The sequence below is a fragment of the Danio rerio genome, chromosome 9, assembly GCF_049306965.1.
Source record: "Danio rerio strain Tuebingen ecotype United States chromosome 9, GRCz12tu, whole genome shotgun sequence".
NCBI lineage: Eukaryota > Metazoa > Chordata > Actinopteri > Cypriniformes > Danionidae > Danio > Danio rerio.
The window spans coordinates 34,756,028-34,828,116 of record NC_133184.1 but is presented as its reverse complement, the minus strand read 5'-3'; the positions used below and the strand labels follow the sequence as shown (position 1 = coordinate 34,828,116).

Below are 72,089 nucleotides of genomic sequence, written 5' to 3'. Positions count from 1 at the left end.
AAGGTCTCAATAAATGTGGGGAAAACAGATTTGTTTTCATAAAGTTTTGCAAAAGAATCTGATTATTGCAATAATGTTTAATTGTTATCGTTTTATTATCATATTTAAACATGAAAAATACTACTATAAAAATAATAGACTTTGTAATGTTTATTAATCAGCACATTAGTGTTTTATTATTATACATTTATTTAATTTTTATTTATTTATTTAATTTATTTTAATTATATACTGATTACTTTCTTGTTTTTCCTGATAAAAGTTTTTAAATCAAGATTCTATATTTTATCGAATTAGATTAAATAATCATTAAATAAAAAAATAATATGAACTGAAGTCATAATTGATTGTTGTACTATATTATAACTGTCTTTTACAGCTGTGGTGAACAATCGTTCAAGAAATCAATTCTGCATTTATTCTGTGGTTTTCAAAATGCATCACTTTTCTCTCTTAAATCTATTCTGAGCTTAGTTTTTAACAGCAGATGACACTAGAGCTAGGCTAGCATTTGTTTTTAAACCATATACTCAAACGCTCATGAGGTAGAGTTATAAAAAGATCAATACAAACACAGCTCACTTGTAATTCACTTAAACTTGTCCTAACTTTATCAATGATTATTATAGATTCTAGTGGTATTTGTAAGAAATTAGATGCAAGCACAGTATAGCTGTTTGTAAATCAATTCAAGAGAGAATAGTGATGTGGTTTGACAATCTTGATTTTTAGCCACAGCTCTACTGTCTTTATTGTATTATTAGTATTTTTAAATATAAAATGATTTAAAGTTAATGTAAAAAATTGGAGTAAATGACAATACTCTGTTCTTTTATCCTATAACAATGAATTAATAAAACATCAGAAATGTATGCCTTATTTTTCTAAACTTTCTCTGTATATTGTTCAGCAGAAAATATCTGTGACAATGTTATTAATAAAAGTTTTATTGAAAAGCTATTTTCTTTATTTTTGGTGATTTATAGTCAGTGATGAGTATTAATGAGTTAGCTTAGATCTGTTAGCCTCACTTGATCTAATGCATGTCCTGATTCTCTCTTTCTTTGTGTTTGCTGTCTTGCAGGAATGCAAACTCTTGCCATTTCTAGACCAGAAGCCAGAGACATCCTCCCCAAAATAACTATTGTGCTTCATGAGAGCACCGTTGGACTAACATCCAAATCAAATACCAAACAAAGACCAAATAGTAATTCATCTAACAGATGACGGATGCTTCCGTTTCCTTCTAGAAAGACAGCAAACCAAAGGAATAAGCGATTATATGTGCATTTGCTAGAATCTTTACTAAAATAAGCAATTAAAACGATTCCATTTTGACTGTAATAATAACGTAAACATGTTAAAAACAGGACCAGCAATGGAGGCGGCGGATATTACAGTTGTTGCACTTTATTTTGTCCTTGTGCTCGTAATTGGCCTGCTCGCCATGTGGAAGGCCAACCACAGCACAGTCAGTGGCTACTTTCTGGCAGGTCGAACAATGAACTGGGCGGTAATAGGTGCCTCACTCTTTGTCAGCAACATTGGTAGCGAGCATTTCATTGGACTGGCTGGTTCCGGTGCAGCAAGTGGTTTTGCAGTGGCCGCCTGGGAGTTTAACGCCCTCCTGCTTCTGCAGCTGCTCGGCTGGGTGTTCATTCCAGTTTACATCCACTCTGGAGTTTACACCATGCCAGAGTACCTTTCCAAGCGCTATGGAGGCAAGCGGCTGAAGATTTACTTTGCAGGCCTCTCACTTCTACTGTACATCTTTACTAAACTCTCAGTGGATTTGTATGCGGGAGCTCTTTTTATTCAGGAGTCTCTTGGCTGGAATCTCTACCTGTCGATCATCTTGCTCATCAGCATGACCGCCTTGCTGACAGTGACCGGTGGACTGGTCGCGGTGATCTACACAGACACTCTACAGGCCGTGCTTATGATTGGTGGCGCGCTCACCCTTACCATCATCAGCCTGATCAAGGTGGGCGGTTTGGAGGGGGTGCGGGAAAAGTACATGGAGGCAGTTCCCAATGTCACAGCCATCCTGGCTAGCAGCAACTTTAGCTTTGAGTACACAAACTCCTGTCGAATCTATCCCAAGCCAGATTCCCTTAAGCTCCTACGAGGACCACTTGATGAGGACATACCCTGGCCAGGCTTCCTGTTGGGTCAAACACCCTCATCCATTTGGTACTGGTGTGCTGACCAGGTTATCGTCCAGAGAGTGTTAGCCGCCAAGAATATCGCTCATGCCAAAGGCTCCACACTTATGGCAGGAGTGCTCAAGATCCTTCCCATGTTCATCATCGTTATTCCAGGAATGATCTCCCGGATTTTGTTCCCAGATGAGCTGGCATGCATTGGACCCGAGCACTGTATGGCTGTGTGCGGCAGTCAAGCCGGCTGCTCCAACATCGCCTACCCTCGGCTGGTCATGAGTGTAATGCCGGTGGGTCTCAGAGGCCTGATGATGGCTGTGATGATCGCCGCTCTCATGAGCGACCTGGACTCCATTTTTAACAGCGCAAGCACCATCTTCACTTTAGACATTTATAAAATGCTGCGCGCACGTGCCTCCTCACGGGAGCTGGTGGTGATCGGCAGGATATTTGTGATCTTCATGGTTGCTATCAGCATCGCTTGGGTGCCAGTCATTATTGAGATGCAAGGCGGCCAGATGTACCTGTACATCCAAGAAGTGGCAGGATACCTCACGCCTCCCATTGCTGCCCTCTTTCTGCTCGGAGTCTTCTGGAAACGTTGCAATGAGATCGGTGCATTTTGTGGTGGCATGACTGGCTTTGTGCTAGGCACCACCCGCCTTTTACTAGGCTTTATTTATCGTGAGCCAAAGTGTGATCAACCAGATGAACGTCCAGCTTTTATCACTCGTATCCACTACATGTACATTGCCGCTGGGCTGTTTTGGATCTCTGGGTTGGTGGCTGTGGTTGTCAGTCTATGTACTACCCCTCCAGATGAGGAGAGGATCAAGCGGACCACAATGTGGGGCTTGAGGAAACTGAGGAGACTTGTTGTGACTGAACGAGAGGAGATGTACAAACTCACTAATGGCAGTGGTAATGGTATCCTCAAGAAAGATGTGCCTGAGGATGTCCAGAAGGAGAAATGCCTCGACGGGGCTGACATTAAACTTCTTCTGCCATCCCCCTGTGACCAAGATCCCACGACTCCCAACACTGAGGCATCCACACCAATGGAGTTGTACGGCAACGGTCACGCAAAGCTTGTGAAACAGAAGGATGAAAGCCAGAGTGATGATGAGAGCTGCCTGCAAGTGATTGATTGGATTTGTTGTCACAAGGAAAAAACATCTGTAGTCGAACCCAAATTCATTAAAGAGGATGAAGAAACTATTCGTGAAATGCTTCACGAACCTCCTAAGATCAAGCTGTTACTTAACATATGCCTGGTTCTGATCTGTCTGCTGGGTATTTTCATGTTTGTGTACTTCTCATTGTAATGTTCAGTTCGTACAGTACCTTAAGGCCTGTGTGAAAGTCGACACATTTATATGAACTATTTGTTACTACAAGCCACCTAGGGTCTGTAATATTTACAGTGTGAGTTATCTTTCTTTTTATAACTTCCATTTAGGGACTTTAAATATTTTTAATCGTACTGATAGAAGTTATTTATTTTTCCTCTTCAGCTCTGTCACACCTTAAATATTTATATTTGAGCTGTTCTTCATGGCATTTTGATGACCAAATGCGTTAATGAAACAGTAGCATTTATATAGCTTAGACTTAGTTGAGCTAAGCTAATGGAGACTTGGCCTATACTGCTTTTTTCCTCTGTGAATTTTGCCTTAATATGTGCACTCCAAACCGTATTGAGGGCAGTTTTTTGCCTCTGGTTATTTCTGTTTCTTAGTGATTCCTTGATATAGTACTTAAACGTGTAAAGCTGTCTTTCATATAAGCAAATATGTCATTGTAAGCACCACCAAGTTTTTTTTAAAAACTTGACCTCATAAATTTGTCACTTGTATAACTGGAGTTGTGTTTCCAAAGTTTTGTGTGACACCGTTATCATGAAATTAATTTCTTTTGAGAAAGAAATGGTTGGGAGTTTATCATGATGTAAAAGTTTTATTTAAAAAATGTATATTTATTTTGCTTTAAAGATGCTAAAGATATCTCTAAGGTGTTGTACCATTGCTGTACATTCCCAAATAAGCAACTGTTTGGTCCATTCATGTAAATTGTATCTGTAACTCTGTATGTGAATTGCTGTATTGTTCTGATTGGTTTTATTTATATTTCTTTGATTATTGACTTTAGAGGTACTTTCTTTGAAAAACAAAACACCAGTTGCCTTTTGTGCAAAGCAAACTCCACAAAGACACTGCGCCAGGCTTCTTTTTGGGAATATAACATGATTTTTGTGAAAAAGATGTTATCATCACAAAACAAATCATTCACAAAATGCAGCCACAGATTGAGGATGTTAATGAAACACCCTCACAACTATTTCCCGAAAGACTACTCGAGAACACTGTCAGTTATGTTGAAATCTGATATTATGATATCTCAAAGTTATCAAGACTGGGATGTCCGATTCTGATTGCTGCGCAAAACAGTATCTTGTTCTTCTAGAAGAAGAATTTGATTATAGCTGCAGTAACAGGCATTGCCTGTTGTTGATCTGCTGTTGAATGCTCCATTTGTTCAGACAAAGGGGAAATGCGGAGATGGCCTTAGTGAGTATGAAATGTGCGAGAGGGATTTTTTTCTATAAAGATGTAACTTTTTTTCTTAAAGTGCAAACTCACAATGTTGTATTAATATCATCACAGTCTTTGTTAAATGAAAGTTTAACCTAAGGATGCAACAGAAATTCAGAAATCAGTTATCATAATAATAAAAATTTGCCAAGAATGCTGGGGTAAAACCCCTACTCTCTTTTTTTTTTTTTTTTTTTTCAAAGGATATCCTGGGATTTTTAACGACCACAGAGTTAGGACCTCAATTTAACATCTTATTCGAAAGATGACGCTCCCTGAGCAATATAGAGTCCCCTTCACTTTACTGGGGCGTTAAGACCCACACAGATCGCAGGTTGAGCGCTCTCGCTGGCCCCACTAACACCACTTCCGTCAGCAACCTAGCTTTTCCATGTGGTTTCTCATCCAGGTTCTGACCAAGCGCAGCTCTGCAAAGCTTCAGTGTGCAACCATTTGAGAGTTGCAGAGAGCTAGCTGCCAGCTTTATTATTAAATAGTCATTATTGAAATGAGCAACGTTAAAATAAATGTTTTTAAGGGCCTTCCAGACGTCATTATGATGAAATAAAATGTACTGGGGATTTGCTTTAGGTCTGGATGTTTTCAATTGTAAATTAAAAATATGCTTTTAGAGCCATTTTTGCACAGATCATTTTTGGAAAAGAGGTACATAAATAAAAAGAAAATATACACATGGCTCTTTTTCATTTTTGCTTTAAAATAAATTAATTTTGTTTTAGTTTCTTATGATCCTTGTGAATGTTATTCAATGATTCCTTTCTCAGATCATATTGTTCAGTACTGATATATTGCACAGTCAATATTGTGGTGGACCTTAATCGCAAAGTGAATGAGCGCTATCTTTATTTATTAAAGTGAAATCTACTTAAAACTAAACGTACAAGTTTGATGAGCTGCTGTACTTGTGTAAGATAGATCCAGAATAACTGTTTTCACCCAAACCTGAAATTAAATAACAAAATATACTGTGAGCAAATTTTCATAAGTTTTGGATGCTGGCATTTGGATACACCACAAGCTTCCGAACCAACATCCAAACTTTTTGAATATTAATCCATGCATTTACTAGTGAAATGATGAGGTTCAGAACTATTTTGAAGGCACTTAAATGTGAATTTAAAAGCATTGTTATTTCATTTAATGTCATTTATTAATATACTATATAATAAAATATGTTTCAACGTAGCCTTTTATGACAACAAAGGTTTTTTTTTATGTGGTTTTATTAATTTTATATTTTACATTTTTACTGAATGATGGGAAAAGCAGATGTTTCTGTTGTGGGATCTGGTTTAGAGTTTGTTCAAGTGTGAGATTCCTTGTGCTGCAGAAATTGGGAGTTATCAGTTTCTTTGTGATGTGTTCCATGATCTCTGAGCTACATATGGAGTTTACTGAAATACGCAAATGATTTGTACATTGCACATTTGCTACTTTTATTATCAAAAGTTGCAGATTAATAAAAAGACATTCATTTGAAAAGGACAAACTGTGTGAGCTTGGGTTATTTGACTGTAAATCGTGCGTCTCATGTAATCTTTAATTAATCTTTTACATGTTTGTACTTTCAGCAGTGAAAATTAAACCACACTGAACTGAACTAAACTGAACTTTAACTCTGAAAACTGGACTGACACAATTTTTAATTTTCTAGAACTTCTATGTTAAGCTGCTTTTACACAATCTACATTGTAAAGCACTATAGAAATAAATGAACTGAATCCTCCATTATAATGCCTAAATCCCATTATTGGCATTTGTACAATAATCTGTTAAAGAACTTCCTCTTAGTTGGAAGTTTACTGATATAATATGCTGATAATAATTCTACTATATAAAGACAGTTACTTGAATATGTCCATTCTAACAATTGTTTGTATTTTCTGGTGTGTGATTTCACACTGATACTGTGTGCACATGGATAATCACATTTACAACTGAGTTTACATGGTAGCTGTGAAATGACTCAGCTGTTGAAATTGGCATAATTATATAGACACTGGTAATTTACTTTAAATACATGTAAATTTGAGAGTACATGATGGATTTCGGGTTATGCTGTGCTTTGTGAGCAAAGAGTACATTTCTGATTGGTGCAGATATTATACACTACCTTTAACACCACCAATTATTTTGTGAGTACTGTTATTTTTTAGTATGTTATTTTATTTTTAGAAGTAATACCTTTTCCCACTTAATCTATGCTATATGTGATTAGTAAACTTAATATGAAAACTGCTTTATTGATATATATATATATATATATATATATATATATATATATATATATATATATATATATATATATATATGGTAACACTTAACGTACAATAAAGCAGTATTAGTTAGCTATCATTAGTTACACAAATTAACAATAAACACATCTATGAAGCATGACTTAATCTTTGTAATGGTAAATATATGGAGAAATGCATTAGTTAACATGAACTAATGCTAAATAATGACTGCTCAACATTACATAATCTTTGTTAATGTTAATTTACACATTCTAACAAATCTCTTTACATTAACAGCCTAATAAGTTAATGTTTACTCACACATACACTAATGTATTTGTTAATGGATTAGTCAACCTAGCAATGAACAACACATTTATTCAGCAATACTAAATCTCTGGGAAATGTAAACTTACAAAAATAGTGATGTGTAGTTAATGCATTGTTTAACATGAACAATAAACTTAGACTCAGATTAGGTACAAGAATTTATAGAACCTTATTGTAAAGTCATAAAAGTACAAATGTGTCAAGGTTTGAAACTTAACTGACAACTAACAAAGCAAACTTGACTGGCAGGGCAGAGCAAGACAAGACAAGGCAGGAACATGACAGGAGGGAATGACGATAATGAACTGGCACAAGACAGCGGACATGCCAACAACATCTCACGGCAGTTCATTACATTTTTGACTAAATAGCTAATTTGATTTTATTCGTACAATTTAGTATGATTTGCTTATTCCCCAATGACGGCTGGGTTTAATGGTGAAGTTGGGGAAAACAAATCAAGAAATAAACAGGTGAAAAGAATAAACTTATAATGTGGTATCAAGATGGGTGGGGTAGACAATCACCCTTTTCACATTTCCAGGTTCTCAGTAGCGAAACATAAATCATTAATCTAGTATTGAAATGAGAGAGTGTAGTGTGTCTGATCCTTGGACATTAACAGGAAGGCTATTCCACAGTTTAGGAGCCATATATGTGAAGGCTCGACCTCCTTTAATGGACTTTGCTATGGGTACTAAAAGGCCTGAAGTTTGAAATCTTGAAGAGCGGGTTGGATTGTAGCAAGACAGAAGGTTGGTTAAACAGGAGCTAGAGTATATAAAGCCTTAAAAAGTAAGAAGCAATATTTATAATCAAGAACTCTGGCAGCTGCATTACTAGACTAGACTGAGAGACCATTTAAAGGCCTTTGCGGGTGTTTTAACTTAATTAGCTGAGTATAGTGTGGTGGAAATTTTCTGAGATACTGAGTTTTGGGTTTTCATTAGTTGTCATCAAGATTTTTAAGAAATAAAATCTTGAAATATATCAGTCTGTGTGGAATGAATGTATACAGTATACAAGTTTCACTTCTTGAATGGAATTAGTAAAATAAATAAACTTTTTGAAGATATTCAAATTATATTAATTATATATACACACACACACACCGGAAAGAAGATTTTTCTCAACACAATTCTAAACATAATGGTTTTTATAACTTATTTCTAATAAATGATATATTTTTATCTTTGCTTAGTTAAGGTAAATTATATTTCACTAGATATTTTTCAAGTCACCTCTATACAGCTTAAGGGGTAATATTTCTGACTTTATCTGTATATACACTGCTTTTCTTCCAGGTCAAAAAATTGTTATGAGGGTTAAATAAATCACTGCATCTTCACTTGTCCTGATTTCCCTTCTCTCTATCTTTCTCCATTTTTCTCTCTCTCAACAACATGAGAGTTACAGGGTAGTAGTTTTCCACTGACAGCTTCCATTCAGATGTATGTTAGGTATGAAAGCGACTCAGTGGAAAACTTTCTCCACGATGAAAATGCGTAGGTGAATAATTGTTTTGACATAACCTCCACCTCACGCTTTTGTTTGGCAAAGCCCTACAGGGCGTTAGTAAGGTGTGCCACTACTGTATTTGATGTTGCCTTCTGTGGAAGGTAAAAGAAAAAAAACAAAGGGAACACTGTTCCGGGGATCCACAAGTGAGAGAATCTGTTTTGAGCAAAATACATGGCCATTGCAGGCAGTAAGCCCTTTGAATAATGGCTTGAAATTTCACCTGAATGGGAGATTCAACATTACTTGTCGAGTCAAAGGGATAAGCTGCTTGTCTAAACTGAATTCAGCACTGAAAATGACAGATTCATCTATATATCCATATTATTACAGTAAAATAAGGCTGTAGGTCAATAGAGTAAACAAATAACTATCACTATACATCTCCAGTTGATTACGTTAAGGATCACTAACAAACATTTTTTGAAAGGTTTCCTAAAATGCAAATGAGGCATTATTTCATTTTTTTGTTAAATATGCACTAATTTGCATACATTTCTGGCACAAAAAAGATATTAATTTAATTTAATTTTTACATATTAAGAGTCAACTTCTTTTTTTTTTTTTGAAACTTTTTTCCCCACTCATTTCACATCACTTTTTATCACTATAATAAATAATAATAAAAAAATCAACTAAAGCTCAGAAAAAAAAATTGTAAACTAAATTGTTGTAAATGGTAACGCAGATTTGATTTATTAATATAGCCCTTTCTAAAAATCTTCACAAAATAAGTATATACAAAAATTGTGAAGTTTGGTGTATGCAAGTGCTTTTGAAGCAGAGATTTCTGGCTCAGTGCAGATGAACATTATGTATTGTGATATAAATCTACAGTTTCAAACTGTTTAAAGTCTAAAATCTCAAAATTGTCAGGTACGTGAAAGAACAGTGTTTTGCCTGCAGTTAAGTTTTGAACTTTATCTATGAAAGAAACTGAGAATAACTGCTAAACAGATGGAGTGCACATCTGACTGAATTCAGTCAACATACAGAGCTGTTCTGTGAAAACTTATACTGGTTTATTTGGTTAATGTTACTGTGACCTTGTTTTTTCTATCTCTGTTTTTCTCCTGAGTCTGGTACTGCTTCTACAGGCAGTGGAAAAATACTGGCTACACAATACTGTGGGCTGCTCTTTGTTCATTGTTGTAGCCAAAGAGCAACAAAAAATCTATTTCAACATCTATTAGACATGCACATTTGGCCTGACCACTTCTTCACAACTAAAGGTCATAGCGGTGGGAATTGCACTCTTAGCAAAATATGCCCCTGAAGCTTATGACCAGTTCAAATGAGAGAATGCAGAGAGTAGTTCAGAGAGCTTATTTATAAAGTTTTATTTACACAATATACGACTGTGTTCTTTAATAAATCCCTTTTTCTTCAATATTACTATCCTAAAGGTGCAGTAGGTGATTTCTTTAGAATTTTTATTTTAATTTTTTTTTGTCGTGCTGGTTGAAAGTCTCCACATTCCAACAGTAATGATTAAAGTAAATGATCTAAATGTATTTATGTTTTTTTTTATTCTGGGTAAAGCATAAGACAAAAAAATGTTCAATTCTGATAAGTAGCTCAAACTGTCTGTCAGCAAATGTATAGTTGTACATCTGTGCAGCTGTTCACACAGAGCAGTGCACACGAGAGAGGGGAGAGAGAGAGAGAGAGAGAGAGAGAGAGAGAGAGAGAGAGAGAGAGAGAGAGAGAGAGAGAGAGAGAGAGAGTCATTTTCTTTTTGGTTTAGTCCCTTTATTAATCTGGGGTGACCACAGTGGAATGAACCGCCAACTTATCCAGCATATGTTTTACGCAGCAGATGCTCTTCCTGCTGCAACCCATTACTGGGAAACATCCACAAACACTCATTCACACACATACACTATGGACAATTTAGCCAACTCAATTCACCTATAACTTTTTTTGGACTTGTGGGGGAAACCGAAGCACCCGGAGGAACATGCAAACTCCATACAGAAATGCCAACTGATCCAGCTGGGGCTTAAACCAGCGACCTTCTTGCTGTGAGGCGATTATGCTATCCATTGCACCACCCGCCCGGTAAAAACAAATGCTTAATTAAAACGTTAAAATCCTGAATCGGTATTGGAGTTACTTTAGCACGCTGGAGGAAGGCTGACACTATGGCTGAAGTGTTTCTTTTAGATAATGTTTCTGTTTTAAAACTATTTTGGCAGATCATCTGCGCCATTAATCAATAATGATGACATTTAGACATTTCAAAGGTACTAAGAACAGACTTTTTACTAACAAAATAGATAAGACACTGTATTTGCAGTTTTCCTCCAACTGGGTTTTGCAACCTAATATTACTGCTGCATTGTTTATTTGCAAGTAAAAGATGTGACAACCACTACACATTATTGATTCACCATAAAATGCAAATTACGACTCATCATTTGATTATGAAATGAATCCTATATAATAGCGCTCCTCACCTTTTATTGTTCTTGAGATCATTTTCTAGAATGTTTACTATTTTCTGGTATTTTATGTTTTTTTCCCACCCATTATGTTGCTACTTAAATTATAACTCCAGGTTTTAATTTCTTGATGAGTGTTTAGCTAAGAGTCTGTCTTTTGATGATGAAAAGTAAAAACAAAAGTGACTTTTATTGACATTTCTAATTAAATACAAGGATATATTTTCCAGGTGGACTAATAAAAGATACAAAAACCTGGTAATAAATGGTGAACACTTTTTCTGTGTTTTATACAGACTTATTCCTTTATATTATTAATTATACAAATTAGTTTAAAACTACTAACCATGTCAGTAGAACTCACTTTAAAACTGCAGAATTGAATTTTAACATCAAAAGTCAACAGAGAAAAAAAATCAAGGTCCCATGATGCAATTTATAACTGTAAATGTTCAGAAAACAGCTGTGAACCACAAAATAGAACTGTCAGTTACTGATTTTTTACAATAAGATTAAGAGAAAATGATCCACAAAAATTTACAAAATCCAGTGAGCAGCAGTTCTGGAAGTGAAAAGCATCTCTAAAAACATTTAACCATTAACAGATCAGCAAGATCGTGCTTCCTTTTCTTTGGACAAAATTTTAAAATCTTTCAGAAGATTCATTCATTCATTTTCTTTACGGCTTAGTCTCTTTATTAATCTGTGGTTGCCACAGCGGAATGAACCGCCAACTTGTCCAGCATATGTTTTATGCAGCGGATGCTTCCAGCTGCAACCCATTACTGGGAAACCTTCAGAGGATATACACTCCATATATATATATATATTTATACAACAGTTCTGTCTGGTTCTCAAATCTGATTGGCTGATAGCTGTGCGATATTCTGCAATATCAGAACTCCTACAGCCTCTTTACCCTTTGTGTATTACTCCGCCCACAAACAACCAGCAAAAAGCAGACACTACAGATCTAAAGTTTAAAAGATGCACTCTCAACTGTTCAACTGTCAGCTTATGATTTGAATCCGGAAGAAAGTAGTTCCTCATAAAAAAGGGTTTTTGAGACTCTTCATGTTTGATTTTGTTTTTAGATACACAATTATGTATATTATATATATATATATATATATTTTTTTTTTTGCTTGTTCAAACTACTTATTTAAAATGAGTTGAAACAACACAATTCTTGAGATTTCATTGGGACAACTTAATTGTTTTATGTTTAATCCACATAAATTTGTTAAAAGTGTTAAGTTAACTTTATTGATTTGTGTTAGGACAACATAAATGTGGAACCCTGCATTTTGTACAGTGTATTTTGACAGATTTTTCTGTTGTAACCGTACTGTTTGGCTGACAATATATACCTCGCTGTTATCAACTGAATGTTAGGACTTGATGACGATGTGTAATGTAAACCTGTCACAAGCAATCACACACCAGGGCAGAGACACACGAAAAACAGCATTGTTCAGAATCTCATATGATCAATCATACCGTTCTCCAGCCAAACAAACACGGATGCCTTACATTCCCAGAATTTTATAGATGGACAGTTAAGCGTTTCTGCTGTGCCGGAGATTACTCCTCTAATGAAATCATTCCACAAAAAGGCATCTGAATGGAAAAGGGAAATATTTATGGATGCTGGGTTAATCAAGGGGCTTTAGGAGCGTGTACAGGCCTGTGGCAACAAACCTCAGTCATCAGAGGACAACATCGGCTGCAGAACGTTTACTGAACACTATATGATCACGATAGAGTTAAAAAGATGAAACTTGCATAAATAATGATTTTCAACACATGATGATTCATTTGCATGATTTGCCCTTCAGCTCATTTTATTGTTTTTCTGCTTCAGCACCTTGGAAGGTTAAATTACTCGACACCCCTCCGGTCACTTTATTGTGTTACCTATTAAATGACCTTTTTTAATATTAATCATTAGCTGTACTCTTCCATAGATCTGCCTGCTGGTCTATAATACATGATGCAGCTGCATGCATAAACATGGGTATTATGAAGGAATTAAGTATTAGTACCACTTTGGCCCATTAGTACCAATTGGGCATTGGGTCAATGCCACAGTCTACCTGTCTAATGTTGCTGACCACGTCCATCCCTTTATGACCACAGTGTACCCATCTTCTGATGGCTATTTCCAGCAGGATAATGTGCCATGTCATAAAGTGTTAATCATCTCAGACTGGTTTCTTGAACATGGCAATGAGTTCACTGTGCTCAAATGGCCTCCACAGTCACCAGATCTCAACCCAATCGAGCACCTTTGGGATGTGGTGGAATGGGAGAATTGAATGGATGTGCAGCCAACAAATCTGCAGAAACTGCGTGATGCTATCATGTTAATATGGACCAAAATCTCAGAGGAATATTTCCAGTACCTTGTTGAATGTATGCCTCGAAGGAATAAGGCAATTCTGTAGGCAAAAGGGGTCCAGCCTGGTACTAGTAAGATACCTAATAAAGGGCCGGTAAGTGTATATTGCACACAACAGGTTGTTTATCAGACACATTGTTAAAGCAAAAAGCTTAAAGCACAGCCAATGTATGAACATACATAAACAAACATGGACAGTGTTAATAATCCTACAAAACAACTTTTGGCAAATTTAGATGAATAACTTTACATCATTTGCTGCCTGTACAACTTGCACTGTTAATTCCATGAGCATGATTTGCATAAGCTCTCCTTCAGCTCGTGATGCTGTATTTCTGCTCCAGTAACCGTGAATGTTATGTTTTTCTCCTCACCCCTCAGGTCACTTTATTGTGTTACATATTAAAACGTCCTTTTGATTCTGATCTGCCGTGCCTTTTGACATCAAGGTGTTCTTATGTGTCATGAAACTAGCTTGCATGCATTTTCAACACTTTCTTCAGACCCCGTTGTATGTAAACAAAATAAGCCTCAAATTAAAAGATAAAGCTCATGAAAAGTCTGTTTTCAATGAGAGAACTGCGAGATGCCAGTGGAAAGTCAGATATTTCCAATGACCTTTTCCCTATTTTCTTTTTTTTTCTATTAATTACTCATACTTTCTTATTTTGTCCTTGATTAAGGAACAACATCATTCCTTATCTTTGTTGCAAGGGATTAGCTAAATGTGAATCTGACTTGCTTTATGGAACATCAGGAGGCGTTACACATCTGTGTGCATTATTTTGTATGATATTTAACTGTGCAGCAATCAAGTCCTGCTGAAACTACATTCATCAGCCAATCAGAATCAAGCATCCAATGGTAAAGTACAAATACAGATAGCATAGAATTTATCATGGGACAAATATTATTTCTTAAATAATTTTTAATGGACATTAAAAATCTTTGAATACACCATCCGAAAAGTAAAAATAAAAATTACATATTTTTAAAAAAACATATTTTTTTTAACCAATTAAACACCAATTTTCCTGAATCGTACACAGTTACCAGAGCCCCTCCGATACCCCATTTCCATTCAAAATACAGAAAGAATATAATTAACATGTTTGTAATATGTATATTCAAACACCACTTACGACTCCACTAAAAATTTAATGAGAGAGTAAATAAATTATATATACGTATTTATGTATATTATAAATATACTGATTATTTTTGTTCTTATAAATATTATATATGTATATGTGTATTTATGTATTGTAAATAAACTGATTATTATTGTTATTGTTCTTATTACTGTTTTATCCTATAATGTTGATTGTTTAATGTACATTTTTTTCTAATCTATTATTTTTGTATTGATTTGAAAGAATAATATGTTGAATAATATGATATATTGAGTAATAATATGGTATATTGAATATTAATATAATATATTGAATAATATTATGTATTGTTGATATTCTATTGAGTTATTATATATAAATATAATTTTTTTCTACTACTATTTACTGTGTTTACTTTGGCAATACATTTGTAACATTTGTCATGCCAATAAAGCAATTATTGAATTGAATTATTAAGAGAGAGAGAGAGAGAATTGTATCCTTTTATTATATCCTTCTTGCAGCACAATATATTAACACCTGTCATAAAAAGAAACTGACTATAAAAATATCAGTGATGTGCCTACAAACAGACACACATGCACCTAGATCAATCATTCTAAATATACTGATTATTATTTAATATAACTGTTTTATCCAAAAATGTTGTCTGTTAAATTTACATTTTTATCTTCTTAATTATAATTATAATTATTTTTTTACTCCATAATTATTATACTATATATTAACACTATACTACTATTTACCGTGTTTGCTTTTTTAATGCATTTTATTTTTAATGTAAACTTTATAAATGCTTTGGCAATACATTTGTCATGCCAATAAAGCAATAATTGAATTGAACTGAATTTTGACAGGTGAGGAAAGGAATTAAGGAAAGATAGGTTTCATTTTATTTTTGATGTTCTTCATGTTGTTTATTTGTGCCCACTGTCTGCAAGCATTAACAACTTTCTAAGAAAAATTATAACCTTTAAGAAATTTTTCAAATTGTTTCCACCACAAATATTAGCTTTGTTTACCCTTAAATTCACTACATTTTATTGTTTTCTAGCATGCTTTAGGATTATTAAAACCAAATACCAACTACACAATTTGCAGACTGCTTGTATGAGAAATTTTAAGAAATCCTATGCAAGTGAGACAGAAAATAAGAGTTCACTAATACAGTTAACATGATAAAAGCAGACAAATTGAGTTGTAGCGGCTGGGAACGTCTCTAATATGAAACTGTATTTACTTTTTGTTTTAAACTGTATTTACTTGTTGAAGCTTTGATATGATGTAAAGGAGTAAGAGATGGAAAACACACGCCACCCAGTGGTTTCAGATAGCAACTTCAATCGACACAGATACTAATAGCCCATCTGGAACATGAGAAAACCTGTTTTCTTTAGATTTTCCATTGTGATTCAGATACAGCAAATCTAAATAAAATGTCAATAAACTGCTTAAAACTAACATCGAACATCTGTCACCTTGTTATTAAATTATATTATGTTATATTATATTATATTATATTACAAATGCTGTTGTCAATACTTATAATCACTGAGAAATTTAAATGAATGAAACATTACTTACCACAAATGCAAACCAGCAGATTGGACTTCTCAGGCCAAGGCTTTCTTCCAAGAGCAACCCAAATATCCTTGACTGAACCTTGACCTGTCTAAATGAAGTAAGTGTATAAAATAACTTTTAAAATCCCAGCACAGGACTGACAGTACATCTCCTAACTTGAGTGTTTAATGTGAGATTTTGAGTTTTGAGACTGGGCAGGTGCTCGTCCTGATTTTGCCAAGTGCTAGTTGTCCTGAGACCAACATAATTTATGATGACCCAGGGACATCATTTCTATCAGCCAATCAAACGTTATTACGTCATCATTATGAGCCTCCTGCAGAGTCCGCCAAAAACGCAAATTCAAAAAAGAAAACACACACACACACACACCCACGCGCAGGCAACTGCCATTTTCACCAGTGAAGAGGACAAGTGAAGAGGACAAGTGAAGAGGTGAGATCACCGGTTTTCTTCTATAAGTTTACAGAAGCATTAATGATTGTAAAATTCATATGTGTTTATGGATTTGTCCTTTTTTTCCAGCGAAGTAAACGAGCAACGTTTAACTTTTGTTTGCATTAAGTTAGCCTAATTAGCCATCCCTACCTAACGTTAGATTAGCGTGCTGCTCTTCCGCTACTGTGATTTACTTTCTGGTATTAATTAAAACAAGCTAACAATATTGTTTTGAATATTTAAATCTAGCAAACGTTATTAAACGCCACTAAACTTACCCTCTTGCTAATTTAGCGACCTTTTTTTTCTAATAATTCGGTTTTTAGCATGTATTATGTCAATTTCATTTAAAGACACGCCAGAAATGTGGACCAACACAGCACTAAAGTTAGTTTAAACACAAGACAGTAGGCTATTTGAGGCGTTAACTACTGTGAATCACTGCAAAAATTCAACTAACGTTAGTGATTTAATTTAATACTTTTTCTGTTAAATATGTTAACCTCAGGTCATCATCACTGATTTATTAATATTATTAATAAGTTAATCTCAGGTCATCATCACTGATTTATTAATATTATTAATACGTTGCAGGTCATCATCACTGATTGAATAATTAATATTAATATTTTAACCTCAGGTCATCATCACTGATTTATTAATATTATTAATGTTAACCACAGGTCATCATCACTGATTTATTAATATTATTAATATGTTAATCTCAGGTCATCATCACTGATTTATTAATATTATTAATAAGTTAATCTCAGGTCATCATCACTGATTTATTAATATTATTAATACGTTGCAGGTCATCATCACTGATTTATTTATATTATTAATATGTTAACCTCAGGTCATCATCACTGATTTATTAATATTAATACGTTGCAGGTCATCATCACTGATTTATTTATATTATTAATATGTTAACCTCAGGTCATCATCACTGATTTATTTATATTATTAATATGTTAACTTCAGGTCATCATCACTGATTTATTATTATTAGTAGTAATTTGTTAACCCCAGGTTATCATCGCTGATTTATTAATATCATTAATACAATAACCCCAGGTCATCATCACTGATTTATTAATATCATTAATATGTTAACCTCAGGTCATAATCACTGATTTATTAAATTTTAATAATACGTTAACCTCAGGTCATCATTGATTTATTAATAATATTAATATGTTAACCTCAGGTCATCATTGATTTATTAATATGTTAACCTCAAGTCATCATAGCTGATTTATTAATATTATTAAAACTTTAACCTCAGGTCATAATCACTGATTTATTAATAGTATTAATACATTAATCACAGGTCACAATCACTGATTTATTAATATTATTGATACTTTAACCTCATGTCATCATCACTGATTTATTAATATTATTAATACGTTAACCTGTGGTTATCATCGTTGATTTATTAATATTATTAATACGTTAACCTCAGGTCATCATTGATTTATTAATATTATTAATATGTTAACCACAGGTCATCATCACTGATTTATGTATATTATTAATATGTTGACCTCAGGTCATCACTGAATTATTAATATTATTAATATGTTAACCTCAGGTCATCATCACTGATTTATTAATATTATTAATGTGTTAACCTCAGGTCATCATCACTGATTTATTAATATTAATAATACGTTAACCAGAGGTCTTAATCACTGATTATTTTATATTATTAATACGTTAACCTCAGGTCGGCAATTTATTAAAATATTATCAATATGTTAACCTTAGGTCATCATCACTGATTTATTAATATTATTAATACATTAACCTCAGGTCATCATCACTGACTGATTAATTAATATTATTATGTTAACCTCAGGTCAACATTGATTTATTAATATTATTAATATGTTAACCTCAGGTCGTCATCACTGATTTATTAATATTATTAATACATTAACCTCAGGTCATCACTGACTGATTAATTAATATTAATATGTTAACCTCAGGTCATCATTGATTTATTAATATTATTAATATGTTAACCTCAGGTCATCATTGATTTATTAATATGTTAACCTCAGGTCATCATCACTGATTTATTAATATTATTAATATGTTAATCTCAGGTCATCATCACTGATTTATTAATATTATTAATAAGTTAATCTCAGGTCATCATCACTGATGTATTAATATTATTAATAAGTTAATCTCAGGTCATCATCACTGATTTATTAATATTATTAATACGTTGCAGGTCATCATCACTGATTGAATAATTAATATTAATATTTTAATAATATTTAATATTAATAATTTAATATTATTTTAATATTATTAATATGTTAATCTCAGGTCATCATCACTGATTTATTAATATTATTAATAAGTTAATCTCAGGTCATCATCACTGATTTATTAATATTATTAATATGTTGCAGGTCATCATCACTGATTTATTTATATTATTAATATGTTAACCTCAGGTCATCATCACTGATTTATTAATATTATTAATAGGTTAATCTCAGGTCATCATGACTGATTTATTAATATTATTAATATGTTAACCACAGGTCATCATCACTGATTTATTAATATTATTAATATGTTAATCTCAGGTCATCATCACTGATTTATTAATATTATTAATAAGTTAATCTCAGGTCATCATCACTGATTTATTAATATTATTAATACGTTGCAGGTCATCATCACTGATTTATTTATATTATTAATATGTTAACTTCAGGTCATCATCACTGATTTATTATTATTATTAGTAATTTGTTAACCCCAAGTTATCATCGCTGATTTATTAATATCATTAATACAATAACCCCAGGTCATCATCACTGATTTATTAATATCATTAATATGTTAACCTCAGGTCATAATCACTGATTTATTAAATTTTAATAATACGTTAACCTCAGGTCATCATTGATTTATTAATAATATTAATATGTTAACCTCAGGTCATCATTGATTTATTAATATGTTAACCTCAAGTCATCATAGCTGATTTATTAATATTATTAAAACTTATCCTCAGGTCATAATCACTGATTTATTAATAGTATTAATACGTTAACCACAGGTCACAATCACTGATTTATTAATATTATTGATACTTTAACCTCATGTCATCATCACTGATTTATTAATATTATTAATACGTTAACCTGTGGTTATCATCGCTGATTTATTAATATTATTAATACGTTAACCTCAGGTCATCATTGATTTATTAATATTATTAATATGTTAACCACAGGTCATCATCACTGATTTATGTATATTATTAATATGTTGACCTCAGGTCATCACTGAATTATTAATATTATTAATATGTTAATCTCAGGTCATCATCACATTAAGATTATTTGTATGTTAACCTCAGGTCATCATCACTGATTTATTAATATTATTAATGTGTTAACCTCAGGTCATCATCACTGATTTATTAATATTAATAATACGTTAACCAGAGGTCTTAATCACTGATTATTTTATATTATTAATACGTTAACCTCAGGTCGGCAATTTATTAATATTATTAATATGTTAACCTTAGGTCATCATCACTGATTTATTAATTTTATTAATACATTAACCTCAGGTCATCATCACTGACTGATTAATTAATATTATTATGTTAACCTCAGGTCAACATTGATTTATTAATATTATTAATATGTTAACCTCAGGTCGTCATCACTGATTTATTAATATTATTAATACATTAACCTCAGGTCATCACTGACTGATTAATTAATATTAATATGTTAACCTCAGGTCATCATTGATTTATTAATATTATTAATATGTTAACCTCAGGTCATCATTGATTTATTAATATGTTAACCTCAAGTCATCATAGCTGATTTATTAATATTATTAATATGTTAATCACAGGTCACAATCACTGATTTATTAATATTATTGATACTTTAAGCTCATGTCATCATCACTGATTTATTAATATTATTAATACGTTAACCTCAGGTCATCATTGATTTATTAATATTATTAATATGTTAACCTTGGGTCGTCGATTTATTCATATTATTTATATGTTAACCACAGGTCATCATCACTGATTTATTTATATTAATAATATGTTGACCTCAGGTCATCACTGATTTATTAATATTATTAACATGTTAACCTCATGTCATCACTGATTTATTAATATAATTAACATGTGAACCTCATGGCCTTAACTGATTTATAAATATTATTAATATGTTAACCTCAGGTCATCATCACGGATTAATTAATATTATTAATGTGTCAACCTCAGGTCATCATCACTGATTTATTATTTATAAATTGTTAACCTCAGGTCATCATCACGGATTTATTAATATTATTAATATGTTAACCTCAGGTCATCATCATTGATTTATTAATATTATTAATATCTTAACCTCGGGTCATCATCACTGATTTATTAATATTAATAATACGTTAAACACAGGTCTTAATCACTGATTTATTAATAATATTAATACGTTAACCTCAGGTCGTCAATTTATTAATATTATTAATATGTTAATCTCAGGTCATCATCACTGATTTATTAATATTATTAATACGTTGCAGGTCATCATCACTGATTGAATAATTAATATTAATATTTTAACCTCAGGTCATCATCACTGATTTATTAATATTATTAATATGTTAACCACAGGTCATCATCACTGATTTATTAATATTATTAATATGTTAATCTCAGGTCATTATCACTGATTTATTAATATTATTAATATGTTAACCACAGGTCATCAGCACTGATTTATTTATATTATTAATATGTTGACCTCAGGTCATCACTGATTTATTAATATAATTAACATGTTAACCTCAGGTCATCACTGATTTATTAATATTATTAATATGTTAACCTCAGGTCATCATCGCTGATTTATTAATATTAATAATATGCTTACCTCAGGTCATCATCACTGATTTATTAATATACAGGTCATCATCACTGATTTATTAATAATGCGTTAACCTCAGGTCATCATCACTGATTTATTAATATTATTAATATGCTAACCTCAGGTCATCATCACTGATTTATTAATATTAATAATATGCTAACCTCAGGTCATCATCACTGATTTATTAATATTAATAATATGCTAACCTCAGGTCATCATCACTGATTTATTAATAATATGTTAACCTCAGGTCATCATTGTTAATATTGTGGATTTTTACTTCATATTAGCAAATTCGGGTCAGAATTGGTATTTGCTACATGTTGATTTCATGCATAAATTGTTTTTTTTCTAGAGAAGGTGAATAAAAGTAAACAACAAAATGCATTCTTTGGAGAGCAAACATTTGTAATATCTTGTATTTGTTTTCTCTATCTTAAAGTTTAAAGTATTTATTTTTTAGGTGTTTTATGGTTGAAAAAGACCAGGCTGAAATCAATGCCTTCCGTAAGGTGTTTAACGAGTCAGACATTCTCCTTTGTTGGTACCATGTAATGCAAGTAAGTACTAAGTTAAGATACTGCTTTTGTTTTTCCTCATTTTATAGATTCATATTCTATTTTTATCAACTGTCATATTAATATATTTTTTTATGTAAATCTCTAACAGGATTACCATTCACATTTTTTCATCTTCAGTTGCTAATGAATCAGTGGATTGAGCTTAAGCTTATTTCACATTGTAACATGTCACACAACATACTGTAATATTACTTGACATTATCTGGGTATTATTGTGTGTTTATGTCAGTCATCGATGCACTTAAGCAAAAAAAAAAAAAAAAGTAGCAATAAGCAATAACATATATTGTTTTTACTTTGATTTGAGTACCCCTTAACTTGAAGCATATAATGCTTGATCCTAATTTCGAATGTGTCATGGAAGTTCTGACCATATTAAATATGTTGTGTTACGTTTTTTCACCATTTATTACACACAGGCAGTAACTTGTTGGCTGTCAATATCTGAATCTGGTGTGAGTGGACCTGAAAAGGCAGATTCAAGAGCGCACATCATACAGTTTATGTCAGAGATGAAATGCTGTTCAAAGGTGTGTTGCTATTTGTTTAATAGTGCTTTCACACCTACACTTCTGTTTCAGAACCTGTCTCGTTTGGCCAGTTAGCGCGGTTCGTTTGGCATATGTAAACAAGGCAATTGCGCTCTATTCCACGCCAAAGTAATCGCTCCGAGACCGCCTAAGTGAGGTAGTCTCGGCTCGATAGAAACGAACCCTGGAGCGGTTCGATTGCAGTGAGAAAGAGTTCCGATCCGAGCGCGGTTATATCACAGTGTTTTATGGATATGTAATAGGCATACGGCTATATGAAGAGAGAATTATGAGTAGGGTGGAAAGTTTCACGGGTCTCTGGATGCCCGAAAACGAGTGATGACCTCCCGGTAATCTCGCGTCTCCCTCCTGGTCCTCAAATAGGACCCTTCTCACCCCTCCCCACTGCATCTCTCCTCCGACATGTCGCGCGTGCGCGCCTTGTCAACCACCACCAAACCACCACCTCCCCCTGACAGCTGAGCGGAACGCTGCAAAATAAACCCTGACACTCTGACCAATGTGAGGAGAGTTTACTCGCATGTGACTCGTATTAGCTCTTTTGGTCCAATAAGAAACTTTGCAGTGTGAAAGTGAACCGCTCCAAGAGCAAAGAGCAACAATGTAACATTTGTAATCTCTTTTTCGGAACAACTGAATCGATTCACAGGTGTGAAAGCGCCCTTATAGTACAATTGTATGTTCTAATGTGTCATTCTACTTTGGTAACAAGCATGTAACATGCATTTTTAATATGCGAAAAAATAATGTTAATGACAGCTAATATAAAATGGTAACCCACATACAGTATGAAGAGTTCAGATGCAAAAGCCTCTAAGTCAGGTCTCAAACTGCCGACCCTCAAACCATTTGCGGTCCTGCCTCCTCCTCCATCCGGCCCACAACTGACATCAAAAATATAATGATATTCGGCCCATCAAAACATATATTTTTGAATCGCTATCATTGTTGTGCTATCACATACTTCTGGTTTTGACTCCCCACCTACTGGTCATTTAAAGTTACATTTTAAGTGACAGGGTTACTTTCGATTTCTCTCAGTGTGCGGTCAAGAGTAACACATGCAGATTATTTCCGGGGCTGATTTAAACATTGAAAATTATGTACGTAAGCGCTCTATTTTTGTAAATTTTCAAGGGTCATTTGATTATACTCAGTTTTATTCCCCCTGTACTTTGTTGTACAAACACCTTTTTATGGCTTACACATGTTTGTGTAAATATGATAGTTTTGCTAATATTCGATTCAAATGGTCTTATGAATAGATTTTCCACATATACATATTAAGATTTGGATAAATGTGTATAAGTAAAATTTTACTGTTGGCTTTATTAAACATGTTAAAGTAAATATGAATATGTACATCCTTATCCCCTCTTTATTTTATTTTTACCCAAAAGAATGATATTGAGAAGAACGATTGCCAGCAACGTCAATAAAGTTACCCAAACTACATTCTACTGTCAGACGCTGAAAATTAGCATATTTTCCAGCCTTTGTTTATGCTGTTATTTAACTTTAAAGGCAATGAAAAAAACATACCTTACCACAAAAGTTCAATTACAGAACCTACACACAGGAGCTGTAGAAAAAATTCTAATTTTAAGAGAAATTTTCAGATAACACTTGCATCTGGCCTCTTCTCACTCACACACAATTACTCTCCTTCAAAAATTAATTTATGCTGGTTATCAACTGTGTTCAGATATAAACTAGGCTAGGTGTGCAGAGTTTCATAGATTAACTTTACATATTTTACACACATTTGTAAGCATTCCATTTATATTAGCAACCTTAATTAATAATTGATACCTTTTTAGGTCAGTTTAAAGTGCATTTCACAGCATGAGCTACATTTTTTTTTTGTTTTAAATGAAGATATATTTTAATTCTGTTCTGAATAACATTTCAGATCATAGATCTTACATAGTCCAAAAGGAATTGATTAAATTTATTATAATTTGATTAAATGTGAAACTATGATGCCTTTTTATAATTTATGATAACTTTGCAACTTTTCTTTTTTGTTATAAACATGGATTGTTTGGTGGGTCTGTTTTAGTTACTGCAAATAGTATTATGTTATGTTGGTTTATCCAGTCATAGACCTACAGTGATTTAGACAGTATAAGAACAATAAAGATTCTCAGTAGATTTACCGCACACACTGGGGTATATATTTGTGTGAAGGATTATTTAATGACCTAAAAATCTACAGCAGTTTTTATGCTAACAACATGAAACATGATTTTCCTTGTCAATTTTTACAGGCACAAGAATTTAAGGAAAAGGCTGAGATGTTTCACTGCCAGTTTAGGAACTTCAAATATGTCTGCAAGTACTTCAGGAACAACTTGGAGACAATTGGTCATCTGTGGTCTAACTTTGGAAGATGCTATAAAAAGAGACTCTGACGCAAACAGGGAGACTGGTCTGAAATACATGATACCCCCATGAAAAACAGAAGTGTTGGCAGGTGTGCTTACCAGTTTAATATTTGATCTGCTATAGTTAGAAATCAGACTGTTATATCTTTTAAGCGTAACGCCTGTTTCACACCGCAAGCGTCAGCGGTGCGTGTTTTTTTGGCGTCCATGTTAACAGATTACAGCTTTCATACCGTACGCAGCAGCAGCGCGTCAGAGCGAGGTGTGAGCGTCGCTGAAGCAGCAGTGCAGCGATAGTTTCGGCGCTGGGTCTATTTTTGACGCACTGCTCACGCTCAATTAAAGTGACAGTGCATTGATAATGACCTAAATACATTGAATGACAGTAAAAAGTAACAATTTTACTCAATAAATGCGTCAATAATATCAACTGATGTATATATAGTCAATCAAATGAACTTAAACCATTAAAAACTGCAACAAACCTTTATTTCGGCCCGAACTACAAAACCAATAGTTAAACAATTTTAGTATCAGTTTTCTTGGCGAGGGGAAGTGATTTACGGGAATTGTAGTCCATAGCAAAGTGTATTGTGGGTAGTGTAGTTCGACATGCATACTGGATGATGTGAACTCGCTGTGTGCTGTGCTGCTCAAGCAGAGGAAGAAAGCTTTATTCGGCTTTGCTTTATGTTCGCTCAAGTTATTTCACCTGGTAGCTGTTTGCACTGTGAACCTGACAACACGAAAATAAGTAAAAGAAGGGCATGCATTGATCACTTATCCATCTCATCCTTTGCACGAGCATGAATTAACGTGCTGTTACTCTGCAGCTGGACACATACTGAAGTGGATCATGTAAAAATATAATTATAACTATACTGTATAGATATTATAACTATAGGCTTACAACATCCTGTCAATCAAAAACCAAATGACATGATATCACTGGCGATTGTCTTCTGATGTACTCCTCATAGAGTTTGAGAAGCATACAGTACTGTTTGATCCATAAAATTTGTAAAATAAAGATTTGCAGGTTAAAGAAACAGCATAGGAGGAGGTTGCCGTTGGTCTTGTTGCAGATAAAAAGTTTGAAAAGTGTATTTGTATATAGAGACATGGGTAACTAGATTGAATAGACAGCGATAGGTTGATCTCTGCAGCAGCTGCCGAAGAGCTGCGCGCTGCAAACGCAGCTGGTGTAAAAGGCAAACACCTGCGTGCTGCTACTGCTCGACATACGCGCTGCTCACGCACTGCTTTCGCTTGCAGTGTGAAACAGCCGTAAGGACTTATTATGCGGTTCTGTTGCCATCTTGTGGATAGAAAACGTCAACTGTCGCCGACGAGCTGTCTCTCAGAAATTGTAAATATTTTAAAATAAGCACTATTCTTGCAAATAAACTGCATAGTTGCAATCAAAACAACTACATTCTCGACTAAAAAAAGCCTTAAAAGTATATTTTATTGTGTCACAGCAATAATATTTGTCAAACTGTAGTGTCTGCTGTATGTGGGCGGAGTTATACACAAAGGGTAAAAAGGTAGTACGGATGCTTATATTACTTAAATATATCACGGCTATCAGTCAATTTCGAAATCCAGACAGAACTGTTGTGTGTGTATGTATTTATGTATGTTTATATATATATTTATATTTACTATTTAAAATAGTAAATATATTAAATATTTTATTTATAAATATTTATTTATAATAAATATTTAATAAATATATAAATATAAATAAATATTTACTATTTTCCCAAGTGTATATAACCACTACTGTAAGAAAATGTCAGAATCTGGTACATTCTTTCTGCATTATCTTTGCTTGAACTGACCCAATCTAATCCTGTTTATATGAATTGAACCTGCTCCCGACCAGGTTTGAGCTACCAGAACTGTTGCTATGACTGCGACTCTCGGATCAGTTTTGAAGAACGAAATGATCCTGGATCGTGTCAAATCGTCATTATCCAAATCCAGCTAACTGAGTAATCCATGTACGAAGAACTGACCCCATATACGAAGAACTAAGAAGAAAACGCAAAGAAAACAAGTTTTTATTTTATTTTGTACAGTATATCTGATATCAGTTTAGAACATAACATTTACAATAGAACTGTCTGAAATGAAATAAAATTCTAATTGTAAAAACGTAATCTGAGTTTTGTTTACCACCTTAGTTGTGTACTAAGCTTATTTCAGGCAGTCCTCTAGAAAGGAAAAGAAAACATCAACTGCGAGAGGTCCCAAGAAATGAGTTGCCAAATCAAAGCATGATTCAGGGCCCAGGTTTTGCACATTTATCTTGTTCAATGCTCCTCCTGAAAAAAAAAAAAAACAATAATATTACTTGCAATCACGAGTTGCCTTTTATACAAAATTACAAAAGATGCTAGATTTTGATTTTCTAGTTGATAAATTGACTTCTTGATAAAGGGACTAGACAACGGGCTGAAAGGTTTGTACTATGTTAAAATTACAATAAAACACATCACGTTTAATAAAACACTATAACATCTCCAAAAACTGCTACTTTTTCATGCCAAAAGAGAGTTTGTGCTGCTGGGCATAGTAAATCTGAAATGGTTTTACACAAAACTAAAATCTAGAAGCTCAATCCTTAAAATGTGTATAAAATTATAGCTTTAAAACGACTTAAAGAGTTCATTAGGTTTTAAAGAGTTAAGGAAGTCTGAACAAAATATTTATTGCTTGTTTTTATGTAAAAAAATAAATAAATAATAATAATATATATATATATATATATATATATATATATATATATATATATATATATATATATATCATCAGTGATGATATTAATAAATCCGAGATGATGACCTGAGGTTAACATATTATTATTAATAAATCAGTGATGAGGACCTGAGGTTAACATATTAATAATATTATTAAATCGACGAGCTGAGGTTAACATATTAATATTAATACATCAGTGATGATGAACTGAGGTTAACATATTATTATTATTATTAATAAATCAGTGATGATAACCTGAGGTTAACATATCAATAAATCCGTGATGATGACCTGATGTTAAGATATTAATAATATTAATAAATCAGTGATGACCTGAGGTTAACATATTAATAATATTAATAAATCTGTGATGACCTGAGGTTAACATAATAATATTAATACATCAGTGATGAAAAACTGAGGTTAACATATTATTATTAATAAATCAGTGATGATGACCCGAGGTTAAGATATTAATAATATTAATAAATCAGGGATGATGACCCGAGGTTAACATATTAATAATATTAATAAATCAGTCATGATGACCTGAGGTTAACATATTAATAATATTAATAAATCAGTGAGGATGACCTGAGGTTAACATATTAATAATATTAATAAATCGATGACCTGAGGTTAACATCTTAATATTAATACATTAGTGATGATAAACTAAGGTCAACATATTATTATTAATAAATCAGTGATGATAACCTGAGTTAACATATTAATAAATCAGTGATGATGACCTGAGGTTAAGATATTAGTAATATTAATAAATCAGTGATGATGACCTGAGGTTAAGATATTATTAATATTAATAAATTAGTGATGATTACCTGAGATTAAGATATTAATAAATCAGTGATTATGATGTATTAATAATATTAATAAATTAGTGATGATGACCTGAGGTTACCATGTTAATAATATTAATAAATCAGCGATGATGACCTGAGGTTAACATATTAATATTAATAAATCAGTGATGATGACCTGAGTTTAGCATAATATTAAAAAATCAGTGATGATGACCTGAGGTTAACATATTAATATTAAAAAATCAGTGATGATGACCTGAGATGAAGATATTATTAATATTAATAAATCAGGGATGATGATCTGAGGTTAACATATTAATAATATTAATAAGTCAGTGATGATGACCCGAGGTTAACATATTAATAATATTAATAAATCAGGGATGATGACCCGAGGTTAACATATTAATAATATTAATAAATCGATGACCTGAGGTTAACGTATTAATAATATTAATAAATTAGTGATGATGACCTGAGGTTAACATATTAATAAATCAGTGATGATGACCTGAGGTTAACATATTAATAAATCAGTGATGATGACCTGAGGTTAACATATTAATAATATTAATAAATTAGTGATGATGACCTGAGGTTAACATGTTAATAATATTAATAAATCAGTGCTAATGACCTGAGGTTAACATATTAATATTAAAAAATCAGTGATGACCTGAGGTTAACATATTAAATATATTAATAAATTAGTGATGATGACCTGAGGTTAACATATTAAATATATTAATAAATTAGTGATGATGACCTGAGGTTAACATATTATTAATAAATTAGTGATGATGACCTGTGGTTAACATGTTAACATTAATAAATCAGCGATGATAACCTGAGGTTAAAGTATTAATGATAATAATAAATCAGCTATGATGACCTGAGGTTAACATATTAATAATATTAATAAATCAATGATGATGGCCTGAGGTCAATATTTTATTATTATTAATAAATCAGTGATGATAACCTGAGGTTAACATATTAATAAATCAGTGATGATGACCTGATGTTAAGATATTAATAATATTAATAAATCAGTGATGATGACCTGAGGTTAAGATATTAACAATATTAATAAATCAGCGATGATGGCCTGAGGTTAACAAATTAATAATATTTATAAATCAGTGATGATGACCTGAGGTTAACATATTAATAAATCAGTGATGATGACGTATTAATAATATTAATAAATCAGTGATGATGACCTGAGGTTAACATATTAATAATATTAATAAATCAGTGATTATGACCTGAGGTTAACATATTAATAATATTAATTGATCAGTGATGATCTGAGGTTAAAATATTAATAATATTAATAAATCAGTGATGATGACCTGAGGTTAACATATTTATAATTTTAATAAATCAGTCATGATGACCTGAGGTTAACATATTAATAATATTAATAAATCAGGGATGATGACCCAAGGTTAACATATTAATAATATTAATAAATCAGTGATGATGACCTGAGGTTAACATATTAATAATATTAATAAATCAGTGATTATGACCTGAGGTTAACATATTAATAATATTAATTGATCAGTGATGATGACCTGAGGTTAAAATATTAATAATATTAATAAATCAGTGATGATGACCTGAGGTTAACATATTTATAATTTTAATAAATCAGTCATGATGACCTGAGGTTAACATATTAATAATATTAATAAATCAGGGATGATGACCCAAGGTTAACATATTAATAATATTAATAAATCAGTGATGATGACCTGAGGTTAACATATTAATAATATTAATAAATCAGTGATTATGACCTGAGGTTAACATATTAATAATATTAATTGATCAGTGATGATGACCTGAGGTTAAAATATTAATAATATTAATAAATCAGTGATGATGACCTGAGGTTAACATATTTATAATTTTAATAAATCAGTCATGATGACCTGAGGTTAACATATTAATAATATTAATAAATCAGGGATGATGACCCAAGGTTAACATATTAATAATATTAATAAATCAGTGATGATGACCTGAGGTTAACATATTAATAATATTAATAAATTAGTGATGATGACCTAAGGTTAACATATTAATAAATCAGTGATGATGACCTGAGGTTAAAATATAAATGATATTAATAAACCTGTGATGATGCCAACATATTTAACAGAATAAATTATTAAATCACTAACGTTAGTTGAATTTTTGCAGTGATTCACAGTAGTTAATGCCTCAAATAGCCTACTGTCTTGTGTTTAAACTAACTTTAGTGCTGTGTTGGTGTGTCTTTAAATGAAATTGACATAATACATGCTAAAAACCGAATTATTAGAAAAAAAAGGTCGCTAAATTAGCAAGAGGCAAAGTTTAGACGCGTTTACTAATGTTTGCTAGATTTAAATATTCAAAACAATATTGTTAGCTTGTTTTAATTAATACCAGAAAGTAAATCACAGTAGCGGAAGAGCAGCACGCTAATCTAACGTTAGGTAGGGACGGCTAATTAGGCTAACTTAATGCAAACAAAAGTTAAACGTTAAAAGTTAAAAGGACAAATCCATAAACACATATGAATTTTACAATCATTAATGCTTCTGTAAACTTATAGAAGAAAACCGGTGATCTCACCTCTTCACTTGTCCTCTTCACCTGTCCTCTTCACTGGTGAAAATGGCAGTTGCCTGCGCGTGGGTGTGTGTGTGTGTGTGTTTTCTTTTTTGAATTTGCGTTTTTGGCGGACTCTGCAGGAGGCTCATAATGATGACGTAATAACGTTTGATTGGCTGATAGAAATGATGTCCCTGGGTCATTATAAAATATGTTGGTCTCAGGACAACTAGCACTTGGCAAAATCAGGACGAGCTGGGCAGGTTTCAGTGTGACTGTGTGTGTTAATATGAGAAAGAGACTTTTTAGGAATGCTGTTTCCAAAGTAATTGGACAGGAATCCTAGTGACAGCTGGTCTCATTTTGGGCATAAGTATAGGCCTACCCGTGTCATTTCTATGACAACAAACTCTATTTAAAATTATACAGACTTAAAAAGTTGAGTCAAGACAAAACTAGACTTTTGAATATAGACAAAATAAAACAAAACATTGAGTGTCCAAGTATCCACAGCATTTTTACATTTTTAAAAATACACAATTTGTATGTTTTTTTTTATGCTATATTTTTATGATTTACAAAATATGCCCACAATTTGATAATTTTTGGCGTGTCTGTGTCTTTATTAATTAATTTATATTAATTTTTATTAATATAAATAACTTTATTAATACTATAACTTTATTAAGGCAACATTTATATTCATTCATTAATTTTTTTCAGCCTAGTCGCTTTATTCATCAGGCGTCACCACAGGGCAATAAACAGCCAACTTATCCAGCATATGTTTTATGCAGCGGATGCCTTTCCAGCTGCAACCCAACACTGAGAAACACCCATACACTGAAACCCACGCCAACACGGGGGTGCAAACTCCACACAGAAATGTCAACTGACCCAGCCAGGGCTCGAAAGAGTGACCTTCCTATACTGTGAGGCTACATCGCTACCCACTGCACCACCGTGACGCAACAACATTTATATGTACACTGTAAAACCTAACAGTCAAATTATTTTAATGAAATGAGTGTAGTTAACTCAAAATTTAATGGAAATTACTTCTACTCATTTGAGTTTTGAACTCAGTTTCGCTGTGTGAAGCTGTCAATACTGTTTGTGAGGGTTTAATGACCCTCTGCTAAGATTTTAAGAGATTAATTGCGTTTTATTTCTTTTAATGAGACTGAGGTCACTGTAGTTTTGAGTTTCTGCTTGTTAACAGCAGGTGCTCATCATTAATGCACAATCAAGACTTACTGAATCCCTTAAATATCTCATTACTTCTGCTTAAAAAAAGTAAATTCACAATACTCATATAGTTGAAGTCAAAATTATAAGCCCCCATTTGAATTAAATTTTTTGAATATATTTTTCAAATGTTTAATAGAACTAGGAAATTTTCACAGTATGCCTGATAATATTTTTTTTTCTGGAGAAAGTCTTATTTGTTTTATTTAGGCTAGAATAAAAGCAGTTTTTAATTTTTTAACAAACATTTTAAGGTCAAAATTATTAGCCTCTTTAAGCTTTTTTTTCCCCCGATAGTCTACAGAACAAACTATTATGTTTAGAAGTGTGTTGGAAAAATCTACTCTCTGTTAAACAGATATTGAGGGAAAAATAAACAGAGGGGCTAATAATTCTGACTTCAACAGTAGATTAGTTTTGGAACTTAAATGGTTGGTGCCTACCGGTTTCCTCAAATGGTTTGAATTGACTTAACTTATTGGATTTTCACGATTCATGTTTTTAACTTTCGGTTTCTCTCAGTGTGCAGTCAGAGTAACACACATACAGATTATTTCTGGTGCTGATTTAAACGTTGAAATATATGTCCGTAAGTGCTCTATATTTAACAAAGCAATATTTTTGTAAATATTCAAGGGTCATTTGATTTAAAAAATCTATTTTATACCGCCAGTATTTTGTTGAACAAACACTTTTTCATGGCTTACACGTTATGCTGGTGGTGTAACAAGCATGATCATTGTGCTAATATTCGATTCAAATGGTCTCATATAACAGATTTTCCTCATACGCATATTGAGATTTCTATGAAAACTATGTACATTTTACAGCTGGTTGAAGGAACAAGCTAAAATAAATGGGAATATATACTTACTTTCCCCCTCTTTGTAGTACTTACAAAAAAGAAAGATATTGAGAAGAACAATTGCCAGTGAAGTCAGTAAAGTTATTTAAACGGTTTCTGCTGTTCTTATGCTATCTTAAACTTTTGGTAAAGTAACAGTTGGTTGGGACAGAATAATCGTAAATATTATTATTATCATTATTATGACTATTTAAATGTCAAAATGCCAATTTAAACAGCCAGAGATATATTTCAGCAGTTGCGTAAAGCAAAAAAAATTAGCTGATTTGTGACAGGTAATGCTTGAATTATAAATCTGTTGTTCTAAGATGCACCAATTACATCACTTTTTTTCTTGTGCTTGAGTCAAATTGGGTTGAGACCCCTCCTCTACATATTATTTCCTATACATTATATTATTTCAAACTACCAAAATGTCAATAAAACTCACTTTGTTAAACTGTAGAGTAGAATTTTTAACACCAAAAAGTCGACAGAGCAGACATCCCATAATGCAATTCACAACCATAAATAAACCGAAAACCCTTGTGAATGACAAAATATGTAACAGTGAATATGGTCCTGTTGGCCCACAAATGCTGTTTTTGCATAAAAAGTTTCACATTTTTTAAGCTAATAATTGTGATGTGTAAACCCCTTCCTAAACTAGCCATATATTTGTGTTAAAAATTATGTACATACCAATAATGACAATACAGATACATGTGTAATTAACAGTCAGAACGCATAAAGCCTGTTCAGTTTTTAGATTTTTGTGTGGTTTTAATTAGGACTTTGGTCATTTCTCGCTGTGTTAATGGCTTTTCAGAGCCAACAAAACCAATCAATGTCACATCAGCGCATGTAAAGTGTCAGCTTAACTTCCACACAAATGTAGAGGGGCATACCTGACCAAAAAGAAGCAAGTGTCTGGTTACAGTATACAGTACACTCAATGACTTTATAACTAACTCTAACCTTCCCATCTCTATCACACACATACTGGAAAGGGACCATTTGCTCTTGTCTTATATTGCAGTGAAGTCTTCATATCACTCTTTCCACCTCTCAGCATCAAATGTCAAATTAACTGGTCTAATCACTCTCCCTAGTGCTCTTGTTCCCTTGCTACTCCATCTGAGGTATTTTTAGCTCTGAAACAACTGGGCTCCTAAAAATGGGTTAGAGGGACACTGCTATGTAAGGTATCCTGCCTGCTCTCTCCCATCCTATTACCAGCACAATCAGCCACTCTTTGTCTCTGCTCAGGAGAGAAGGCAGAGAGTCAAAGGTTTTTGCCTGCAGAAAGCTGACTTTTCATTTTGCAGACTTTTTGACCCTCTGGAAGAAGGCCTGGGCAGTTGGCATTACAATTATTGACTTCGATAACACTTCTATACCAGAGGTGTTAAAAGGCCAGTGACGCTGCATGAAGAGACACAGATTCTTTTTGGAAAGGTCTTTGATACAATAGACCATGCACACCATTTGGATCTTGCTGCTTGCTTCTATGGCCTTCTTCACCCTGGCCAGTGCTAAGAAAGGCCTTGAATTCCCCCGTTATGATGGCGAAGACCGTGTCCTGGACATAGATGATAAGAACTACCGCAAAGCTCTGAAGAAATACGACATGCTGTGTCTGTTCTACCATGCTCCACCACCGGCTGCCAAAGAGCTTCAGAAACAGTTGCATTTGACCGAACTAGTGCTGGAGGTGAGTGTAGAAATGGCAAGAAAGAATATATGATAGAAAACAGACTGAATGGCATGTTCATTGGAGCAAAGCAGCAAGAAACTGCCATTTAAATTCAGTTAAAATGTACTGTAAGTTGAAATTGCTTTAAAAATGTAATTGATTCAACTTAAAAAATGTATAAGCGACTACTTTCTTACAATGTTGATGTCTGAAGTTGGTTTCATGCGAGTCGAAATGACTAAAAATTTAAGGCAGCATTAAATGTACAACTGTTATACACATTTACAGCTATTGTAGATACATTGCATAGGGCCTTAAGGAATTTGGCAGAGAGTATTAAAAATGTAAATATATGTAATGTCAAATATTTTGGTGTAAAATACTTTTAGGCTTTTCAGCAATTTGTTTGGTAGTAATTTATATATTTTTGTATAATTATAAGGTATATAAGGTTTATAAGGTATAATTTATAAAGTTGACATCCACTTCCTAAGTTAAAGTGGAATGTATGTTGTGAGACTGCTAGTTGAAATTTAGCAGTAAATTTGCTTAAAAAGTCAGCAGAAGTGAGCCATCAAAGTAAAATGCTACCTTTTTGTGTATAAAATATACCCCGACTGGTCATCTTGCATTTTTTAACCATATTTGATCAAATAAACATTTTATTTAACTATCATTTTTAAACATTCTGCTGACTCTAATAAAGTTTATGTCAGCTACAATGTTTGTAATACCTTTAATGCTTAGAGGCCCTGGGACTGCAGCTGACTGGCATGTCCATCTTCACATGGCTCTCTTTTTTCACTTCTGTATTTAACTGGATTAAAAAAAGTCATCACGTTAATCAGACACTTCATTTTCAGTCCACCTGATAGCTTCTAAGGGCTTTCTGAATATCTGAACGGGGCTTTGTGAAAGTGGTCCTAGCAAATTGTTTTTAAAATTCAGCCATTTAAATACTCACATCATAACGAAAGCTGAGGGTATTTATGGAACCAAGAGAAGTTCTAAAATGATTATATAAGTGCTCTCCTTTACTCCAAATTCATGGCTCACAGGTTCACTATCTAGACAATGATGTCAATGTGTACTCTGTGTACTTATAATATTTACAGCAGCAGTACATACTGTTATGTTTCTCAAGAAAGTCTGTAATCATTTTAACCGTTGTGCCAACTTGTGGCCTTCTTCATATTAATGGGAGGGGGCTTCTGTGTCATAGAATGTAAACTGTGTTTACAATAACGTACATATTATATTCCTTTTTGGTGTACCATCAAGAAGGATGAACCACATCCAAGAGGAGTAACTGTGTGTGCATGCTAACCCTGCTTGTATTAAAAACACGTAAAACCATAGCTGCCCAACACACTGCAGTAATAAATCTGCACCTCAAATCTCTTATTTCCATCAAAATTGTTGGGAGCTCCACAGGGTCAAAATAAATGACCGGGCTGCTGTAGCCAAACCTTTGGCCACTCATGCCAATACCGAACGATGGTTTCAGTGATGCAATCAGCAACAACCTTTGGCTGTTGACAGTGTAATACATGTATTGTTCTCTAATGATGCCACCTTTACTGTCCCACATTGGGGAGAGTTACGGTGTGGAGAAGCCCCAATGCACCGCACCACCCAGACTGTTGCATGCCCAGAGTGAAGCATGGAGGTGAATCAATGATGGTTTGGGCTAGAACATAATGGTATTCCCTAGACCCAATACTTGTGGTAGATTGACGCATTATTGCCAAGGCCTACCAAACCATTCTGGAGGACCATGTGCATCTAACTGTTCAAACATTGCATCTGTGTATCAGGATGATAATGCACAAATACACAGAGCAAGACTGGTGACAGAGTGGTTTGATGAACACAAAAGTGAAGTTGAACATCTCCAATGGCCTGTACAGTCACCAGATCTAAATATTATTAAAGCACTTTGGGGTAAAGCACATCCCCCCCCCCATGTTTTCCTCCACAAGCACAGAAGAAGTTTGGCTTAAAATCCCTCTGGCCACTGTGCAGGACTTGTCATTCCCAAGACAAATTGATATGTATTAGCCACAAAAGGAGGCCCTACAACTACTAATGAACTATTGTAGTCTAAAACCAGGCTTTTCAGCTTCATTGTCCTTCATTCTGATACATTTTTGATTTGTTTTTCCACAGCTAGCTGCTCAAGTCTTGGAGGAAAAGGATATTGGCTTTGGAATGGTTGACTCCCAGAAAGATGCAAAGGTTGCCAAGAAACTAGGTGAGGCGAAACTTGGTTTGACAGACTATTTGTGATTTGCTGGTTTCATGGCACTATAAAGACATTCTATTTTGATTGGTTAACTGTGCCATTCAATGACCATGTCTACTTGGTTTGGTATCAAACTCAGTTGGCACAAACTGGAGCTTCTCACGCATCTTGATTATCACATTTGTGTCCCCTTTATTCTGTTTTTTTAGTTTTTCTGAAAAAAAAAGAAGAGAGAAATATAGTAATTATTATAAACATATGATGCATATACAATGGCCTAAAATCCTAATTACATAACCTTCTAGAAAAAACAGCAGTTCAACACAACATATACATACATTGATATTCACACACTGTAGATGTAGATATAGACACTGTAGGCTAAACACACTGAGACTTACCATGTGTTTCATTGTAAGGTTTACATGAGGAGGGCAGCGTCTATATCTTTAAGGATGACCGTGTGATTGAATTTGATGGACTTCCATCTGCTGACACTCTTGTGGAATTCCTTTTGGATGTAAAGAATCTGTATTCATCATAAATCCAGACATTTAATTATTTTTACTACTGTTCTATGTCATTTTAACTTAATCGTCTTCTTCATACTTCAGCTGTTGGAAGATCCAGTTGAGATCATTGACAATGCTCTGGAGTTACGAGCTTTTGACCGTATGGAAGAAGACATCAAACTCATTGGCTTTTTCAAGAGTCAAGAGTCTGAACGTGAGTATGTGTGAGCAAACTATGATAGAGAGGAGGTATCTGAATGTTCAGAGACAATTTTATCCTTCAGCTGGAGTGATATGATCTCTGCACGTTAACTAATATACACTTAAAAATAAAGGCTCTTAATTGGCATCAGTGGTTCCGTGAAGAGCCTTTAAACCCATGGAATCATTCAGTGCTTTAGAGTGCACAAAGATTTACACTGAAACCTCATGAGGTCTCCTGAGCATTGTAGACTATACTCTTTCAAGCTATAGTTAACATTTCGAGGTCATTTATAATAAGCTACCACTTTGTTGAGTTCTCTGTTAAAAATAATGTTTCATTAGGCATTCGTGGTTCCATGAAGTTTCTTTAATATTCATTAAACATTCCTATTGTCTTTGTATAGTGAGTAAAGATAAAAAAAAATGTTTTTAAAAGTGCTCACTGAAAGTGTTTTTGAGAAAATAAAATGCTGCTTCTGTTGTGTTGCAACAATAACTCCTGGAAACTCCTGGAATTACTGTAGTATTTTTAAGATAGTTCAGTGTAATATATGTTAACATTATTAAATGTCTGTACATTCCAGTACACTGAAATAGCATGAACTCTCTTGAGCATTGTAGGCTACTATTCATTAAGCTACATTTGTAGGTCATTTATATGAAGTGACTCTGTTAGGCTAAATGCTTTTTTAGATTAATGGTTTAATGAGGATCTTAAAATTTTTATGGAATATTTTTATTCCACAAAATATGCTTTACAGTCGACTTTCTTTGTGTTACTAAAATGTTCTTTAGTCTTTCTAAATAAATGGAACTGTTCCCTGAAAGGTACTTTGGGGAAAACTCAAAAGGGTGCTACAAAATACTGTTGGGGCTTAAATTTAAATGACACCTTATTAGTTCTCTTGAACATTGTAGGCTACTACTCTTTCAAGTTATAGTTGACCTTTAGAGGTCATATTTTCACCATTCTTTTAGTCTACAATGTCCAAATACATTTTTCAGTTTCTATGAAATAAATATTTACAGCATTACCATTGCCTTTGAAAAATAAATGATAAATAAATAATCTATCTTCTCATCTCTACTCAGATTATCTTGCTTTCCAAGAGGCAGCTGAACAGTTTCAGCCTTTTATCAAATTTTTTGCCACCTTTGAGAAATCTGTGAGTATTATGTTATTTTATGCTGTATATGTTCTGAAGATGTTTATTATTATTTTTATTTTGTGGAGTGGTCTTTGAAAGCCATTAGTGGTATGCAATTTGCTTTTATTTTTGCCTTGTAGGTTGCTAAAGAGCTGACTCTGAAGATGAATGAGGTGGACTTCTATGAGCCCTTCATGGAGGAACCAGTAACCATTCCAGACAAACCCCACTCAGAGGAAGAGCTGGTGGCCTTCATATCTGAACACAGGAGGTAGGGCAGCTACATTAATAGTATTCTGAAAGATAATCAGATATTGCACATGCATCTAATACTAAATACCTGGTTTATATCTACAGACCAACTCTAAGAAAGCTTAAGGCAGAGGACATGTTTGAGACCTGGGTGAGCTATATTTTTGTATTTGTAACTATATGACACTTAGATTTTTTTGTTTGAGTGTAATAACTGAATTTGTTTTTGGAATACTTGATTCTAATATTTGTATCAGTTGTGGCATCTAGCATCTTCGAGATTTAACACATTTTCAGCCTCACATCATGCTGATTGACTTATGACTGAACATCACAATTGAATCACACAAATAGAAAAGCATTTCAGCTGTCATCTATTTGAATAGATTGGTAAAAATTGATTATTGACAGGATTTCCAGATGTTTTATGTGTTGCAGTGTGGAAACAAATCCCTCACGAAAAACAGAAGCCATTATGTTTACTGTTGTAGCAAATGCTTAATGTCATCAACTAAATACTATATTTTCAAACTATGTGAAGTTCACAGCATGATGACTCTTTATGATTACTTTAAATATATTTAAATATAAATATGGGCTGTGTGAAAAGTTCAATTCAAGTTCCGTTAAAGATGGCAATGGAAGCTAGTTCAGTGTTCAGTCTCTTTAGTAAGGTACAAATGTCTATGATGAGGGGTGTGAGTCAGTTGTATGACAACTCAATTAATCTCAACTAAGCAAACCAAAGTAGACATAAACAGAGTAAAAATCTTAAAAAAAAAAAAAAGCGCAGTCAAGGGACAATTTCTACTGCCCTAGCAAAAGAAAAACGGCTTCAATTTAGCCGACAACTGGCTTATAAGTGGCTTTGATGAGACTTTTAGATACAGCTGCAGGTATAAGACAGTTCTGGCATGGTGCATTTAAGATTGCCATAGGGATATATGTAGGGGTTTTATCTGATCACTTTGGTCTCTAAGAAGAATATCTAATAAAGACTTGTCTCAAGGTCTTTGCTGACCAAGAAAGGCTGTTCTGTGTTGGCTATATATCTAGCTTTAGTATGGATAAGGACCGGATCATCCCCAAGCATTATATATATTCATAAAAAGGCCAGAGCCTTATCTTTAGCCATTATGCTTTATTTGGCTAAAGGTTGGAGCTACTAGTTTAAGATATGTTGAACCATTGTTTTATGTGCACATTACCAATGTATTTGTTTAGTCAGTGGCCATGTAAAAAAGCAGTACAGAAGAAGGTCAACTTTATCACTAAATAAAGCCATAAAAAGTGATCAGTTGGTCTTCGAGAACCTTGGTGACACAAAAGTCTCTACACAGATCCTATTTGGCTAGTCTGAACAATGGCCAGGGACATACTTGGACCTGAACCTTAACAACACACGTTCATTATTCTCAAGGCTATTGACTTTTTAGACAGCAGCTCTGCCTTTTTTCTCATGTGGCCAGAGGAGAGCTGGTGCCCTGACTGAGCTTGTTTTCTGCCAAGGTTTGTTCTCCATTTTCATCACATGCTGGAGTTTTGGTTTCTTGCCACTGTTACCTCTGCCTTGCTTATTTGGGGTTAAAGGAGCAGTTCTTCAACAGTGATATCCATATTAAACTGAACTGAATCACCTTTTAACTAACAAGAATTAAGCTGTCATTCTACCACTACCTGCTGGACATGAAAACATTTTACAAACTGAAACATTATGGCTTTTTATCCTTTCCTGGTTATCCATGTAAACCATAGGTCTCACTCTTGATTCCTGGAGGGCCGCAGCTTTGCACAGTTTTGCTCCAACCCTAATCAAACACAGCTGATGCAACTAATCAAGTTGTTCAAGACTACAATAGACTGATTTCACTCGGCCGCCATCGAAAAAGTGAAATTGAGGCTGCGGTGGGAAGAAACCCGGAAGTATGTGAAGAGTCAAACAGGAATGTTGTGTACCTGCCTGTATCAGCAAAGAGAAATCGACACAAATTTATCATTTTACTGTCTTCCGAGTGACCCGAAGGTCCCTTCTGAATGGAAAGTGAAAATAAAAAGGGATGTCAGACCCCATTTTCAGCTAAGATAAGGAAAATGGCACTAGTTAGCTAACATGATCTTTCCCAAACACATGTTTTCGCTGCAATTTATTAAACCCAAGTTAATGAACTGATTCTTTCAATATACTAGACCTGTCAAGATACTTAATTTCGTCATTGAAATTTATAAAAAACGTCAATTTCCCACTTACATTTAAGCACTGTTGAACGCAACACCGCGTTCAACTGTTTAGTACTATGGCAAATCAGCCTTGTTTAAGAACGCGCTCAGTGGAGCTTAAATGTTAGCAGGAAATGGACATTTTTAAAACTTCAGTACCGGGCAACACTATTACAGACAACACAAGGATGTGCTACAGAGGACTTCATCGCTCACCGCATTACATAGGCTGAAGCAAGCAGGGAAGCCTCCACTGTGTTTGCCTGGTGCCATGAACAGAAGTTTAGGAGGACACTCTTTAAGAGATTGTGATGTTGTTTGTTGCCTGATATGCTTTTAATTGTTTAAAATAAACTGAACTGAATGATATTAAGGTGATGTTTACACAATTTCTGCATTTTGAGTTTTATTGTCCACAGCATGTTGTTGCAATGTTTACTGTGCTGATCCTATACTTCAGGGTTTCTTCCCACCGCAGCCTTGCTTTCGTGTTTTAAAATGACGGTCACGTGAAATAAGCATATGGACTATTAAGCAAGTGTGAGTTGGAAGTGGTTAAAGCCAAACGATGCAAAGCTGCGGCACTCCAGGAACTAAGTTTGAGACCACTGATGTAAAGTGTCTTTGAAAATCTATATTTAAAGCTGTAAATAAACATACAAAACTTAGTATATAAAGCTTGCATCTAATATAAAGGGCTAAAGAAATGAAAGTGATTTGACTTGACAATGTGAAGTGGTGGAATATTAGGAGATTCTGTGAAGCAATGAAACTGAAATAAATTACCTTTTTTTTACAGGAGGATGATTTAAACGGCATTCACATTGTAGCGTTTGCTGAAGAGGAGGACCCTGGTATGTGCAGTTTAACATACATAATTCCTTAAATGATGCATAAAATGACAAATAAATGGTTGACCTTTTTTTTTAGATGGCTTTGAATTCTTGGAGATTTTGAAGGAAGTCGCCAGAGACAACACACACAATCCAGACCTGAGCATTGTGTGGATCGACCCAGACAACTTCCCATTGGTGAATAAATTATAAATAGATGCATGACAGTCGAATGTTAGTAATTCTGTGATGAGAAAATACAGTTTCTTTCTTTTAAGCTCCTCTTCATATTTACATTTCCCTTCATAGCTCATTCCTTACTGGGAGATGACCTTCAAGGTTGATCTCTTTAGACCACAGATTGGTGTGGTTAATGTTACAGATGTAAGTGCAATACTTTCATTATATCATTATTATTTTATTCTTATTATGCAAATTTTTAATACTGACTTAACATTCAATGAATCATGGTGGACAGGCGGACAGTGTGTGGTTAGAGATACCCAATGATGACGAGCTGCCGTCAGCCGAAGAACTGGAAAACTGGATAGAAGATGTCCTTTCTGGAACTGTAAACACAGAAGATGATGATGATGATGATGATGACGATGATGATGATGATGATGACGATGATGACAATGATGATGATGATGACGATGATGATGATGACGATGATGATGATGATGAATAACTCGTACACTGTGAAAAGATGAGAGTAGCATTTCTTGTTTTTCCGAGCTAAATCATTTTGTGCATTTTGTACATCTGTGGATAAGCTGCATAGTGTTCGTGTTAAATTGAAATGATACAAGTGAAAAAAGCTTTGTTTGTTCAGGTAAAAGTCATGAATTTGAATCACCTTTAAACTTGAAACTGATAAATTCATTCAAATGTGATTCTGCGGTGTCATTTTGGAAAGATACTCTGTAGTGTCATTGATGGTTCCTTAAAGAAACTCTAAAGGTCGGTGCCAGTGGTTAGTGGGTCGACACATGCACTCTGGTGCTCACGGCAACCCGAGTTCGATTCAGGCCTCGCGGTCCTGTGCCGATCCTTCCCCCCTCTCTGCTCCCCATGCTTTCCTATAAATACTCTCTACTGTCCTATCGAATAAAGGCAAAAACCCAAAAAAATAATTATAAAAAAAAGAAACTTTAAAGTTAATGGGTTAGCTTATCCAAAAATATAATTATGTTAACTACACACTCCCATGTTATTTGATACCTCTGAGACCTTTGTTCGTCTTCTGGAACACAAATTATTTTAGGTAATATCTGAGAGCTCCCTCATCCTCCACTTACAACTACCATATGACTTCAGTGGTTTATCAGAATGCACCTAAAACAAAATTACATTTATTCAACAGTTTCTTCTCCTCGGTATATAGTGCACATTCATGAGTACTCTGCAGTGACATTTGGCCCCAAATACTGGGGCACAATTTCCTCTATTTAAAACACAGGCATGTACAGTACATAGAAATCCGGTATTACATCAGAGGTGTCACCATGAGAGATGCTATAAGCGCACAAATGTATTTTTGTAGCTTGATGTTCTCATTAAATCACTGATGGCATATTGCCTGTATTTTCTTTATTTTTTATTTTTTAATGATCTCCACACAAGATAACTTCTTTTCTACTGTAGTGCCCTGTCCAACAGGAAAAAGACTGGGGTCTATTCATAAAACTTCATTATTGTTTCACTCAGTCTCTTATCTACACAGTACCACTGTCTGTGAAGAAGTATCATTGCCTTTACTGAAGATGGACTTCATGTACATGTTCATTGCATTCTTCTGTGACCCTAGCGTATCATATTTTAATATTTAGTGTATTTAGTGTACACCCCCACATACAAATGTGGCATATATATTTTACAGTTTTAACCAAGATTTCCCATTTTCCATGTGGACGCAGACATTTCTTAATATGCAGAAAACATGATTATTGCCATGTGCACATACAGTAGCCTAATTAATTCACAACAATAAAACTTATTAGCCCTCCTGTTCAATTTTTATTCTTTTATATTTTCCCCAAGGTCTGTGTAACAGTGAGAAACTTTTTTTCAACATATTTATAAACATAATAGTTTTAATAACTATTATGTTAATAGTTAATAATTTCTAACAACTGACTTTTATATTTGCAATGATGGCAGTACATACTATTTTACTAGATATTTTTTAAGACATTAGCATTTAGCTTAAAGTGCAATTTAAAGGCTTAACTAGGTTAATTAGACAAGTGATTGTATCTGTAGACAATTGAGAAAATATTGCATAAGGGGGCATATAATGTTGACCTTAAAATGTTTTATTTATTTATGTATTTTTTATTAAAACTGCTTTTATTTAATTGAAATAAAACAAATAAGACTTTCTAGAAGAAGAAAAATTATAGAAAATACTGTAAAAAAATTCCTTAATCTGCTAAGTAGGAAAATATAAATATTTTTTGAATAATTGTGCCCTCAACAAAATATATATAGTAGTCAGCATTTTAAGTGGATCAAAAATGTTTTTCAAACCTGTCTTAAGACAGGATTAGGTATTGTTCAGTAGTTTTAAGACAACTTTGATGAAAAGTTTAATCCACTTCAAATGTTGACCACAACAAATGTTACTGTATAATATTAGATCATTATTGAAAGCAAACCATGCTGCATTCTTACGGGTATAACTGATCTCCATGCAGTTCTCAACAACACCAATATTACCAGAGCACTAGTAGGTGTAGTCAAACGTAGATGCATCACTCCACAGCCATTGTCCTTCCTAATAAGTGAAGAGATTAATTATACTGAGTGATAAACTGTACCCAGACACCAAAGCTGATTACTTTAGTTTAAAAAATAAAAAAACTTCACCAGTCCAGTCAAACAAGCATTTCACTTTAGATTAAAACCATGACTTACTTGTTCAGCACCATGAGAACCACTCCAAGCATGTGTGAGGAAGGCAGCAGACTCTGAATTGAAGATGCCAGAGTCCCACCCACACTTTCACAGTTTCTCTTTAGAATAATTTTTTATTGTCAATAGGATATCTATTTTTTTGGGGAGGAATAAACAATATATTTAGACACTTTCAAACAAAGTTTGGTTTGGTTGTTTATTTTCTGATAAATAGCAATTAATTTTCGTGCCCCAGTAAAAATCGGCTGTGCAACAGTAAAAGCTTTGAGATAGTAGTTAAGAGTGGTAATTTCAGAATAAATAAGTTATTCTCTATGTACAACCAAACCAAGGCTGGTGAAAGCAAAAACAAACTGATGTGAATGTAAGGACACAACTGGAGTGATGTGCTAAGATCATGTATATTTATTAAATGATCTTAGCATATCACTCCAGTTGTGTCTTTACATTGTTTTCTAGTTACATTTAGAAATATATATTTTTTACTTATTTAGAATAATAATTGTACAAATGTATGTTTTTTAAATAATAAGTATTAATGGGGGAGGGGCAGGGGTGGGCTTTTGAAAGGGGGTTATGTTCCCGGCTTTCGGTGGTAGCCTGTTTTGCAGAATAGAAAGCTTTCCTTATAACTAATAAAAATCTTTGCTATTTCCTGCTATTTCTCTTTATAAGGCTACAAAACATCAGTAAATTGTGTTTTAAAAAAGATAAAAAATATTGTTCCTTCTGCATTCCCCATAGAAATCATGATGAAAAGAAGCAGAAGTTTTCTCTGCATTGACACAATGAAGGTGAAAATGAATAAGCAGAAAAAGTGTGTGTATTCACACTCTGCACACTGTGGATTCTCTGTGTATTTAAAGAAGGTATTCAACAATACTTTTTAGCTATATTATTCAAAACTCACCTTGGTGTTTGGATTGTTACTTTCAGTGAAGATTTAGTGAAGTTCCAGAAGGAGTCCTGCTTTTACTTGAGGTCAAGTGTGCGTAAGCAACACAGGGGTTACAGGATGCGACTGTTTGATTTGTAGATGTTTAAATAAATTGATCAGGAAATTGAGCACACCTAAAAATACAATACTAAGTTCAATAAATATTTGCTTTTATTCATTTGATACAGTCACAATCTATTTGTTTAGGCAAAATGAAAATTTCCACCATACTAGAATTGAAGGATGAGAAGGAAACAATTAAAGTAAACAAGTAGAGTACATTATGATTTACGATTTATAAACATTTACAAAAAACATCCAGTGTTTTTTATTTAAAGAGCAGTCAAAACATTACAATTACAATGATGCCCATGAAGATGACTTGTGAAACCTTGTGCCTAGCGCATTTCTTTTCTTCTCTTTAATTTGTACATAATCTGCAGGGTTCTAAATGTTGAAATGATGTGAAAAATGTTTTGCTTAAAGGTAAAAATCTATTGCAGTATGTTAAAATAAATGGGTGCTCTGGTTTCCCCCACAGTAGTGTATGTGTGTGAATACAAGATTGTATGGGTGTTTCCCGGTGTTGGGTTGCCAATGGAAGAGCATCCGTTGAGTAAACAGAAGCTGGATAAGTTGGCGGCTCATTCCTCTGTAACGACCTCTGATTAATAAAGGGACTAAGCCAAAAAGAAAATGAATGAATATATGTATACATATTCATTCATTCATTAATTCATTCATTCATTCATTCATTCATTTTCTTTTTCGGCTATTATTAGTATTTTTTATAAGTATTTACAGTATAATATATACATACTAATATTTGCTTGTTTAATTATTTAGATTAATGAAGAAAATGTTCACATTATTTCCCCACAAAAGGGAGGCAGTTTACTCTTTTGTATATATTTTGAATATTTTGATAGAGAATGGGTGCCATACAGCAGGTATTTTTTTTTCTGATGTTATATGTATATTATTATTATTAGGCAATATTACTAATTTCAACACTTAGTTGCATCAGACCTCATATCAAATCAGAGACGTGACAAAAAAAAAGTTGTCCTCAGTTGCTGGTCTGTTTGTGTGGAAAAGAGGGAGAGCTCATCCAGGAGTACAATATAACTGTCTTAAACCGTTACAAATATTTATACATTTATTTATACAAATATTCCCCAAATTAAAATCACCCAAATTAAAATCACAAATCGATTGCTACAACCTTTTGATTTAATTTCATTGCATTGATTGATTGATTGAGTGTCTTGCTAATGTTTTGAGATACAGCTTTTATAAATACTGGTTTTCTTTGTTATGCAATACACAAATTCTAATTTTGTCTAAAACATGACTAGTAATAAGTAATGTGTATTTATATAGCGCATTTATGGCAATACACCTAACGCTTCACAATCATGAGGGGGGTCTCTCCACACCACCACCAGTGTGCAGCATCCACTTGGGCGACGGCAGCCCAACGGAACAACGGCGCCAGTGCGTTCACCACACACCAGCAATAGATGGAGTGGAGAAACAGTGATAGAGCCAATTCAGGGGATGGGGATGATTGGGAGGCCATGATGGGCAGGCACGTGCACACATAGAGCTGAACCTATGTAGTGCACATGCCCTTTTTAGTCTTGGATAGAAAGTGCCCTTCCAAAATGATCTAAAGTGCCCCATGTGGTCTCCCATCCAGGTACTGATCAGCCCTGCTTAGATTCAGTGATCCAGTATCCGGTCTTGGCCTGCAGGGTGATATGGCAGTGGCCTATTGTAGGACTATTCCAACAAAAGAAAGTTTGTGTGTGCACAGAGTAAAAAAATACAGAACATTTGTTTCCATGGCATGGATAAAACACATTATTTCAGAGCTTAAAATGCTGTAAATTTTAATTAGCTTTGTTTAACAAATTGTATGTACCATTTTGTGATTTGTGGAGCATGTAATAAACCGATGTTTGAAAAAAAAAAAAAAAAGCATTGTGCATGTATTTCATTATAAATTATAGATTTTAAATGTTATGAATGAGTAATTTTTATTTGTAAATATGAGTAGATTGTGGTTTGCTTAAATTATAAAAGCCACTAATAATATTAAAATCATCTTCTAACACTCTAAAATAATGTAGTAATTTTCACACAATTTATTCAAATAGTTTTTAGCTAAAAAATAAGTCTTGAAAAACAATGTGTAATACTGTAATCTACTTAATTAAATAGCACATTTTTTACAGTGTAGTTTAAGTATCTATAGTATATGCATAGTTAGTTAGATTACCGCTCCAGTATTTTAGTAATGTATAGGTTTAAAATAGCTCTAACATCAGTGTTTTGTTCATATTTATGTTTGAATATCTGTGTAGCACTGTGGTCCTGCAAGACACAACATTTTATTCCCCTGTATGTTGCAGAAGTAGCCGAATGACTATAAATCTCAACATAACTTGCAATATAATAAATGAAAATGATTTTTCTTTTTTTTTTTTTTAATAAGACTGTTCACCTCTAAATAAGCTCATTTAAACCTCTAAGTGAATACATTTCTGAGCTTTCATTTTTTGAGAACATTCCTTTTAGATTTTATTAACGATTCATTAAGGAAAATCAACATATAACTCAAACAACAAACATTTCATGTATAAAATAATACAGTACACTGAAAAAAATATTCTAAGAACAGCTCACTTCATAGATGTGGTCTGTACTGTATATTCAAACAAGGTGTTCTTATGAAAACCATCAAGACCAAAAAAAGTCAACAACCTCTTTATACTGGAAGGCATCAATGACAGTCACTGATAATGAAGATAACATTGCTTGTTAAAGTCAACATTTACTGATTTTTATCTTTCAATATTTGTGAAATGTGATCGTGCACGCACAACTTCTGTCCTTCAATTGTTTGATAGAAAATGTTTTGATGAAAATCTGATGAGTATGTTAAATAATCACTTTAAAAACAATACTAAAAAATATGTCAAACTGTTTGTCTAGGCACTTACTGACAGTAAAACTTAACAATGATTGTACAGTAAAAAAGGTTAGGTCTAGTACAGACCACAATGGTTATATACATTTTATCTCACTTATGCCGCCCAAAACTTTTTTAACACTGAAACTTTCAACACAGACATTAAATTTTAACATAATACACACCTGAAATATAATACTGTAAAAAAAGATATCATCTCTTTTCAATGCAGTGGCATGCTAATAACCTGAGAAAAGTAAAGAGAAGATATTATAGATAAATAAAAACCAACTACATTTATGCTAATGGTGATCTTTCATACAGTAATCATTTCTGCAGATAATAGTGTTAATGTCTGTTGTTGAGTGTTACAATATTTGCCTTTAACATTTCATAATTTACATTTATTTGCAAATAGCTAGTTTATGTTGTGTTACATAAAAGTTGCAAAACAAATTTAAATTTGAGTAAAATTATAATATGTACTTTTTAAAAAAATAAGAGATTAGCTTCTCTAGCTGATTTTTGTCCGCCCATGCCTCCACCTCGGCCGGTTAGTGTTTACATCAGCTGCGTCCCAAATGGCACTCCATACACTATGCATTGATGCACCATGTACTTGTGCACTAATACACTCAACAGCATAGCACATGTCTATAGTGTCGTCCCAAATCGAACACTAACGTTAGTTACTAAGCGAAAACTCTAACCGTTTCCCTGATGACGTTTGACAACTTAAAAAAAAGTTAAAAACTTGAAATAAATAACCAATGTACCAAATAATCCCTGCCATAAGTATAACCACATTTACCATCAGGAGGCGCTGTAATCACTCTTGTAGGATAATTTTGCTTTCACATTCCAAAAAAAAAACACAGAAACCCAACACGAGTGCCCGATAGCTCCATACCTTCCGCTAAGAGAGCAAAGCTGTGGTCGTTGAGTGCATGAAGAGTCCACACTTCATTTTACCGGTTGAATAAGTGCATCGTCCAGGTATTTAAAGTGCACTTCTTTTTAGAGTTTTTAGTGTGAATGCACTACTAAAACTTTATACTACAAAATGGGGTAGAATAGTGCATAAGTATGCAATTTGGGCCACACCTACAGTCTTTTTATCCTTCTAAACCCTGGTACGCTTGTGTCATCAAGCTGCTGTTGTGTGTACAGCTGTTGTTAAATAACAGCCACAAAAGCAAAGCGCCAAAATGGAAAGACGTCCGCACATCGCGGTCATTCTGCTTTTGGTTCTGGACATACAGAAAGTGACTTGGGTCCGTATGCCGCAAAAAATATTATAAACGCTAAGAACATAACACAATGTCCACAGAAGCTGTTTTTGGAGGATACAAGCATTCATTATCATGGTGTTTGCTCTGGCTTAGTCCCACTAAGTCCCACACCAAGGTACAGTAGCTACGTGATACACAGATATACACACATGAAAGAACGTTATAAAAATTATAGTTTGTTGTACTGTTGGTGATTCTCTTCTGTTATTTGGTACTATTGCATTCATACCAGAAGTGAACTGAACCAGAATTCGCACAAACCGTACCCCCTAGACCACCTCTTTCAGGCAAACTCGGGTACAGTTCACGGGTGCGCACCCGATTTCACAAGACAGCTGCTGTGTCCCAAATGGCACACTATACACTATGCACTCATGCACTATGTACTTATGCACTTACACACTCAACAGGATAGTATATGTATGCAGTGTTGTCCCAAATGGCATACTAATGTTTTTTTACTAAGCGGAAATTCAAATCGTTTCTCTGATGACGTTTGACGGTTGCCAAATCAGTGAAATAAACAACCGAATTATCAAATAATACCTGCCGTAAGTATTCCCGCATTTACCATTGGGAGGCGCTTAAATCACTCTCGTAGGAGAATTTTGCTTTCACCATCCAAAATAAATAAAGTTATTCAACATGTGCGTCCGATAGCTCTGCCCCTTCCGCTACGTAAGCAAACCTGCGGTCGTTGAGTGCGTGAAGTGTCCATCATTACACACTTCATTTTAGCGGCTGAATGAGTGCATCATCCGGGTAATTAAAGTGCACTTATTATTTTTAGAGTTTTCAACGTAAACACACTACTTACACTATTTATACTAAAAAATGGCGTAGAATAGTGCATAAGTATGCGATTTGGGACGCAGCGAGCATGACCTTAATTAAAGGTGCAATATGCAAGTTTGCCATCCAGTGGTTGAACTAGGTATTGCACTCCTAGTCCAAAACACATGCAAATTGCAGGTTGCCAGATTGACAACAGCAACAGCAGTATGTCCTAAATAAAAGCAATTGCATGCCATAGAAGGAATATATTCCATATTAAAAGGAGTTTTGTCCTAACCAACACCTGAAATCAGTGTTGGACAGTAGCATTGCTACATTCTAGATCAAATAGCTTTTTGGTAGCAAAGGTATTTTTTTTTGTCAATAGCGCAGTAGTGTTCACACAAGCAACATTTACTGTTTTGTAGATCAATAGGTGACAACACCGACATTCACAGAGCTGTAAGGCCGATGTCTATCTGATGAAAGAAAATCCATATGATGGCGAGAATGACAAATTTCTTCTTTCTGTTTTAGGGTGGTCGACAACAAACATTTTGATGCATTGGTGCCACCTCTCGCTCTAGTCAGTGGCGTCGCCTTCCAATTAGGCTAACACGAGAAACTTGCTTGATGGAAATATGACTGAGGGAGAGGAGTTATTTCTGAAGCAGGATTCCATGTGACCATAGAGAAGTACATGTTAAAATGCAGTAACTTTAATTCTGATGCTGTGCTCAAAGAATACTTCAGTAATTTACAGTAAGCACTGCTATAAATTTCTACTTTATGTAGTGTAATATTCATGAATGAAGAGTTGGAAATATTTACAGTATATACAATATAATGCTAATTCCTAAATAATTTCACTATAAATGACTTTAGTATTTCAAATGTGTAACCCCTGGTTTTATTGGATTTTTAGTTTTTGCAGTTATATACTACAATTTGTTTCTCTTTGGTATAACGTCTTATTTGCAGTAAATAATTGAACTAAACATTTATGCCTCAAACGCTTTATTGACAGTTTTACTGATTATTAAGATATGATTGACTTGGATTCAAGTTGCTTTGATTTAAAAATAAAAAAAATCGTAAAAGAAGCTTAAATGTAGCTGAGCTACTTTTGCCATAGCTTTTAACTTAGTTTGCTACATTTCCAATAGGGTTGGGCCGATAGACGATGCCTTCGTTTATCGCCGATGGCCAATAGACAACTTGATGCTGAGCCGGCATCGCCGATCCATCACCCTGCCTCCGTCGCCAAACCTGCTCGCGAAAAATACACACTTAGGCCATGTTTACACTAATATGTCTTAGTGTTAAAATGGCATTTTAGAATAAAAATAATCCACATCCACACCGTGTTTTACCTAGCATTTCTGAACAGCCCTCCGTTCGCTGAAAATGCACATCACGTGACCACACACACACACACACACACACACACACACACACACACACACACACACACACACACACACACACACACACACACACACAGCCACTCACTGTCATGTGCTCATCTGAGCTCCAGTGAGTAGTGCACGTCCGACAGTTTATCAAGGATGTACCACTGGATCGAGTCTCACTATAGTTGTTAAACATGATATTCAGACATCCCAAGTCTCCCGGAAATTCCCGGAAAATAAAATGCGCACCCTTCTCACTCCCAGATCCATCCTCGCTCTTCAGACACGTTGCGCGCACTCTGTCAAACACCGCCCCCACCCCCCCACCCCAAAAATACAATACTAAGTTAAATAAATATTTGTTTTTAATCACTTGATACAGTCACAATCTATTTGTTTAGGCAAAATTTAAATTTCCACCAAACTAGAATTGAAGGATGAGAAGGAAACAATTAAAGTAAACAAGTAGAGTATATTATGATTTACGACTTAAAGACATTTACAAAAAACATCCAGTGTTTTTTATTTAAAGAGCAGTCAAAACATTATAATTACAAACTTGATAATCATGCCCATGAAGATGATGAACTCCAACACTTGTGAAACTGTCTAGCGCATTTATTTTCTTCTCTTTAATTTGTACATAATCTGCAGGGTTCTAAATGTTGATGTGTAAAATGTTTTGTTTAAATGTAAAAATCTATTGCAATATGTTAAAAAATTGAAATATCTGATCAAATAATTCAAATACAATTCTGCAGTGTAATTTTGTCACATCCTTGCACTTAATAATAAAAGATGTAAATGAATCCTGTCCATGAACCACCCCCACCTCTCCATAAGTTTTCACTTTATTGGGTTTGAATGCCTGAATGATCTAAGGAGTTATGTTGTCGGGAGATAAATCCCCCTGGTGGGAACTCATGTTTTATGTTTTGGGGTACTTAAAAACATAGTAATGAAACAATAAACAATCTACAAACTTTACAATAAACAATTTGGCATGATTGTAAAACTCTAAAAAGCAAACTGAGAACCCAATGAGGCTTCAAGACAAAAACCTACATTAATTAACTATGTGTTTATATAAAATAATGTACATAAATGCTGGTGGAGTGGGTAGCATGATCGTCTCACAGCAAGAAGGTCGCTGGTTCGAACCCCAGCTGGGTCAGTTCTTCCCGTGTTTGCGTGGATTTCCTTCGGGTGCTCTGGTTTCCCCCACAGTAGCGTATGTGTGTGAATGCAAGATTGTATGGGTGTTTCCCGGTGTTGTGTTGCCAACAAAAGAACATCCGCTGAGATAAACAGAAGCTGGATAAGTTGGCGGTTCATTTCTCTGTAACGACCCCTGATTAATAAAGGGACTAAGCCAAAAAGAAAATGAATAAAAATATGAATATGTATACATATTCATTCATTCATTTGTTTTCTTTTCGGCTATTATTAGTATTTTATATTAGTATCTATAGTATAATATATAAATACTAATATTTCCTTGTTTAATCATTTAGATCAGTGGTCACCAAACTCTTGTGTCCTGGGCCCGGTTTTTCAAAAGGTTTAATCCGGATAAAATTAATCCGGTTTTAGTAATCCTGTTTTTGCGATCCGTGATCACGTAATCCAGCTTACTTTTTGAGCCAGTTTTTTAAAGCAACATTGGATTGGATCATTCTGATTCAGATAGGAACTTTTCAGGATCACTAAATCTGGATTACCAGTGCTCAATCACAATGTAGATGGATAGATAGGCCTATGTAAAGAGCAACAAGTAGAATAGCCAGTGTGGGGTCAATATAAATTTATTTTTATTTGAAATGAAAACTAAGAAAATTTTATTAATAATAAAATAATTATAATAATAAATAATAAAAGCAAGAAAAACCCCACCCCATCCCCTTCCAGCAGCTCATCTGAGATCTACAAAACTGTACATTGAGGATATTTATAATAAGTTTCAAATATAGATGTATTGAATAAAAAAAGACAATGTTGAAACCTCCACAATAATTTCTTCCTCATCTGATGTGGAAGGAGCAGCTTGTGTGAGCGTATTCTTTAGGAGGCAGATCTCAAGGGTGGTCTTGGTTTGCTGCAGTTTGGTCAGAGTCAGTTGATCCTTTGCCAGATAAAGCTGACCTTCTGTCTCTTTTTGCAATTGTTGAAAGTAATTTAAAAAATCAGGCATTGCCATTCTTTGCATTTTGCATTTTTTTTTTGTTATTCTGTAATCATTGCATGCATCACTAATAAATATTCTAAACACAAAAATATTTTCCATTGTGATGAATATATATATATATATATATATATATATATATATATATATATATATATATATATATATATATATATATATATATATATATATATATATATATATATATATATATATATCAATTACTAACAGAATAAAATGTTTTGTTTTTGGTAAATTTTTCGGGAAATTTCTTTCTATTTTGCTGTAGGCCTATACTGAAAGGCTAAATACGTTAAAGCCTATAATCACTATAGCCTGATAGATGAACAAATAAAATTAAAACCTTATGAATAAACAGTATATCTCGTAAGATACTGCATGATCCAAATCTAGTTTTATTTAATTACTTTTTTAAAGTTTTCATTACATTTTGGGCATGAAATCCACGCTAAATCCATCCTTCTGATGGGATCAGTTTAATCCAGGTTTTTTGGATCAAAGTGATCCAAATCCTACAAAAAAGGTCTGAAAAACCCAAACTAAAGGTTTGATCCGGATCAAAACCAAGATTGGATTACGTAATCTAATCCGATTATGTAATCCGTTTTTTCTTTTGAAAAACCCATTTTCAAGATTTGATCCAATCCCTTATGTAAAATCCTAGTGGATTACTTTTGAAAAACCGGGCCCTGGAGATTTTAGCTTTAACCCTAATCAAACACACCTGAACAAGCTAATCAAGGTCTTACTAGGTATAGTTGAAACACCCAGGCAGGTGTGTGAGGCAAGTTGGAGTTAAATCCTGCAGGGACACCGGTTTTGATAGAAAATGGGTGCCATACAGCAGGTATTTTTTTCTGATGTTATATGTATATTATTATTAGACAATATTACTCATTTCTACACTTTTGTTGCATCAGACCTCATATCAAAAATCTCCCGGAAATTCCCGGAAAATAAAATGCGCACCCTTCTCACCCCCAGATCCCTCCTCGCTCTTCAGACACATTGCGCGCACTCTGTCAAACGCCGTCTTCAACCCCCACCCCCCGCTTTTCACATGCTGATAATGCCATAGTCCATCACGATGTTTCACATTAGACACCGTACGATGCCAAATTGGTTGACACCGCCCAACCCTAATTTCCAAGAGAGTAGCTTTTATAGTTAAGCTACATTTTAAGTAAAGTAGCTAACAGCTTAGCTCACTACATTTTTCAAGTCGCTTGCCCAACACTGTCTGAGATATATATTTTAGAAACGACTTCTATTTCTTGCATCTGAACAACAGTATAAACTGACAACAATCACCTCAGGTACACCTCATGTGCTTTATTCAGTGTTAAATGCTAATAATGTGAGTTTGAATGCCATTTCACATGACATTCATTGCCATACAACACTCTCAGAAATAAAGGTACGCAAGCTGTCAATGGGGTGGTACCTTCTGAAGGTGCATATTCAGTGTTTCCTCTAGGTTTTTTTTTCAGCTGTGGCGGCAGACTCTGTTGGGCATTTTACTCAGATCTACCACTATATGTGACGTTATTTTATTGACAAATATCGTGGGCGCAGTATTAAATCGAGATCACATTCATGTAATAGCACACGAGCATGTCAATCTCTGCTCTAGCGCCAATTTCCTCTGTTCGTGCACAAAACTTCTTGCGTGCCCTCAAATAAACGCTGTTGAAGTGTGATTTAGTGCGTTTATGTAGCGAGTATGTCTCCAACATTTATAGATTTGCTAGGAATATTTATGAATGTCTCCAGTAGACTTTCAGAGCGGCATTATTGCGTCCTGAAGTAAAGTGAAACGGCTATAAACTCTGACATAAAGCCAATGTATGTAGAACCACAGACTTTATCTAAGGTATAATTATGGAAACTGTGTTCATCATAACGGAACGATATGCCGTGTTTGCTAGCCTAACTCATCAAGCAGCTTTCAGTCAGTCAGTCTTTCAGCACGTCACCTTAAAGGGTTTAACAAAGAATGCACAGCACTACTACGGTTAAAGAAAAGTTTGGGCTGTAATAATTCACTTGCATTTTTGGTGCGATTAAAACCCGCTATTTAAAAAACGACCGAATGTTGTGAATGAGAAGCTGTAATGTAGCCATGGCGGATGAATTTTAATGTCGCCCCGCCATGGAAGAATGAATGTAGCAAAAACCATGTTATTAGTCCATAAAAAGTACCTTAAGTGTTCCTCTTAAAATGTCTAGGTACTAATATGTACTTTTTAGATACCAATATGAATCCTTAAAGTACAAATGTGTAATGTACCTAGAGGTTTAACATGTATTAATTAGATTATAAACCTTACCATTTCATTGGAGTACAGTAAGTGCACATATAATCTGTGCCTCTGAATGGCTGTATTTAAATTTATGTTGTGTTTCTCTAATGCAAACAGCCAAATTGCTTAACACTGCAAGTCTCATCACATAGCATGTTGTTATGACACAAGGTTACAATGTAACCTGCTCACCCAATGTTTACATTAGTAATATTTATATTATTTGTGAATTATTAACCACCTCATGTGGAACTCTGAATCTGCATCTCATTTGGGAGGCTGTTACGGTCCACACCGGTGGTCACATTTCGGTCCCGAATGCAAATTTTGAGAGCCTTCCTGACTGAAAACACTACCAAAGCAACCCGGGGTACTGAAATATGATTGGCTAAACTGGCATTGGCGGGTTAAAGGAACCAAAACAAAGAAGGATGTTCCAGCAAGTAAAGTGGAGATGTGTGGATCAGCTGAAATGTCACCCGAATCTGCGGCTTCATACGAATCATCCACCCGCAACCTGCTAACACATAATTTTAGCTAATATTTATATCCGCACCCGATCGTTACTTTTATAATTCTAGTTCCTTGTTTTAAGCAAACAAAAAATTTATTGGGCTAATCTGCGCATCCCTTGCCAGAGACAACATGGAAGGGTCGTACTGAATATCAAGGCAGCACAGGTCGACACATGCATCCATGAGACTTTAGACTTAATTTCCAGTGGTATTTTTTGCGGTCCTGATGAACGTAAGAACTTAGTGCTTGTCTGACTTTGACTTGACCGGCCTTTCGATTTAGCACATACTGTACATGATGTTTTATATTAAAGATACTAGTCTTGTGGCTTTCATATAAAGCGCCTTACAGCCGCTGCATAGTTATTTCTGCTTTAACAATTGTGCTTGAAAAATACCAAGGAAAAATCAACAATTGTTAAACTCATTCACCCGTGACCCAACCGCAAGTAATCATAATGTATTTTTTATTACCTTAAATAAAACACCTTTAAGCATTAAAGCATAAGTAAAAAAAAAAAAAAACCTCTTAGTGACTCATAGAATTTGTGGGGGGGTGGGTGGGGGGGTGGCGTTGTTGTCGCTAGGGCACTTCAGATCACTTTGGAAGGGCACTTTCTATTCAAGACTAAAAAGGGCATGTGCACTGCACAGGTTGAGCCCAATGTGTGCACGTGCCTGTGACCTGGTAACATGTCAAACAATAATATGAACGGTATTACAACGACAACAACAGCAAAAAAAATTGGTTATTAACAAGAAGATTTATCTGCTACATGAAGTTTCATAAACTAATTTCAAGAGGAGCATGTGATGTGATTGACTACAGCTGGTCCCTATCGCTAATCATTAGCTAGCTAATCGGATTATCCCAAATTTAATTTAAATATCCAGCCTAAACATTATTTCGGATCTTTTTTTTTAGAAATCCCCCCATCCTTCCCTTCTCCTCAGTTTTAGGATCAGGCAACACGGTGGCTTAGAGGCTAGCACTGCGGCCTCACAGCAAGATGGCCACTGGTTCAAGTCCTAGCTGAGCCAGGACTCAGCACTGTCTGTGTGGAGTTTACATGTTCTTCCCATGTTCGCGTGAGTTTTCCCAGCGTAATCCGGTTTCCTCCTACAGTCTAAAAGCATGTGACACAAGTGAATTGTAGCAACAGTCACAAGCACTTAACGTATACATTGTGGTGTTTTTCAGTTGAAATAAAATTTTTACATGTTTTTCATGCTTTAACAATTAACCTAGAAAGTGTTAATTATTGTGAAACTGTCAGAAGTGTTGCAAACTGCTAAGTGCTGGAAATCGTATGCACAAAATAGAGAAGTGTCGCAAGGGTGCATAGAAAGGGCAAAGAGTTCTAAGAATGACAGGATGTATGAGCCATGTGTGCTAAGAGGGGACCTTTGCCTTAAAAGGTTAAACCAAGTGAAGATGCACGGAAGACAAACAACTGTGGTATAAAAAGGATGTGTCTCTGAAAGAGAGTTCAGAGTTGAACCTCTCCTGCGCAGTGTATTGCTTTTGGTTTCTTTCCTGCTTGAGCAAATAAAACTTATAATTTTGACAGATTGACTCCGAACCCATTTTTGAACATGCACTGGACCCTTTGAAGTCCAACAACATACTGAATTAATTCCTGTAGAACCATCCTATTAATTAAGGTATAGGCAAAAAGCGAACAGGGCTCTCAAGAACTACCTGATCTCGTATCCCTTCTAATACACATTGACCAGGCGGGAACCTTAAGCTAATCTCCAAGCTCAGGGTTTTCTTCCGGGACAGCATGCCTAACCTGCTTTCATAGTCAGGCTTTATCGAAAGTGTGAACTCTTGAAATAATACACGTGGAATACATTATCATCTTTATGCATGTACTTTATTTCCTTGTTGTCCTTCAAATATTTTGTTAATAAGAAAAAATGTCTCTTTTGAATCATATTTAAACTAGCTAAATAGTTTAAACTAAAATAAATATATACTTAACCCCACATTCTCATAAAAATTTGAATAAATCCACAATTTAACAAGTCACATCCTGCATCATCCTCATGACTCATACACACGTAACAGCATAAAAGCAGGACTCTTTCTGGAACTTCACTAACTCTTCAATCATCTGAACACTAAGGTGAGTTGATACAGCAACTTGCTGAATAATCTGCTCAAGGTACTGCTGTATGCTATCTTTAAAATAATTTGAGAATCAACAGTGTGTGGATCGTGAACACGCACATTATCTCTTCCATCTTATTCATTTTCAGGTTCATCATGGCAATGCTGAGAAATCTTCTGCTTCTTTCCGTCATGTTCTCCCTGGGGAATGCAGGAAGTAATTTATTTGTAGAAACCATTCCTATTTCAAACATGTTCTACAAACCCTTTGACATGCTGCAGCTTTATGAACAGGAATAGCAGAATATTTATAATATTTTGACTAATGTTTGCATGATTAATGACAGTGTCAAGGTTTTTGCAACATAATCAAGCTAAAAATAAACCACATAACATAATAAAAGTCAAAAAGCTGAATTTAACAACAGCTATTATGTTCTGTGTGATAGTTGGAACATGTCAATGTCCCTATGGATGGTCAAAATTTGGAGTCAAATGCTACAGGTTCATCTCTCAGTCAGTTACCTGGGCCACAGCAGAGGTAATGTGTTTGATATAACAGCTATAGTTTAATTATTTCTAAAGGAAATCCCAGACCCGAAAATAATTTATACAGAAAACTAATTTTGAGCAAATAATCAACCAGCCCCAGCCTCTTATGAAATGCCTTAATTTTGTGGATTATTCATTAATGTAAAAATGTTGAGTTGACCATTTCAAAACATCTTCACAGAAAAACTGTCAAAGTCTTGGAGCCAATCTTGCTTCTGTGCATAGTAAAGCGGAAAATGATTTTCTACTGAGTCTGATACCTAGTTCCTCCACACGCTGCTGGATTGGTGGCCACGATGGTGAAAATGTAGGTCTAAAACTTTCATGCTCTAAACATACTGGAAAAACTCTAATAATGATCATTTGACCCACTCTATATACAATCATGCTCCTCACACATTAGGAAGGAAGGTGGCTGTGGACTGATGGATCTGTGATTGATTACAACAACTGGTGCGCTACAGAGCCTAACAACCAGAATGTTGAGAACTGCATGGAGATGCAGTGGACCGGTAAGAGCAAAATGTTTTTTTTATTTATTTATTTTTTCTTTTTTTCAGTTTCAGCAATTATTCAGCAGTGGTATAAATTCATACCATTATATAAAATGCCACATTTGTCAGAACGATTTTAAGTTTAACATACAATGTTAGTTTTTATCTGTTACCACTGTAATGATTTAATCATTTCTTTCTACCCTACAGTAAACCGCTGCTGGAACGATCAGGCCTGTTCAACCTCAATGGGCTATATGTGTGCTGCAAACCTGTGAGATCAAATGCAGTCATCCTGCTTCACAGTTACATTGATTTTACTACATTTTCTTTTTTCAATGATCTCTTTACAAAAATGTTTCTCTGAAATTAAAAATCACCTGAATATCTTCTCAATACCTTCTCTGTAACACTTTTCAGATCAATAAAAGCAAAGCAAATAGTGTGCGTTGTGGTGTTTAATTATTTATGTGGCAAAATATACACTTATGTTGTATTAAGAAATAAGGGTGGATATATTATAACTATAAGCAGTGGCTGCTGGTGAAAAATGTTTTGTTAAGCAATAATGAATAATAATAAAAAAATGAAAAAGTTAACAAAAGGGAAAAATAAAATGACTCTTAGGGCTGATTCTCACGACACTGTATGGAATTTTATTTACAACTATTTACTTTATATACATCAGACTCTATCATCACTTACTGATCTCAGTCTCACGACTACTTACGAGCCACACTTGTATCACCAGCACTGCATAAAAGAATATGCTTCCCCTTAGTCCTGGTCTCTTATATGTTGAAATGACTCAAACTCAGACCTGTGCTCCAGGGATAATATGAAATTTTCCTTTGAGTCTCCCTCATGTTTCACCTGCCTTTACTGGCCTTCACCAGTTCCTGAAACCTGCTCATTACCACTGCTTTGAGTTTTCTTCTATCATACATAAGCTTCCTGTGCTAAAACAAATGTTGTGTTTATCATAACTAAAATTCCTGCAATAATCCAAATTTATTGAAACTTAATATTTACAACCTGTTCAATAAACTCACCTGTTTAGTCAAACCTTCTGACACTCCGCACTGCAGTAGTCGAGGGTGTAAATGTGCTAAAAAAAGACATTTTAAAGCTGCAGGCCCGAAGACCAAACCGCACGGTCAGACGGCTTGACCAGCACTTCCAGACCTTCACATTGTCACCTGCTGTTTAAAAGATCGACTAACCTGAATTCAGCTGCTTTTAAATTGTAATTTAAACTACTTTTTTTACTATAAAATATTACGCTATGATTAAATACATTATTATATGAAATATTAAACATACTAGATTTTGATTTAATGCATTAATTCTGTTGTATTTTTAGTAATTGTATTTGTAAATAGATATTGTTTAGTTACTTCAACATTTTCAGACATTTTTTGTTTTATAAATTATAGTACTTTGGGTAATTTTCTCACAACAAACTGTATTTCTGTATACTTTTTCCTGAGGTCCTACGAATCAAGCTGTAAACAATGCAGAGAAAAATCATGAAAAATAATAATTAGATTAATGATAATGTTTTTATGTAGAAAATGACATCAAATAAAATAAATGCTTTACATTCTTGTTTGGGAGATTTTTCATTTCTCGAGCAAAAAAACTATGGAAATATCTGCAGCATTTGGTGCACTGTTAGTGTTGGCAGAGACCAGACACCCTTTTTGAACTGTAATACCAATCTGGGAAAAATACACATCACAAGCAAATTATTATGGCTTTAACCTAAGAGAGCTCATATTGTAAATTTTATGCAGATTAACTGATATTTTTATTTCTAAAAAAACTTATTTGTAATCATTACAGAACTTATTAATAATTAATAAACTGTCATTGTGTTACTGTTATTGTCTTTGAAAGCACTTTCAGATAGACAATACAGTAATAACTGTGTAGACCTACATAGCACTAAAATATCTTTCAAATAATAACTGCCATATTATACATTTTATTTTAACATTTTTCACTTTAATGTTTTTTTATTTTGCCAGAAAACTTTGCAAGAAAATTGTCCCAGAATGTTAAATGACACCAAAAATAAAAGCTGTAAAATTATAAAATAATGCTATCTTTTGGCACTAATTTTGATCAAATGAAACACTGAAATAATTGTTTGTTAGTGTAATATTTTCACATTGATTTATGCCATAATAATCAATAACCTTACTGGTGTGTCAGATGTTGCTACTTGCTAGAAAGTGCTTGTCTGAGCGTGCGTTTTATGACTGTTCATGACTTTCCTATTCCCTTTAGAGAATATAATACTGTTCTTAAAGCTATACCTACAGGATGAATGCATCTGGTCAAAAGTCATATACAATACAATACAAAAAATATGAAAGAATCAGCATTAGTACTGAAAGGCATTGACTTTTAAGATAAGAAATGCAATAATAAGCATATTCAATTAATTCTTCAGGAAAGAAATCGTATTGTTCCGCAAGGCAAATTTCATTGGGCTGCATTAATTAATAATATAGATTGGAGAAAAGCTTGGTTGTTGCTTCATAAATACTTCCTTCCTAATAAAACTAAAGAAATTCACTTTAAAAATATATCCGGCTAACTCATTTGTTTCCAAATATGTTGATATTCCAAGTAGTTGTACATTTTGTGGTAAGGATGATGAAACTTTAATACATTTATTTTGTACATGTGAATTTGTTCAGAAATTTTGGTTTGACCTCTATCGATATTTAAACACCCCTCCTACTTTTGCACAATCTTTTAGTTTAAAAGAAATTATTTGTTATTACTCAGAATCTTCACATAAATCTAAAGAATTTATTTTCAACTTTTTTATCTTGTTTGGAATTTTTTTTTATACATAAGCAAAAACGCATGGCTTCAGTCCCTACTTTTCGACATTTTCTGATTGAAGTTGACTCACAGCTCAAATCTTTCCGTATATGTAAAAACAAAAAATGTGCCAGATTCCTGGTCCTATATGAAGAACTGCTGTGTACGGACTCTGATTTGAGGTAGAACGCTTTCCCAATGCTCTTAATTAAATTTCATACACTTTTATACAATTATAATTTATTCACCCCTTCCTTTGTTTTGTTAATCTCTTTTTTTTCTTTTTCTGCAGCTAATGTAATTTGTATTTTTCTCCTTTGTATGTCTCTTATATCGATCTGCTGAGTGTGGTTGTATATTTGCATTTTTTAATTAAAAAAAAAAAAAAGAAGCTTGTCTGAGCGTGCAGTTGGGTCTCCGTACCTGCCGCTTCAGCCAACCCAACAGCAGGTAGCACTGTCTGAGAAAACAATAGGTCTGGAAGTGCAGGTCAGTGCGTGCAAGTCTGAGCGTAGAGTCTGGAATAATAAAAACTGTCAGATATAAAAACAAATCAATTTTCTTTGATAATTGGGTTAAAAAAGATATTCTATTGGTCTCACAGTTATCAAATGATAAAGGATATTTACTGACTTATACAGAATTTTTAGAGAAGTTTAGTTTTCCAGTGCCTCCACGAGATAGTATTGTAATTGATGCAATACCAGCAGGCCTGGCAAGGCTTTTGCAGGGTTACAGTGTACTAGATAAGCTAACAGTTAAAAATGAGATTTTATTAGATAGTATTGATATCAAAGATATAAAATGTAATAATACATTTAAGTTTGATTCATTATCCTGCAATTTTTAGACACAAGTACTTTTGGAATAACCAATTTGAGAATATTAATTGGAATTTGATTTGGACCTATAACAACAAATATTGTGTTACTAATAAAGTCAGTGAAATATACTTTAAAATTATACACAAAATATATCCAACTAACCAGTTTCTTAAGAGGTATAAAGTTGATCTTTCTGAATCGTGTGTTTTTCGTGGAATGGAGGTTGAGACTGTGATGCATTTGTTTTTTGATTGTATGTATGTTAAATATTTCTGGTTTGATGTTGAATGTCTATTTAATATACTCAGTGGTCATAAAAATATTATTAAGAAAAGAGATGTCATATTTTTATAGATAAAAAAGATATAGATAAGAATCTCCTGTTTATGTTTAATCTGTTGATATCATTGGGCAAGTTTCATATGCACAAATGTAAATGGTCGGAGAAGAAGCCTAACATCTTTCATTTCAAGGCTGATTAAAAAAATTATTTTGAGACTCTTAAAGAACTTTCAACTTGTAAAGCGACCAGGACTGTGAATATACTTAAACAGCTAAACTCCTCTTCTTTATGGTAATGTTATGTATACCCGCTCCTTTTCTTTATTTGTTTTATTTTTCTTTCTTTCCTTCCTTTTGCTTTTTGGTATTTTGTCTAATGTTATGCTAAAATAAGTAATATTGTAAGAATTGTTATGCATTTGACTTGAAATGTTCAGAAAATACAATAAAAAAAAAAATAAAAAAAAAAAGTCTGAGCGTGCAGTTGGGTCTCCGGGCCTGCAGCTTCACCTTATCTTTAAAAAAAAATAAAAAATTAAAAAATAAAAACAGCTGCACGCTTCAGTGTGGTAGCTTATAGAAAAAAGTTTCACAAGGCAACCCTCTTCTTCAGCCTGTCACACAAGCGCCACCAAGGTGTGCCACGTTTACATTGTTTTATTTTGTAGCGGACAGACACCAAATAGATCAGTGTTTAAAACTTAGATAAAAAAAAAAAAAAAACGTGGTTTTATGAGTTCGGCTTCTTCACGTCTTAAAAATCTCCCTGCAAGTGATCGTACACCTATATCTGTAGCATTCCCAGCTGAACAGATGCACTTTACTCTCAGGGACTGATGTTTATAAAGTTTTTAATCTTCAAAATAAATCATCGTAAGAGCTGAACAAAAGAAACAAAGAAACAAATAATATTCATTACACATATCCTTGATATTGCAAATGCTCATAACTAGCCAATAAACTGATAAATACACATTTACAGTCTCAAATTCACTGTACAGGCATAAAATATAAATGTAATTAACTGTATAGTGATAAGTATAAATAATTTGAAATGCTATAACACTAACAATGGCAATATTTAATGCAGATAAAGCATTTATGACCTTATAAATTACAACAGTGTCCTATTAGACTGCAATAAAAACAGCTTTAACAATTAATTAATTTTAGCTCAATTGGTGATGTTATTTTTAGAAATCTAAAACACATAAAATGACCAAAATAAAGACCTTAATGGCTGTTAATGTCTCATTTGTAGTGCAAATTATAAGTAAATAGTAATAAAAATAAATGACATGCCTTTTGTACAAAACTAACAAATAATATTGATAACACTGATACTCAAAATCCTTATATATGTGCTAACAACAATTAATGTTAAATGCTAACCAAAAGACTGTAAACAAACTATAAACTTTCAAGATAAACAGTCTTTTTAAATTTCACTGATTAACATATAAACAATACCTTGTGCCCTTCATCAGCCAGGTGCTAAATGTGAGAAAAACCTTTTTGACTGCCTTTACGATCGTTTTAACAGAGAGCACTCCAAAGTTCTTTCCTATTGTAGCTCTAAACCTTCACCAAAAACTTTAATATGCACACTACCGCCTGTTTTAAGACAACAGCACCCTCTACTGGATGGAGACAGAAGTGTCCGTGATTGAACAATTTAAAGGTCATCTACAATATCTGTACTAGCTCTGCTACTCCACTCTTCAGTTCATTCATTATGCTAACTTTGTTGTCGTTTTGGATGTTGTTCTACTGTCTGACCCCTTTGTGGAAATGATACGGCAAGTATACTCTCAAAAAGTCTATTTGGTAATTTAATATCTAAAGGAGACCATAAACAATTAAGCTAGATAAGAAAAACACATTAGCCTACTCACCCCTCTTGCATCTGCCGCTCATTTCCCATGGTTCAAGGGCATAATGGGCATTCCATGTGCTGCTTCGATTTCCGTCTTCTATCAATAAATTTAGTGTTAAACATATACTCACTAAACATTAAACTCACTAAACGTTAGTGCATTTGAAAGTAATTTTTCCAAAACTATTGTTACCAGCGAGAGGATGAAAATGCTACTAACTTGACTGGCTAATCCCTTCAGAAAGTTCAGTGTCAGATTTGAATTTGTGAAATACAGTTTTTTTTTTAAATAACTTGTATCAATTTTACTGAGATGAAAACAGGCACAGCACAAAATCATTAAAAATGAAGCTGTCATCAACATCAACTGATGTTTATCAAGCTGATAGTCATCAACATCAACTCACTATCCTTCAAACTGGTAACCAGCGACATCTAGTGTTCTAGCAAAAAATGATTTGACTAAAACCAGACCAGTATGAGACTTATAAAATGTATTTGAATAATAAAGTTAGGGCAGCAGCAGTTACTCATCAGAACATAACTTTGATTTGCTATCTTGTTCCTTTAAATCCTATTCCACAATGCAATCAATTCCAATGCAATTCAGTTGTCCAAAATTATTTAAAATTTTATACCCATAATGAAAACTGATGAATACATTAATAAAACATATGCACATGCAGAGGTACATACAAAACAAATGTAAACTACATACACTTATAAATAAATTATATACATACAGTATAGTTTAATACATGAAATAGTCCATATATATATATATATATATATATATATATATATATATATATATATATATATATATATATATATATATATATATATATATATATATATATATATATATACATACATACATACAGATAAATGGGCAAAAGCTCCGTAGACAACGTGTTCCAGTTTGAAAGTGAACACAAAACCAAAACAAATGTCTTTGCTGAACATATTATGCAAGAAATATATAACAATTTTCTTCTCAGAGTGTTTTACTGTTACTCACTGTATAAATCAGGGGTCACCAATCTCAGTCCTGGAGGGCCGGTGTCCCTGCAGGGTTTAGCTCCAACTTGCCTCAACACACCTGCCTGGATGTTTCAAGTAGTAAGACTTTGGTTGCCTTGTTCAGGTGTGTTTGATTAGGGTTGAAACTAAAATCTGCAGGACACCGGCCCTCCAGGAACAAGTTTGGTGACCACTGGTATAAATGATCTGAATTAGCCATATTTTTAAAATCATATTTCAGGTTTAGAAAATGAAAACTTGTGCTTCTCTTGTGGTTTCAGTCTAAATTATTTCACTCTTATAAATTTGTACTTGAAAGAATCTGATTTCTGACTTGTGCTTTTTAAAAAATAAATTCCTTAATTGAATGTGATGGTATTGTGTGATCAGACAGGACTAAACTGACAAAACACAATGGAAAATTGTGCTATTACAGCTAGAAAATGAAAATAACATAACCATAAATGTACTTTATCAATGAATATAAAAAGATATCATATATTAGCCTTAGTGGAAAATCTCACTGAAGCAATAAAAAAGGCATACAAGGTTAATTCTCTACTTTTGCTTTCATAAGCAAACAAATTTCAAGCCTTAAAAAACAGTGAAGAGCAGGTTTATAAATGTGTTAGGCAGCATTAATAGGCTTGCATTTTGTTAACACAAGTCATTGATAATGATAATTGTAAACATGCGTGCGCACACAATAAAAAAATAAAATAACAGTTCTCCACAACACCAATATTACCAGAACACCAGTAGGTGTAGTCAAATGTAGATGCATCATTCCACAAACACTATCCTTCCTAATGAGTGTAGAGACTAGTTATACAGAATAATAAACTGTACCCAGACCAAAGCAGATTACTTTAGTTTGAATAAATCACATCACTAAAATAAAAACTTTACCAGTCCAGTCAAACAAGCATTTTACTTTAGATTAAAAAATATGACTCACTTGTTCAGCACCATGAGAGCCACTCCAAGCATGTGTGGAGGAAGGCAGCAGACTCTGAACTGAAGATGCCAGAGTCCCACCCACACTTTCACAGTTTCTCTTTAGAAACATTAAATTGTCAATAGGACATATATTTTTCGGGGGAGGAATAAACAATATATTTAGACACTTTCAAACAAAGTTTGGTTTAGTTAATTATTTTCTGATTGTTAGCCCAGCGATTAATTTTCATGCCCTGGTAAAAATTGGCTGTGTAAAAGTAAAAACTTTGCGATGGAATTTACTTTATATGCAAGTGTATTGATTAAGAGTGGAAATTTCAGAATAAAGAAAAAAAAAAATTCAGCTGTGTCTTTACATTGTTTTCCAGTTACATTTGGGATTAATTCCTTTTTTTAAATTTAGAATAATAATTGAATAATTGTATGTTTTTTTAATAATAAGTGTAAATGGGGTAGGGGCAGGGGTGGGCTTTTGAAGGGGGGCCGTGCCCAGTTACGTTCCTGGCTTTCAGTGGAAAAGTGTGTGTATAAGCAACAAAGGGGTTACAGGTTGCGACTGTTTAATTTGTAGATGTTAAAATAAATTGATTAGGAAATTGAGCACACCCAAAAATACAATACTAAGTTAAATAAATATTTGCTTTTAATCATTTGATACAGTTATAAACTATTTTTTTAGGCAAAATGAAAATTTCCACCATACTAGAATTGAAGGATGAGAAGGAAACAATTAAAGTAAACAAGTAAACGAGTACATTATGATTTACGATAAACAATTATAAACATTTACAAAAAACATCCAGTGTTTTTTATTTAAAGAGCAGTCAAAACATTATAATTACAATGATGATTATCATGCCCATGAAGATGATGAACTCCAACACTTGTAAAACTGCCTAGCGCATTTCTTTTCTTTGTACATAATCTGCAGGGTTCTAAATGTTGTGAAAAATGTTTTGCTTAAAGGTAAAAATCTATCACAGTATCTTAAAATAATCTGAGTATCTGAAAAATAATTCAAATACAATTCTGCAGTGTAAATTTGTCACATCATTGCACTTAATAATAAAAGATGTAAATGAATCCTCTCCATGAACCACCCCCACCTCTCCATAAGCTGCCACCTTATTGGGTTTGAATAACTGAGTGATCTAAGGAGTTACGTTCTAGTGAGAGAAATCCCCCTGGTTGGAACTCAGTTTCATGTTTTGTGGTACTTGGAAACAATAAAATAATAAACAATCCACAAACTTTATAAACTATTCGGCATGATTGTAAAACTTCTAAAAAGCATACTGAGAACACAATGAGGCCTCTAGACAAATCAACTATGTGTGTTTATATATAATACTTTACAAAAATACTAGTGGAGTGGGTAGCATGATCGTCTCACAGCAAGGTCGCTGGTTCGAACCCCAGCTGGGTCAGTTGGCATTTCAGTGTGGAAGTTGTTCTCCTCGTGTTCGCGTTTCCTTCGGGTACTCTGTTTTCCCCCACAGTAGTGTATGTGTGTGAATGCAAGATTGTATGGGTGTTTCCCAGTGTTGGGTTGGGGATGAAAGGGCATCGATTTATTGTGTTGCTAATGTTTTAAGATACAGCTTTTATAAATGTACTGGTTTCATATGTTATGAAATACACACATTATGTCAGATTATGTCTAAAATATGACTAGTAAGTAAGTAATGTGTATTTATATAGCGCATTTATCGTGTATGGCCATACAGTCAAATTGCTTCACAATCATGAGGGGGGGGTCACTCCACACCCCCCACCCGTGTGCAGCATCCACTTGGATGATGCGACAGCAGCCACAGGACAACAGCACCAGTGCTTTCAGCACACACCAGCTATAGGTGGAGTGGAGAGACAGTGATAGAGCCAATTCAGTGGATAGGGATGACTGGGAGGCCATGATGGGTAAGGGCCCATTCGGGGAATTTGGCCAGGACACCAGGGTCTACTCTTTGCGAGAAGTGCTGTGAGATTTTTAATGACCACAGAGAGTCATGACCTCGGATTAACATCTCATCCAAAAGACGGCGTCAACTGACATTAGTGTCCTCTTCACTTTACTGGAGCATTACGACTCACATAATGCGAGTTGATCGTGTAGTGGTTTTCTTGGTTCTTCTCTTACTAAATCAAACTCAGTCTGGAGGTTATGAATATCAGAAGAATATACTTTATTGTCGACAACAAAGGAGAACTTTCAGGAGACCCCCAGTAGCATCTCTGTCTGAAAAATTCTGTCTCACTCAAATTATAGCCTGTTTAAATAGTCTTCTACACCAGTGTTTTTCTTTGTTCTCCATATGTTACACAAGATCCCTCCTACTTTAACCCTTGACCCCAAATTCCACCTCTGTCATCAGTTTTTCCCTTATTTCTACATATGTCACACAAATTCCACCTAGGTTAACCCCTGACCCAAACCTGGTAACTATATATCTTATCCATCTATACGTCTCTATTTACACATGTGTTGCTCTATTCTTATCCATTTCCTGAGACACCTTAGTTGCTTACTCAGGCTTTCTCCCGCTCTCTTCTCATCCACTTCTCGTGACCCTTAGTGGTTTCCTCAGGCCCTTTCCCCTTACATAACACTTTAATTGTTTTAATGGTAGGCAAATCTACAAGCAGATTATACACATATAATTTGAATATATAGATTAACTTCACACTTTAAAGAGTATAAAATCCACCTCAATCGCCCCCTGCTGGCCTCACTAACACCACTTTCTACAACAACCTAGTTGTCCCATGTGGTCTCCCACCCAGGCACTGATCAGCCCTGCTTAGCTTTAGTGAGTAGGCTGTGGCCTATTGTAGGACTATTCCTACAAAAGAAAGTTTGTGTGTGCACAGAGTAAAAGGCGAAGCAGTGTGTAGTAGGTAGTGCTGTCGCCTCACAGCAAGAAGGTCGCTGGTTCGAGCCTCGGCTCAGTTGGCGTTTCTGTGTGGAGTTTGCATGTTCTCCCTGCGTTTCCTCCGGGTGCTCCGGTTTCCCCACAGTCCAAAGACATGCGGTACAGGTGAATTGGGTAGGCTAAATTGTCCGTAGTGTAT

The 72,089-nt window shown here is 34.1% G+C and overlaps 4 protein-coding genes and 1 long non-coding RNA gene across 7 annotated transcripts in view; 4 read left to right on the top strand and 1 right to left on the bottom strand.

The window, feature by feature from the left end:
* slc5a3b (solute carrier family 5 member 3b) overlaps positions 1-6,263 on the top strand; it is a 9,387-nt gene extending 3,124 nt beyond the window's left edge. The window contains exon 2 of the mRNA XM_005167791.6: positions 1,085-6,263. Within this exon, the coding sequence (XP_005167848.1) occupies positions 1,358-3,487 (2,130 nt within the window). The 5' untranslated portion in view covers positions 1,085-1,357 and the 3' untranslated portion in view covers positions 3,488-6,263. The remainder of the gene's footprint in view (positions 1-1,084) is intronic.
* A 10,536-nt stretch (positions 6,264-16,799) lies between these two features.
* On the top strand, positions 16,800-27,489 carry si:ch211-125e6.8. Of its 2 annotated transcripts, XM_073911406.1 has the most exons (5): positions 16,802-16,856; positions 22,269-22,365; positions 22,806-22,916; positions 25,208-25,413; positions 27,213-27,489. In XM_073911406.1, exons 2-4 carry the CDS (start codon positions 22,276-22,278, stop codon positions 25,349-25,351), a joined length of 345 nt encoding a protein of 114 aa, XP_073767507.1. In that variant the 5' UTR covers positions 16,802-16,856; positions 22,269-22,275; the 3' UTR covers positions 25,352-25,413; positions 27,213-27,489. The 2 variants fall into 2 exon arrangements, with proteins under 2 accessions (NP_001313484.1, XP_073767507.1); NM_001326555.1 differs by lacking the exon at positions 27,213-27,489 and having other exon boundaries at positions 16,800-16,856; positions 25,208-25,947.
* On the bottom strand, positions 27,383-31,589 carry LOC108181495 (uncharacterized). Its single transcript, XR_001797474.4, has 2 exons — positions 31,543-31,589; positions 27,383-27,654 (listed from the first exon to the last, which is right to left on the bottom strand). It is a non-coding gene; the product is annotated as an uncharacterized lncRNA (long non-coding RNA).
* A 3,281-nt stretch (positions 31,590-34,870) lies between these two features.
* Positions 34,871-44,732, top strand: casq2 (calsequestrin 2). The gene is given in 11 exon segments (NM_001002682.1): positions 34,871-35,327; positions 37,479-37,563; positions 37,974-38,074; positions 38,169-38,280; positions 39,363-39,436; positions 39,559-39,689; positions 39,776-39,821; positions 42,687-42,741; positions 42,818-42,918; positions 43,030-43,104; positions 43,199-44,732. Coding segments are annotated over 11 exon segments (1,230 nt in total). The 5' UTR covers positions 34,871-35,090; the 3' UTR covers positions 43,412-44,732.
* Positions 44,733-60,158: 15,426 nt separating this feature from the next.
* On the top strand, positions 60,159-61,658 carry zgc:172053. Of its 2 annotated transcripts, none has more exons than XM_073911405.1 (6): positions 60,159-60,223; positions 60,318-60,385; positions 60,618-60,709; positions 60,902-61,027; positions 61,124-61,232; positions 61,425-61,658. In XM_073911405.1, exons 2-6 carry the CDS (start codon positions 60,325-60,327, stop codon positions 61,490-61,492), a joined length of 456 nt encoding a protein of 151 aa, XP_073767506.1. In that variant the 5' UTR covers positions 60,159-60,223; positions 60,318-60,324; the 3' UTR covers positions 61,493-61,658. The 2 variants fall into 2 exon arrangements, with proteins under 2 accessions (XP_073767506.1, NP_001104712.1); NM_001111242.1 differs by having other exon boundaries at positions 60,173-60,184; positions 61,425-61,657.
* The last annotated feature ends 10,431 nt before the right edge of the window (positions 61,659-72,089 follow it).

Bases quoted from the DNA above. Each gene is read 5' to 3' on its own strand.
- si:ch211-125e6.8 (XM_073911406.1), top strand. From the start codon at position 22,276: ATGGTTGAAAAAGACCAGGCTGAAATCAATGCCTTCCGTAAGGTGTTT. The intron at 22,366-22,805 runs GTAAGTACTAAG...TATTACACACAG, and splicing joins GTTGGTACCATGTAATGCAA to GCAGTAACTTGTTGGCTGTC. The intron at 22,917-25,207 runs GTGTGTTGCTAT...CAATTTTTACAG, and splicing joins AGATGAAATGCTGTTCAAAG to GCACAAGAATTTAAGGAAAA.
- zgc:172053 (XM_073911405.1), top strand. From the start codon at position 60,325: ATGGCAATGCTGAGAAATCTTCTGCTTCTTTCCGTCATGTTCTCCCTG. The intron at 60,386-60,617 runs GTAATTTATTTG...TCTGTGTGATAG, and splicing joins CTCCCTGGGGAATGCAGGAA to TTGGAACATGTCAATGTCCC. The intron at 60,710-60,901 runs GTAATGTGTTTG...ACATCTTCACAG, and splicing joins TTACCTGGGCCACAGCAGAG to AAAAACTGTCAAAGTCTTGG.